At 36.7% G+C, this 72089-nt stretch overlaps 5 protein-coding genes and 3 pseudogenes across 5 annotated transcripts; all 8 read left to right on the top strand.

The window, feature by feature from the left end:
* Positions 1 to 19157: 19157 nt before the first annotated feature.
* On the top strand, positions 19158 to 22879 carry LOC116146946 (B-box zinc finger protein 22-like). Its single transcript, XM_031432376.1, has 3 exons — positions 19158 to 19479; positions 20454 to 20882; positions 22159 to 22879. The coding sequence occupies exons 1-3, from the start codon at positions 19294 to 19296 to the stop codon at positions 22438 to 22440; spliced, it is 897 nt and encodes a 298-aa protein (XP_031288236.1). The 5' UTR covers positions 19158 to 19293; the 3' UTR covers positions 22441 to 22879.
* Positions 22880 to 37451: 14572 nt separating this feature from the next.
* On the top strand, positions 37452 to 38845 carry LOC116146903 (malonyl-CoA:anthocyanidin 5-O-glucoside-6''-O-malonyltransferase-like). Its single transcript, XM_031432340.1, has one exon. The coding sequence runs from the start codon at positions 37452 to 37454 to the stop codon at positions 38820 to 38822; it is 1371 nt and encodes a 456-aa protein (XP_031288200.1). The 3' UTR covers positions 38823 to 38845.
* A 1736-nt stretch (positions 38846 to 40581) lies between these two features.
* On the top strand, positions 40582 to 41673 carry LOC116146902 (annotated as a pseudogene).
* Positions 41674 to 43190: 1517 nt separating this feature from the next.
* On the top strand, positions 43191 to 44632 carry LOC116146948 (phenolic glucoside malonyltransferase 1-like). Its single transcript, XM_031432378.1, has one exon. It carries the CDS (start codon positions 43191 to 43193, stop codon positions 44607 to 44609), a length of 1419 nt encoding a protein of 472 aa, XP_031288238.1. The 3' UTR covers positions 44610 to 44632.
* Positions 44633 to 49752: 5120 nt separating this feature from the next.
* On the top strand, positions 49753 to 51407 carry LOC116146944 (annotated as a pseudogene).
* A 9661-nt stretch (positions 51408 to 61068) lies between these two features.
* LOC116146949 (phenolic glucoside malonyltransferase 1-like) lies at positions 61069 to 62630 on the top strand. The gene has a single exon (XM_031432379.1). The coding sequence runs from the start codon at positions 61082 to 61084 to the stop codon at positions 62489 to 62491; it is 1410 nt and encodes a 469-aa protein (XP_031288239.1). The 5' UTR covers positions 61069 to 61081; the 3' UTR covers positions 62492 to 62630.
* A 2086-nt stretch (positions 62631 to 64716) lies between these two features.
* On the top strand, positions 64717 to 66043 carry LOC116146901 (annotated as a pseudogene).
* Positions 66044 to 68428: 2385 nt separating this feature from the next.
* LOC116146900 (malonyl-CoA:anthocyanidin 5-O-glucoside-6''-O-malonyltransferase-like) lies at positions 68429 to 69835 on the top strand. The gene has a single exon (XM_031432339.1). It carries the CDS (start codon positions 68429 to 68431, stop codon positions 69833 to 69835), a length of 1407 nt encoding a protein of 468 aa, XP_031288199.1.
* Positions 69836 to 72089: the final 2254 nt, after the last annotated feature.

The raw sequence follows: 72089 nt of genomic DNA, 5'->3' as shown, positions 1-72089 counted from the left end.
ATCATTTTACCCCTAATGAAGTTCTAAGAAGTTTTCTTCACATTTGTCTAAGGTAACTTCAAAGAAATCCAACTAAGGGTATTAGGGCATAAATAAAATTAGGTACCTTGTTGTGGGTGTTACAATTGATGCTAAGTATATCGCATTATTTAATGCAGCCATGTAGGCAGTTTGGATTAAGAAGTTCATTACTGAACTTGATGTGGTTCCAAGCATTGCTGATCTAGTAAGTTCTACTGTGATAACAATGGAGTCATTGTTGTGGCTAAGGAATCATAGTCTCACCAGTAATCCAAACACTTACTTAGTTGATTCGATCTAATCTGTGAGATCGATCAAAAAGAGAATGTGTAGATTTGCAAAATACCTACTAACCCATTATTGAAGTTTCTGTTGTAGCAGAAACATCATCGGCACTTGGGTCATTCAATACTAAATACATGAATGATTGGCTATAGTGCAATTGGGAGATTGTTGAAGTAGGTGCCCTAGAGCCAATCAATTATTGTGGAATTGATTCTTTGTAATAATGTTTATTTATCAGTAAAAGGCATTTTCTATTATATCATGTAAATCATAGTTGTATGTATTGATATATGTCCTTAGGAATATAAAACGATGACGAGGGTATCAAATGTTTCAAATCTTGATAGTGAGAACCCTATGATCACATATGGTGGCCATTCTAGAAATGTCTGTAGCCCTAGTATTATTCTGACCAAGGACACAGATAATACGATAAGACTATCATAGTATTGAACAACCTTGTCGAAAGGCAGCGACTGATCTCACTTGTCAAGGTTGTTTGTTGACAACCTGGTGCAACACATAAGTGCTTGTTGTAGGCAAGTTCACTGGACTAACCCACTAATCGATTCCATATAGATGGTAACCCTAGTATCTATGGAACAAATCATCTAACGAATAGTGGTGCATGTGATCCTTAGACTTGAGATCACCAGAGTGCCTTGTGCACCGATTGGTGTAATTTGACACTAGCCTAACGTAGTTTTATTTAGAGCTATTAATATTGTAGTGATTGGCTACATCAAAGAGTGTATCAAGACTATGGTGGATCGACAGAGAATTCATCACTCCTAGGTACAGGAGAAGTTATATAATGGTGCAATTTAATTAATGACAATGACACTAAATCTGTGATCACAGTGGGATTGAGTTGTTGCTCAATCTAATTTATTATTCTAGTCATTAGTCCAGTAACTAAATACAAAGATATCGAGGATAACTGAGGTTAAGACTATTTCTATACCTCAGTCTCGATGAGATAACAAATAACAAAAGGATTTGATTGCACGGTAACCATATCGTTGATAGGTAGCTATTTCACTGAATCCGAATCTATTGGGTGGCCATGATGCTTGCAATGGGCCAATCTTGGTCTTTGTGTAGTGAGACGATTAATTGGTGTTAATCGCGATACTACTCACTGTCGGTATGATGAAGAGCCTACGGGTCACACACATAGAAGATAATTTAAAAATCAATTTGTGCAAGGGGCATTTTTGTCTTTTAGGATGAAAGGGTATTTTGGTAATCTCATAGTACAATTAAATTTGCTAAGGTTGTTGTCTATATTTAATTTAATGTCAAAATTAAATAAGTGAGATTATATTTAAATATATGTACACGTATATTTAAATGAATTATTATTATTAATTAAATGTTAATATATATATATATATATATATATGTTGACTTTAATTATAATAATAATTAATTTAAAATAAAATACCACAAGAGGGGTGTTTGGATATAAGGGTTAAAGCCCATGCCTATTCCTCATTGGAATAAGGTTTTGACACATGCACTATATAAGTGCATGTGTGTTAAAAAATGAATAAGACTTTCATTCAATGAAAATGAGAGAAAAAGAAGCAGCCCCTTTTTCTCTACCCCTTCACGTTTTGCCTTGCCTTTTGAATCAAAGTTCTCTTTGATTTTCAAGTTGATTCTTGAAGCCAATAGAGGATCTAGCAAATCCCTCTTTGGTTCTTCAGATTGTCTTCATGTGGATCACCGTTCGTTTAATCATATTCTTGGATCGGTAGCGAAATAGATTCAGAGACATTTGAAGAAGCCTTGAAACGTGTGTAAGATCTTTGATCCTTGTCTAGATTAATGTTATATTTGTTCTTTTCAATTTAAGCATGTAAAATATATACATATCAAACCTTGATCTTAGTTATTCAGAGTAATTGATGGGAAATATTTTTGTTTTCTCCTGTGTTTACCCACCGATTTACTTACAGAGTGATTGGATGCAAGGTGTGATCTTTGGTGGCACTCAGTCGTCTGGTATGATTGAGCATTTGCGAATCGTGGAATACTCATCGCCTTTTGCATTGAGACAAAGTTGGCTCATCTGGTCGAGCTGAGTCGTTTGGGTGACTTGGTGGTGCTCTAGCGATGGGCCACGTGTATGTAGGGTTTCGAGTAAGTTGAGCGAGAAGTGGAGGATCACTAATCCTGCGATGGACCTATCGTATGACACGTGTACGATGGGGATTTCATCTATGCTTTGGGTAGGAATTCGAGCAGTCGCTCCTAATTGCTAGCGGCCACGTGTCTCTTTTTGATAGGTTGCAGGAGTAGAAAATGTGGATTCATTGCTCAAAGCTGTTCATTCTTCACTTTTGTTTCCATGAGGCAACTAGTGTCCGTAGAGGAATTTCTTCTATTTAATATTTCTATTATCCTTTTCACATGGTAAATCTCTGATTTCTCTCCAGGTTTCTGTAGTTCTCGTGTTTTTTTTAGGTTTCGAAAGCTTTAGGAACATTTTAAGGCATTTTTAGGATATTTCAATGTGTTTTAGCAGCGAACAGGCTGAGATTCCTAGGAATAGAGTTTTTCTTATTTGGTTTAATGAAGTTTTTAGTAGATTTTGATCAAGGGTAGTGTCAAACTAGTGTTTTTGTTTGGCAAGGAGAGAAAAAAAAATTTGAGCGAGGAATGTCTTTTACGGAGACTGGTTAATTCGTTGGCGGTTTAAACTTTTTGGGTTTCGAGGGAGGGAAGAAGAAGTCAAGTTATTTAGTAGTTCTATTCAGCTCGTCTCGGTCTTATTGTCTAAGTCGAGTGTAGCGACAGGTTTTGTGTGAAATCAGTTCAAGTTAGCCTAACTTTAACCATCCGATCAATCTATAAGACCAAGTCGGGCGTAAAAGATTATTGAAGTATAGCATGATGTCACACTCTAGGTCGAGTGAAGATCACATGGAGACGGACACGAGGGGCGAGTACGAGCGTGCTCCCACCATATTGGTAATGCTAGAGGAGGGCAATGTCCCCGTGGGAATTCCAAAAGGGGTGAACGTAGCTATCTTCGAGTTGGGTGATGTTACCGACTCAAGTAGCAGCAGTTCGGAAGGGCAAGGGATGAGTGGGGAAAAGACGAAGAATGAATCATGAAGCCCCAAGAACAATGCTTTGACTAGTGGCGTCTTGGTAGATGAGCCTATCCGACCAAGTAGTGGGATCTTAGGCACCGATTTTCTACCTTCACTTAAGGAGAATGATCAATAGCAGATTCAGATACAGTATTATATTCCCAGTTCAGTGGAGATAAGGATCCCAAAGAGTTATAAACGGGTCGATTGGGAGGCCAATGGATGCGTGAGTGCATACGAGATATGGTTTCATGATGGTTTGCACCTCCCCATGCCTCGACTCGTCTGGGAAGTGTTGAACCACTTTATGATTGCATCGACACAGATCATGTCGAATGGGTGGAGGTTATTATTGTGCTTGGAAGTGTTGTGCGCTCAGAATCGAATCATGTTCGGCCTACATGAATCTTTGTCCTCCTACTACCTAAAGGAGCATGACCGAGAGAAAGGTAGATATTTCATTACCCTTAGGCATGACCAACTCTATTTGGTGATGAATTTGAGGTTGAGTGACAAGAATTGGAAAGAGCGGTTCTTTTTTATGAAAGGTGAGGTCGTGTTTGGCGATAGAGGCCAGGGCGAGATACCATACAAGTGGAGGGCCACGGGTGAGAGATTGAGTCTTTTCTATATCTTGTAATTACTAAGTCCTATTCTCCCTTTCTTTTGCAAATCTCGACTTCAACCAAGCCGGACAGAGTGGAGATAGTCTGGACGTAACAATAAGAGAAGTCCTCGTCATTCTGAAGGAAGAGAGATATTGAAGAGTGATCTTAAAAGAGTCCAACTTAAGGATGAGTCACCTGTGGGATGGAGTGGAAGCTGTTCAAAGAGGTATCCCCTTCCCCTCATCGAAGCAATTGTGGCACGTGCTAATGATTCGCTAAAATAATCAGATTTTATTCAGCCACTTGTTTCATCATCCACTAACACCTGAGGAGTTTGCCATTGCAGAGAGGCTGCTGAAGAATCTGAAGGTGGATATCTCAGATACAAGTGATGTGGCCATGCAACGCAGAGCCAAGAGAAAAAGGCAGTAAGCCCTAAGTGAGGTTCAAGTTCAACATACCGAATTGACTCCTACAGTCGGTCAGTCGTCAATTGGAGTTAGATCATCTAAGGAAGTTCCTTTTGATGAGGATGAGAAAGTGACTATCACCTTTCCCAATACGATCTCTATTTACTCTGATGTAGCTGGGATGGGTAACCTGGCTGAATCATTCTTGTTGCAGGTTGACGAGGCCTGACTGAACCAGATAGGGACAACTGCTACAGCCAAGTGGGCAGTGACTCCGCAACTTTAGGTACCTTCCAATTTCTAACCTTTTCTTCCTAAGTTGTGGAACTAACTCTCATGATTTCTTGCAGGTGTTGAGCGGGATCCTCTACTTAAAGAAAGTCGTAGTCTCTAAGACGTGTAGATCCAAGAGTTAACCAAATCTAACACTAGTTTGAGAAACCGGGAGGCTCAAGCTCTAAAGAACGCAAAGAAGAGTTTAGCCAAGCAACAAAAAACCGAGTCAAAGTCGGCTGACTTAAAGAAGATGCTAGTTGAAGTTAAGAGGGGGATCTTTGATGCGAGGAAGGAATTGGCTGAGAAGGAGAAAGAATCGTTCGCACTCTGAGAGCGCTATAAGTCCATTGCAGATGATGTCATGATTAAGGCATGTGCCGAGCTGATGAAAGAATATAAGGTTAGTAAGACTACGCATTAGGACCCTAATGGCGACATTGAGCTTAGGGAGAAAATCGAGGTCGAAGCGGCCGGTGCTGATTATCAAATAGGTGGGCGAGTGGAGTTTGATCCCAAAGATCAGATAAAATTTGTGGAAGATCGGGAGGAGGCTTTGGCTGGTTCGATCGAGTCTACCAAAGATGCGATTGTTGCAGGTGGGTTGGCTGACCAAGAAAAGGAAGTTGGGCCAACTGGAGATTAGTTGACCTAGGAAGATCAGTCAGGTCTTGTTGACCCTTAGTTTTTATGTGTTTGACAATTCTGCCTTAAGACTCTTTTAGGCATATTGTACTTTGTATACTTTTGTTCTTGTAAACGCTTATCGATTCAGGCTTTTGAACCTTTTAATAGATTGGTTTTTGTTTGTCTCTTTACCGAGTGTTTTGGTATATCCTTTTGTGGTTGCGTGGTCTGCACGCTTAGAATGTTTTGATTTTTTCCAAAGTCCATGCGGTTAGGTCGAGTGTTTGCATCCCTTAACGTATATGTGCCCCAAGATTGGGTCGGCCTAGCCGACTATATTTTGGTTGAAGTTGAATTAACTTTTGTCAATGTTAAGTAAGTGTGGCTTAGTCAATGTGGCCGACTTTCAATGTGACTTGGGCCCTACGACCGAGTTGATTTACAACAATTTAAATAGAAAAATTTGTAGATGCTAAGTATCGAGGCCTTGTCGGTGTGACCAACTGTCGATATAATTTGAGTCTCGCAACCAAGCTGATATAATTCAGTTAAAGTTGAAAAACTTTGTAAATGTTGAGTATCAAGGCCTTATTGGTGTGACTGACTGTCGATGTGTTCGAGCCTCACAACGAAGTCAATGTAAATTAGTTGAAGTTTGAAAAACTTTGTAGATGCTAAGTATTGAGGTCCTGTCGATGTGACTAATTATCGATGTGATTCGGGCCTTGTGACCCAATCGATGTAAATCAATTGAAGTTTGAAAAACTTTGTAGATACTGAGTACCGAGGCCCTATCGGTGTGACCGACTGTTGATGTGATTCAGGCCTCGCGACCGAGTCGATGTAAATCAGATGAAGTTTGAAAAACTTTGTAGATGCTGAGCACCGAGGCCCTGTTGGTGTGACCAACCATCGATGTGATTCAGGCCTTATGATCGAGTCTATGTAAATCCATTAATTGTAGTTGAAAAAAAAATTGTTCGCTGAATAGTACTTTTATTGATACTGACCGAAAGGCTGACTGACTGACTGGAGAAGAGGTGGACATACCCACTCACCCTTTTTTAAACAAACAAAACTAAAAGGGAACATAAAAGCAGATTGCTAATAGTAGTACCATTTGAGATGGATGGCATTCCAACTATTACTGATTTCTTTACCCTTTAGAGTCTGAAGCTTGTAGGTGCCCTTGCCCACCGCTTTAGTTATCTTGTATGGGCCTTCCCAGTTGGGGCTGAGCTTCCCAACATTAACTTCTTTGGTATTTTGAAAAACTATTCAAAGCACCCAATCTCTTTCTTTGAAAGCTCTCACTCGAACATTACAGTTGTAGTGTCGAGCGACTCGTTGCTGATAAATGGCATTCTTGATGTGAGCCTAATCCCTTAGTTCATCGATGGTATCCAAGTTGTGACAAAGGTTTTGATCGTTGATTTGTTGATTCGTCCACTGGAGTCTGGTCGAAAGGATAGGGACCTCGACTAGGATGACTGCCTTTAAGTTGTGTGCTAATAAGAAGGGTGTCTCTCCAATGGATGAGCTGGCTGTGGTTCAATAGGAACATAACACTCCAAGTAGTTCATCTGTTCAAGCTCCTTTAGCTTTCTAGAGGCGTTTCTTGAGTATCTAAATCACTGTTTTGTTGGAAGACTCTGCCTGTCCATTTGATTGAGGATTATAGGGCATTGAGAAGCTGAGCTTGATACCCATGTATCACAGAAGTCCCTGAACCCTGAGATGATAAACTGAGACCCATTATTAGTGACCAACTCTTTTGATATGCCAAACCTACATCATATTCTTTTAGATGAATCCCTTTACTTCTCTGTCTCGTACCTTCAAATGCCTCAGCTTCTATCCACTTGGTGAAGTAGTCGATGACTGCCAGTATGTATACTCATTGCTCTAGTGCAGTTGGAAGTCTACTAACTATGTGCATACCCTACTTCATGAATGGTTAGGGAATGAGGATGGAATTAAGTCTTTTAGGAGGGAGGTGTAAGACATTGGTGAATCTTTGGCAACCATCACACCCCTTGACGTACGTTGTTGAATCAACTCTCATATAGGCCAATAATAACTGTTGTGATCACTTGGTGGGCGAGACTACGTCCCCCAGCATGGTTCCCTCATTCGCCGTCATGTATCTCGATGAAGACATATTTGGCTTGTCTTGGAGTGATGCACTTGAGATAAGGGCTAAAAAATGACTTCTTGAGCAACTGACCTTCATAGATTGTGAATCTGGCAACTTTGGCTCTGAGTCAGTGGGCTTCGTTCTTGTGAAGGGGAATTTCATCATTTACCAAGTATCGAATGATTGATATCATCCGTGAGTCAAAGTGGCTAGGGATCATTTACCTTCATAGCTGATGTCTACCACTTCTGAGGTCTCTTTAAGGGTGTGAGTGTCTTCTGGCTGGGGATCTTTCTAGTCTACTAGCCACTATAGAAGCAGAAGTGGGATGGTTGTTGAAGATGACCCTTGAAGAGCTAATCCAAGGTTGGCTAAGGCGTCTGAATAAGTGTTCTCAGTTTTTGGTACTTGGGTGATTGTAAATTCTTTGAAAGATGACTAGAGTTTTTTTACTATGCTGAGGTATGTATTCATCTTCAAATCCCAGGTTTGGTATGTTCCTTGGAGCTGATTAACCACCAATTAAGAGTCGGACTTGATTTCTAGTTTCTTCACTCCTACGTCTTTTGCCAGGGTGAGCCTGGCTATCAATGCCTTATATTCAGCTGCATTTTTAGTGCACTTAAAATCGCATTTGATGGCCCTTTGGATGATGTCTCTCTCCTGTGTGATTAGCACAATGCCTAGACTGCTTCCATTCGAATTATTGGATCCATCGACTAAGAGAGTCCACTTATGGGACCTGACATCTGTCATGCACAACAACTCTTTCTCTGCTTGGATGGATGTGTTGGGTGTGAAGTCAGCTATGAAATCAGCCAGTGCTTAGATTTGATAGCTGTTCGAGGTAGGTAGGACATATCAAATTCACTTAGCTCGACTGTCCATTGGGTGAGTCGTCTTGACAGCTCTGGTTTGTGGAGAATCTTCTTCAATGGGAAAGTGGTGAGGACGACTATGGAATGGCACTGAAAGTGTAGGCAAAGGTTTCTAGAGGCATGGATGGTGACAAGGCTAGCTTCTCTAGCTAGTTGTACCAGGTCTCAGTATCAAGGAGCGACTTACTCATATAATACACAAGTAACTGCTTCGCATTGTCCTCCCTGACTAGGACTGTTGAGACTGCCATTTCAGAGACAGCCAATTATGTGTAAAGTGTCTCTCTTGTGAGGGGTTTGGAGAGAAGAAGGGGTGAAGTTAAGTACATTTTCAGCTATTACAAGGCTTCTTCACAAGCCGGGGTCCATTCAAATTCCTTATATTTCTTTAGTGTGGCGAAGAACAAGTGGCATTTGTCTACTAACTAAGAGATGAACCTACTTAAGACGGCCACTCGCCTAGCTAGACACTGGATGTCTTTGATGCTAGTGGGAGAGGGGATGTTCAGCACTACTCAGATTTGATCAGGATTCGCTTCTATCCCACGTTGAGTCACCATGTAGCCTAAGAACTTCCCGGATGAGACCTTAAATGAACACTTGGCAGGGTTGATCTTCATGTTATACTTCCTGAGTACTGAGAATGCTTGGCTCAAGTGGTTGAGGTGTTGCTCAGCCATCAAGGACTTGACGAGTATGTTGTCTATGTACACCTTCATCGTGTCTCCCAATTGTTTAGCGAACATCTTATTTACCAGTCGTTGATAAGTTGCCCCTACGTTCTTGAGTAAGAAAGACATCACTTTATAGCAGTATGTGCCTCTTTCAGTGATGATGGATGTCTTCTCTTGCTCATTCAGATGCATCAAGATCTAGTTGTAGATCGAGAAGGCATCCATGAAGCTAAGCAGCTCGTGTCCGGCCGTAGCATCCACCAGCATGTCTATGTAGGGTAGTGGGTAGAGGTGGAACAAATGGGCCGAGTTAGGCGGGTCAACCCTAACCCGGCCCGCAACAAAGAGGGTTCAACCTGGACCACCAATATGGTGGGCCGGGTTGAACCCAACCTGCCAGCAACCCCCGGGCAGGCCGGGTTGCTATATGGCGGGTTGCTTTTTTTTTTTTGCAATAGCCAACCTGGTGGGTTAGCCCAAAAACAATTAAAAAAATTAAAAAATTAATTATTTTTTTCAAGTTTCTCCCATTTTTTTAGTTCTTTTAATTAAACTATTATGATTGAACTCTTACAAATAATTTTACACAATAATATTAAACTATACTTCTAAATCATAAATATTAAAATGTATAAAACTTCGTAATATTTGACACATTGTTATTATTATTTTTTATGGTACGTAAAATATAAAAAAAATTAAATACTGAAGTCTTATTCTCAAATTTCCATGTCTTGTATAAAATATAATTCATTCTTATGCTAAAGTTTCATCAATTGAATGAATAATTGTCAATGAGGGAGGTCCTAGTGAACCACCCCCAAATTAGTTGTTTTGTAAAATGTAATTTGTAAATTAGTTGTCAATTATTACATTCTTTTTTCTTTACCAAGTTTTTCTCCCATTGGGTTTTTCTTGGTGAGGTTTTTAACGAAGCAATAGTTGTTGTAATTTCTTATTTTATTTTTTGATAAATGAATAAGTCTAATTTTTCTTATATTACAATTTTATTGTATTAAAATTGAATTAATATTTGAAATGTTAACAAAATAAAAATTAATTGAATTGAATTATTGATATTTGAAAAGTTAATTAAAAACAATTACATTTATAATTGATTCATTTATAAATTATTAATTAATTATTTGAAAAGTTAAACAAAAAAAATAAAAAAATCGGGCTAACCCGACCCTGACCGCCGCCTACCCCAGCGGGTTAGGGTTGGCGGGCCAGGCTGGGTCAGCCATTTCCCCCAAAATGGCGGGCCTAACCCGGCCTGCCTTTGTTGGCGGGAGCGTTAGGCCCGGCCGGCCAAAGTTTGTAACCCGCCGCGGGCCGGGCCGGGTGGGTTACTTTTCCACCTTTAGTAGTGGGAATGAATCTTCAAGCATGCTTTATTCAAGTCAGTAAAGCTTATACAGACCCTTCATTTTCCATTCTTCTTCTTGACCACCACTATTGTAAGAAACTGATCAGGTTTGCGCAATATTAAAACAAAAAAATTACTTTTTCGAACCAAGATCCGAGTACAGATTATAGCGTTTTCATCATAAAAAAAAAAAAAAAAAAAAAAAAAAAAAATCTATGTAAAAACAAATCCATACAAGGATTTAGTTCATACCACGTTTGGAGGCTCCTCCAAATATCTCTGACTTTGCTCACAAACACTGTTCACTGCTACTATTCATCAGATACTATTCACCAAATATTGTTCACTAATCGATCCAATGTAGGATCACACTCATGAAAATCCACACGAAGATAATCCGAAGGATCAACAATTGTTTTGCTAGAACAATTTTCGGCTTCAAGAATCAAGAACAATCAAAGAAAAGAAAAACTTTTCTTTAAGGGTGAAAACGTGAGAGAGAGAGAGAGAGAGAGAGAGTGGCTAGGGTTTTTGTTTTTATAAAAAGCATTCTTGTGTTTCAATTAAGTTGCACTTATATAGTGCAACTAATTAAAACCCTATTCCAATAAGGAATACCCGTGAGCACCAACCCAAGCTTACCCTTGCAACCAAACACCATGTAATTGGTATTTTAAATTAATTAATTATTATTATAATTAAAATCAATTAATATATATAATAATATATTAACATTTAATTAATAATAACAATTCATTTAAATATATGCATACATATATTTAAATATAATCTCACGTATTTAGTTTTAATATCAAATTAAATACAAGCAACAACCTCAGCAAATTTAATTGCACTGCGAGATTACCAAAATACCTTTTCGTCTTGGAAAGACGAAAATACCCTTCACACAAAATGATTCTTAAATTATCTTCTAAGTGTGTGACCTGTAGGCTCCTTATCATATCGGTAGTATGTAGTATTGCGATTAACACCAATTAATCGTCTCACTACAGATAGACCAAGATTGGCCCGTAGCAAGACATCATGGCCACTCGATAAATTTGGATTTAGCGAAACCGTAGCCTGTCAACGGTATGGTTACCGTGCAATCAAATCATTTCATCAACTGTTATCTCATCGAGACTAAGGTACAAAAATAGTGTTAACCTCAGATATCTTCGACATGTTTGTATTCAGTTACTAGACCAATGATAGAAATATCAAATTGGATTGAGCAACAACTCAATCCCACTGTGGCCACAGATTTAGTGTCATTGCCATTTACTGAATTATCCAGTGAGATATCTTCTCCCGTACCCAAGAGTGATGAATCCTTTGTCGATCCACCATAGTCTTGATACACTTCTCAATGTAATCAATCACTACTGTATTGACTGCTCTGAATAGAACTACGTTGGGCTAGTGTCAAACTACACCAATTGGTGCACAAGGTGTTTCGGTGATCTCAAGTCTAAGGATCACATGCACCACTATCCGTTAGAGGATTTATTTCATAGACACTGGGGTTACCATCCATATGGGATCCTCTGGTGGGTCTGTCCAGTGAACTTGCCTCTAGCAAGCAACCATGCATTACACCAAGTTGTCGGCAAACAACCTTGACAAGTGAGATCAGTCACTGTCTTTCGGCAGGGTCATTCAATAATATGATAGTCTTACCGTATTATATGCGTCCTTGGTCATAATAATATTGGGGCTACAGACATTTTTAGAATGGCCACCATATGTGATTATAGGGTTCTCACTATCAAGATTTGAAACACGTGATACCCTCGTCACGGTTCTACCATCCTAAGGATATATATCATATAACTATGATTTGTCAGTAAACGGTCCCGTATACGCAGCAGAAACAAAAAATTATAATTCAGGGGTCATTTACATGAGCCAAGATCAAGGGTATAATTTTACAATCTATATTAAATAAAATTTGTAGAAAAATAAATCTGAGTTTAAAGAAAACAAACGCACGTTGGAGGCTCCTCCAAATTTGTCAACGAATGTTTTGCTACCGATCCAAGTGTAGGATCGAACCCACATAGTCCACACGAAGACAATCTCAAAAGAACCAAAGATGATTTGCTAGATCCTCTTTGGCTTCAAGATTAAGAAGAAAGCAAAATCAATTGAATTGATTTTAGGCCAAAAGATGTTACTGCCGTGGGAGTGAAAGAGAGGGGCTGTGTGTGTTTTTAATTTCTAAAAGAAATCAATTCATTAAATTAATTAACACACAATTTTCCTTTTATAATTAATTAAGTTGCCCTAATCCCATATGGAATAGGCTTTGGCTCCAACCTAAACACCCCATGTTGCCAAACACTCCCAATTTGATTTATTTTATTTTCCATCATTATCTCAATTAAAATCAATTAATATATATTTAAATATATATTAACATTTAACAATAATGATAATATATTTAAATATGTGCGAACACACATTTAAACGTAATTTCACTTATTTAATTTTTCTAACAAATTAAATAAAGGCTACGACCTCAGCAAATTTAATTGCACTGTGAAATTACCAAAATACCCTTTCGCCTTAAAAGACGAAAACGCCCTTCTTTCTTCTTGCATCTTAAATTGTCTTCTATGTGTGTGACCCTTAGGCTCCTCATCATATCGGCAGTGTATAGTATTGCGATTAACACCAATTAATCGTCTCACTAATACACAGACCAAGATTGGCCCCTAGCAAGGCATCATGGCCACCCGATAGATTCGGATTCAGCAAAGTAGCTACCTGTCAACGATATGGTTACCGTGCAATTCGATCCTTTCATCATACGTTATCTCGACGAGACGAAGGCATAGAAATAGTGTCAACCTTCGGTTACTCTCGATATTATTTATTCAGTTTCTGGACCAATGACCCGTATTATAAACTGGATAGAGCAACAACTCAATCCCACTGTGGCCACAGTTTTAGTGTCATTGCCATATACTGAATTGCGCCGTGAGATAACTTTCTCCCGTACCCGGGAGTGATGAATCCTCTGTCAATCCACCATAGTCTTGATACACTCCTTGATGCAGCCAATCACCACCGTATTGACAGCTCTGAAAAGAACTGCGTTAGGCTAGTGTCAAACTACACCAATCGATGCACAAGGCGCTCCGGTGATCTCAAGTCTAAGGATCACATGCACCACCATTCGTTAGAGGATTTGTTCCATAGACACTGGGGTTACCATCCATATGGAATCCTTTGGTGGGTCAGTCTAATGAACTTGCTGCAATGTAATCGCCTACAGCAAGCACCCATGTGTTGCACCAGGTTGTCACCAAACAACCTTGATAAGTGAGATTAGTCACTGCCTTTCGATAGGGTCGTTCAACACTATGATAGCCTTACCGTATTATCTGTGCCCTTACTTCAGAATAATACTGGGGCTATGGACGTTTCTAGAAAGGCCACCATATGTGCTCATAGGGTTCTTACTATCAACATTTGAAACACTTGATACCCTCGTCATGGTTCTACCATTCTAAGGACATATATCAACACATATTGCAATAATAATGATTTATGCGATATAGTATAAAATGTATTTTATTGATTAATGAACATTATTACAAAGAGTCAATTCCACAATAATTGATTGGCTCTAGAACACCTACTCCAACATGATTTACACGATATAGAAGAATATGCCAATTATTGATAAATAAACATTTATTGCAGAGTCAATTTTACAATAATTAATTAGCTCTAGAGCACCTACTCTAACAACTACATTTGCCAGCCACTCTAGATAATGCACCTCTTGTACCAACTCGTTGGCCAATAGTTTCTCAACCTCCTCATTGATGACTTGGTTTTTCTCTGGGGTAAACTTCCTTCTCTCTGTTTTACCAGGGGATGGTTGGGGTCCACCTGGAGTTGGTGAATGATTGCATCAAGATTGATCCCTGTCATATATGAATGAGACCAGACGAAACAATCGTTGTTCTATCGTAGGAATTCGATCAGTCGTTCTCTAATGGTGGGACTTAGTTGGGACCCAATTTGAGTCTTCCTCTCAAGATAGTCTGTCCAACTCCTTCATTGATGGTTCGTCAGGCTCGGCTCGGCTCGGCTCGGCTCGGCTGAGCTCGGGAAGTTGGACCTATTTGTAATTGTTATAAAGTTTGAGACTTACCTTTGAAGGCATTCTTGTAGTACTCTCTATAAGCCTTGCTATCACCCTTGATTTCACTCACTCCCTATTTGGTAGGGAACTTGATTATCTGGTGGAATGTTGATGGAACAACTCTCATGTCGTGGATCCAAGGTCAACCCATGATGACATTGTAGGGGGAGGGACAATCAAAGACTATGAAGAAAATCTAGCGATTCACACTGGACGCATAGACTGGTAGAACAATCTCTTCAATAGTGTACTTCTACTCTGAACTAAACCTGACTAGGATGGTTGGGCACCTACTTATGTCAGCTTCATCTAATTTTACTGCTTCAAGAAAGAGTATGTTGGTTGAGGATCCTCCATCTACAAAAATTCTCCTGTTGAGGATATTAGCAATCTATAGGTTGATTACTAGGGCATCATGATGCATGGTAGTCAAGGTGACAGGGTTATCATCTTCAAACTGGATTAGTTGTTATAATGGTGTTTGGACAGATGGATGAGTTGAACGAACTTCTTGGTGACTGGCTCAGGCATGTCTCTTTGCTGAATAATAACTAACCTCGCTAATTACTTAACCCCCGAGTATGATGTTGTAGAAACCCTTGGGTTTTGGATCTTTGGGAGGGGGAGACCGCTCTTTGTTGTTTCTTTGATTCACGGTTTGCTTCCCTTTGTCAGTCAATAAATCCCTTAGCTACCCTCTCTTCAGTAATGTTGCGACCTCCGGTCTTAGGGCAATACAATCAGCTATATTGTGTCCATGATCATTGTGGAACTCATATCACTTGGAGGTGTCTCTCTTGATGTCTGGGTCTAACTTTGCTGGCCACTTGACAGTCGGCCTCATACCTTTAATGATTGCTACCAGTTGGGTAGGCTCAACATTGAGATTGTACTCTAGGACTTTGAACAAGGTGGAACTAGATGGGTGCTTATTCAGGCAAGCCAGTCACCTATCATACAGTTTCTTGTTGTGAGAGTTAGAACCACATGACTGAGTGGGATAGTGCGGCTCATAGGAGTGAGCTTCTGGGTGCCTATCATCACACCTCTGGCAATGTTCATCATAGCAGTTATGCCGCATCTGGTTGACTTCATCTTTTTCCCATCTGATCTGGATCACAGCCTGGGCCAATGCATCTTCCATTGTGTTACAATCGAGCTTGGTGAGGTCTTTGTATAGTTCTCCATCATGAAGGAGCCCTTTCCTGAATGCTTCTACTGTAGTCTCAAGATTGCAAGAAGGGATTGAGATCTTCTCTTTATTGAAGCAGTTAACATATTCTCGCAATGGTTCGACCCTTCTTTGGTACACCTAATACAAATCTGCGGATAGCTTCTTACTACTGGAAAATTGTTCGACAAAGATGTCAACCAGTTGGGCAAAGGAACTTATGGTGTTGTTGGGGAGGTTAGTTTACCACTGTAAGGTCGATCCCAATAGGCTAGAACCGAAGCTCTTGTACATGCAGGCTTCCCTAAGATCCCTTGGCATGAAGGCGACGACCATCCACTACTTATACGAGGCTATGTGATCATCTGAATTGGTCGTGCCATCATATGACTTTATGTTGGGAATGGTGAATTTGGGTGGCATCTTGGCTAGGACTATTGAATCCACAAAGGGAAAATTTGCATAGTTGTAGGGCAGACTCTTTTTGGTAGGGGAGGGCACTCCCGATATGTGCCTCATCATGGCCTCCATATCCGCCAATATTTTCGCCAATATTTGCTCGAGAGGGGTGCCCGTGGCTAAGAGTTGAGCGTCAACACTCTGGTTGTGTGCTTGTGATCCACTCGATCATCCCAGACAAGTCATGTCATAGTGTGTGGATTGGAGATGTGTTCCATAGTAGTTTGGCTGGGGGCTGGGGTACTCAGTCGCCCCTTCGAGTTGAGTCAGTCCCAGTGTGACCGAGTGGTTGTTTCGACCGGCATGGATGATCTGGGGTGTACTTGTAGGATGACTCAAAGAATGGGGATGAGTTACGCTAGGATGGGTTTGTTGGGCATGGTGCTGCCCGCTCGAGTGGGGTTCGCAGGTGTGAGTTATCGATCATGGTAGATTAGGTGGGATTACTGACAGTGGCTGATGTTTGCAATTGCTGGTTTAGGATTGTCTGAGTAATGGGGTTGAGTGTGAGTGGTGGATCAGTTGGGAAAGGTGTCTGTAAGGATAGATCAATTGTGTTTAAGGTTGAGCCATCCATTAAGGACGACTAAATGTGGGATGATTGCGGATCTCTATTTGAGCTTCCGGGGTCAAGGGTTGATAGGTTTTGCATGGAGCTTACCAGGATGTGAAAGCGATTCCTGGGCATCTAGTCATGAGTGAAGTCAAGTGAATAAAATTGGTTTACCTGCTCTTGCAGGGTTTTATTTTTAGCCCAGATGTTTGAGTTCTCAGCCTCCAGTGTTACCACCTTATCCAAATTTTGTTGCATCATAGTCATCAAAGCCTCGATTTTTGCTGAGAGATATGTAGGAGCATTGTTTGTTGTCTCAGTCATGATTAATTCCCTTATGGAGCGGAATGTCGAAGGAATGTTGATTGCCAGAGGCCCCACGGTTGGCACCAAACTATAGACGTCAAAATATGTTGCACTTGCACACACACAAAGGAACAAATGTGAAGCGAACGGAAAACACCAGGGTGGTGTTTGCCGTAGGCACTCCGACGCTCAAGTTAGTAAGGATAATGAAGGCTTTTTAGTGAGGGTTAAGGGACAGAAATGGTTACCAACATCTTAGTAGGGAACTAAGACCACGGAGATGAAATATAGCTCTCAAGAGTGAGAACTAAGGGGCTAGAAGGTGTAATGTTGAATGCCTAAATAGCGGGGTGACCCTGTTTATATAGAAGTTATGGGATGTTCATATCTCAGTAGGCTTCTGAATCCACATAGGAGGAGGTCTAATGAATAAGGAAAACCCTGATTCACTTGCCTTATTAGCAACAAGAGTCCTAATTCATCAAAGATACGAAATTTTGGATGGATCAAGATAGAACTGAATATAAAGAGTCCTACTTACCTTGTTTCGAAGGCCTAGCCTTTGGTGGGGTGTTGACGAAGCCTATTCCGAAAGGATGCTAGATCTGGGCCCCAAGTCACGGAATTCGATGCTGGCCTAACCAGAGTTGGATTGTGTCCTTAGGCCTTTGTGGTAAGAGATGCAGGCTTGGGCAAGAAAGAGGTCCAGGTGATTTTTGACCCCCACACAGCCCTCTTGCTTTTGTCCAATTAATTATTAAACGTAAACCTTAAAATTATATTTATGTAATTAATTAATGACACATGTATTACAATTGATCTCATAGAAAATTCAGCTAGGTTATTCAGTATTTTTTTTTTGGATAATTGGGGTTTAATCTTCATAACCCATTGAACACACTGCAAGCTGTGTTTTCAAAATATGAGGGAGGGGGAATGTTCTTTTATGATAGATTGGGGATAAAGATGTCATTGAACCTAAGAAAATATTTTTTTTTTTTAAAAAAATTTGTTAACAGCCCTCTCCCATTTGTCCAATTAATTATTAAATGTAAACCTTAAAATTATATTTATGTAATTAATTAATGACACATGTTACAATTGATCTGATAGAAAATTCAGCTAGGTTATTTAGTATTTATTATATATATATATAATTGGGGTTTAATTTCCAAAACCTACTTAACACACTACAAATCCAATAATTAGATAAATTAGGGACTTGAACAGAAGATTTTTTTCTTTATATATAAGGTAAAAATTAATGTCAAAGAGAACGTCAATGACGTTGCCGACATGACATATTGTATAGTTAAATCACTATGTTAGCTTAAAATAATGTAAAGCAATTAACTATTCACAAACTATGTATGATTTAATTTTTTAAAGAAATTATCATCATAATTATTCTAGTTATACTTAATTTTTACTTACAAATGGAGCTTCATTAAAAATAAGAAAAAATAAACAAAATAAATCAAGTAAACAAAATATATATGATTTTAATTAGAATAAAGGGTTTTCAAGGGACACCTTAGTTTAGTGAGCGAATTCAATACTTACATCTTATAATTTCATAATGGAGCACTTATACCGTTATAATTGAATAATGTTTGTGAAAAGTAACTATCATAAAAATAAAATATACAATATAATAAAAAAATTTATTTATTTTTCAAATGTGTTATCGAATTATCAAAATTTAATATTTTTATATTATTTAATATATTTAATTGTTTGATCATATGATAAACGATAAATATTAGCTTTTTTATAGGAGAAAATATAAAAAAAGGGTACATAAATTTTGTGTCCGAATAACTTTTTCTCAAGTGTTTGTTAATTACAAGGGTATAAATGCTCAATTCTAAAACCTGTGAATCTTTTGTTGTTTCACTAATCCTCAGGCGTGTCCATGCATTAACAAACATCTTGAAAATTATAATAAACAAAGCACGTGACAAATGTCGTAAGGAGCGTGCACACACGCGTTTCAAACATACCGTGGAGACTGGTGACGATATTTCGCAAGTCTTACAGCTTGACATCGCACAGACGGTCTCCTGTTTCACAGCACAAACTATAAATCGACACGCGTGCGTTACCATTCAAACACGCCTTTACACTCAGCCGCACAAAATATCCTGTTTTCCTCACTCCCACAACAATACACTAAACCTCAAAAACCCTCCTGACTTCCGATCTTCCCCCTCCGTTTGACCCTCAAAGCAACCGTTTTCTTGCAGGAACGGCTCAGAAATGAAGATACAGTGCAACGTATGCGAGGCAGCCGAGGCCAAGGTGTTGTGTTGTGCGGACGAGGCCGCGCTCTGTTGGGAGTGTGATGAAAAGGTTCATGCTGCGAATAAGCTAGCGAGCAAGCACCAGAGGGTCCCACTTTCTTCTTCTTCTTCTACTCAAATGCCCAAGTGCGACATTTGTCAGGTGTTTTTTTGTTTTTTAAATAAATTTGATTTTGGTTTGATTATTGATCTTGTGGCTTATGCTCACATGTTTGTTTAGTTGCTGAGAAATTTTTGAAGTGATAAAAAGTTGGGAATATGTTGTTTGGAAGGCCAATTTTGTTATATGGTGTGAGCGGAGTTGAATTGAGGGTTTTATTTGTGTTTCTGTTATATGCTTTGGTTGTATCGATGAATTGGGGTGGATAATTTTTGTTCTGCGGATTATGTTTTGTATCTCTTGTGACTGGATTTTTTGGGATTTGATTGGTTTAATTAATCATATGATGAGGTTTTTTGGGTTTTGACGGGCGTACAAGTGGGATTCAATTTTAGAAGCTCAACAGTAAGGTTGATTGGGGAATATACATTGATTTGCTTCCTACAATTCTTAAAGATCTCTATTTGTAGCTTGAAGTGTGTTAGCTACAACTTGTTTCGATGGAAGGCTTTCATTGATTGTGGATGTTTTGCACTAATATTGTGAAAATTCTTAAAAATGTGTATTTTGTGCGGAAGTGAGTGTGTGATTGTAATTACTCTTTGATGTCTCTGTTGTTAGTTAGCATCTTTTTCTTTGTTTCTCGCTGGAGAGAAAAAAAATAATAATAATGACATTGGCATCCTGGCAAGTAATCCAATTTTATTGTTCTTGGCCCAAGAACATGATTTAAATTTGAAAAAGAGAGAGAAGAAGTTACCTTCAAGTATTAAAATTGAGACAATGGACAAAATGGATAACAAGGTTTGCATTTTAAGTTAGTTAAGTTTAACCGTCTAAAAATAAATTGAGAAGGGACTTGAATGTTGGCAGACCATGACTTTATTTTGTTGTAACTTCCAAAGACATGTAGAGGTGTGTATATGGAGTGAATATATGGTTTAATTAACTTTGTTGGTTTTGATTTTTCAAATAGGTGTATTTTTCATTTTGATTAACTTTGAGAATCCTTGCAGGAAACAGCTGGCTTTTTCTTTTGTCTACAAGATCGGGCTTTACTTTGCAGGAAATGTGATGTTGCCATACACACTGCAAATACCTTTGTGTCTGCTCATCAGAGATTTTTGCTTACCGGCGTGAAAGTAGGTCTTGAAGCAGCTGACCTTGGCGCCTTGTCTTCTACAGTGAAGTCAACTTCGGGGGAGAAAAATTCAGAAACAAAATCCCACTGTGAGTCTAGAAGGAGCTCCCTGATGCCATTAGCTGGTGAATACAAAGAGGTTTTACCTGCAAATGCTGGTGGAATGGGGGATTGTGTGACAACAAGAGTATCGTTTGCTGGGGGCTCTGCAGCTGGAAGCATACCACCGTGGCAAATGGATGAATTTTTTGGACTTCCTGAATTCAATCAAAATTACGGTTACATGGATAATGGATCATCTAAGGTATGTGCCATTTCTTTATATTAGTAATATATCATTTGGCACTAGTGTGGAGGTCAACTTGTTATATTAATAGGTTTGTTGCTTCATGAATGACAAAAGTAGTTTGCACTAGGATATTTGTCAAAAGGTATCCCTAATGCTGACATTGATATCACAGAGTAGTGTTGACTCAGATACATATCACAATCTCTCTCGCACAAATGCTGCATGGTTAGGTCATGACTTGTAGAAGGGAAGAAGTTCTGGGAGGACTTAGTTGGCTACATGGCCTGGTGGTGACATCAGTTTTTGTGTTGCCGGTGATGGAGATTTTGCATTGTGATAGTCAATATTGTAGGTAGCATCTAGGTCTGCCAATGGCATTGTAGCAACAACTTTGTAGTAATATATCTGGTTGATAACGACTTAAATTGCGAAGCAAACTCTTGAAACAGCAACAATTTAATCTGCTCTGTAGTTTTTGTAGTGATACCTAGTGTCTGGTTGGATCTGTTTTCATTTGAAGGTTAAAGGTGATCTTCAAAATTGGAATAGAGACTCCTTTTTATCCTGTCGGGAAAAAAGTCTTTCTGGTGTTATTTTTATTTTTTATTAACTTAAAGAAACAATCAAGGCTTTAGTTGCTCTACTTCTCATAGGTTTATGTTGTTTTCTGTGGTTCTGGTGCTCACATGTATCAATTGACGTTCGATAGCCTGTGTGACACAAATTTATAAGTCATAAATGAGAAGGAAGGTGTCCGCCTCTGATGCATGGAGATGGCAATTGAACTCATCACTGTCATGATTTGGCCATGCCAGATATAAAACACAGGACATATACATGATACACAAATGATGAATTACTTCTGTGTCAAATAGCATTGTCCTGTGTTTTCTTAAGTTTTTTCTCATTGATCAGATGCATGCACACACGTGTAAACATTATTATATATATAGGCCAATTGTCTTGACTTCTCCTCTGCATCATCCTATTTCCAAATCATGTAAATGTTGATAATAAATCCATTATAGATTTGAAGTGGATCTAGGCATCCTTTATGGTACATGTGCAGGCATATCTCCATGCCTTGTCCTTGACCATCTGTCCTTTTGCAACTTTGAAGTGTCCTTGGTTCCTGGTATTTGACCTGGAAAGGAAGTAAATTGACCTAACCATTCAACTGTTTTAATTATGGTAATTTATTCCTTAAGTACCTAGTATATTGACACTGTCTTCCAACATCTAAAGTTGATACAGCTGACAATTTTGGTTCTTTTGTGTTGGGTATTTCCAGACTGATACTGGCAAGCGTGGAGACTCTGACAGCTCCCCAGTCTTAAGATCTGCTGAGGAAGAGCTAGACAATGATGAGTGCTTGGGTCAGGGGCCGGAGAGCTCCTGGGCAGTGCCACAAATTCCTTCCCCTCCTACAGCCTCGGGGCTCTATTGGCCAAAAAGTTCGCCGAATCTATATGATACCACAGCATTCGTGCCTGACATATACAACTCAACCATTCAAGACCCCCACCACAATCAGCATCATGGCCCTGCAAAAAGACCGCAGTTGGGGTTGTAACCCTAGTGACTTCCAAAATCACGTTCGATGTCTCAGGTTCAAACTTCACTTCGGCATGATTTTTTTGCCTAACTTCTCTCCCTCCATTTGCTGTTACAAATTGTTCACTGCTCTCTTATTCCTGATGGGGTTTTGAGAAGAAAGTAAAAATAAGTACATGGATTTGAAAAGCAAGTTCTTTGATTTGGAAGTTACAGCTATAGTGTCTAGTTACCATAGTGTTTAGTCTCTATAGATTCTTAAGACAAAGTTGTAGTTTTTGTGGTTTCAGTGCATCTACTTGATGAAATTGCTTAACTGTGTTTATATCTTCTTATTACTGGTAAATTATACCAAATAGTTACATACTTTATCTTCTAATATCCCATGTTTATGGATTTTTGCCCTTTTGTGTATTGGTGATGTTTATTTTGTATGCATTCATTTTGAAAGTTTAGTAGTTCTTATTTCCGTTTGACTGGGTTGCCTACTCTTCTATCAATGAGGTATGGGTTAAGTGAAATTCTGTCTTGAGGTTTCCGAAATAGACAAATACATCGTTTTAGGAAGAGATAATTACATCTAATGTATCGCATAAACTATCTAATTTTGTAAGAAAGCTGATACAATGCTCTTAGAGAAAGTTTTTGATAGTTTTAAAAGAACTTTTGATAAGTATAGAATATATAATATTTTTCAAGAACAGCAGAATTATTTTATATTAAGCGATCTAGATAAATTAAATAACCTTTTCTTAGGTATCGTAAGATTACTTGGGTAATCTTTTTTTGTTACAATTCTATCTCTTATTAATAAAATTTTAAGACAATAATGTATTTATTTTTAAATTTATTTGCATGAATTTTGCTTTTACCATTTCACCCTAATTAATTAACTTTTTGGACAAAATTACCCTTGAAATCAAAACAAATTTCAGTTTACCCAAGCCATCATCCTTACCCATCTGCTATTGCCTGTCGCCAGCCAAACCATCGTGATTGGGAAGTCTTCGGAAGTCATTTGGAGTCGCCGTGAGCAGTCCACCATGACTGGGAGGCCTCGATATGGCCATTTCTGGCCATATTGAGAGCAGATCTGGCCGGAAATGGTCGGATCTATTTTGGCCATTTTCAACCAAATTGATGCGGCTAGACCCTTGGCCTTTATCGGTCAGATTTATTCCGATCGGTATAGATATGGCCGTTAACGGCCAGATTTGTATCCGTTAACGGCTAGATCTCGCCTAGATCTGACCAATAAAGGCCAAGGGTCTAGCCGTTAACGGCTAGATCTATCAATCTGGCCATTTCTGGCCATATTTGCTCCCGATATGGCCAAAAATGATCATATTAGGGCCTCCCAGTCATGGTGGGTTGCTCACGACGACTTCCGATGGTGGTTTGCAGTGGTGGCAACAGAGTGGTGGGGTTGAGTTTGTTATATATTAAAGTTTTATATAAGCATGGGTGTTTTAGCTAAATTTGAAATATTGAGGGTTACAAAAATTATTTAAAAATTAATAATAAAAATAATATTATATTAATATTTAAAAAGAGGACAATTTAGTAATTTAAATAACATACCCACCAATTTATTTCTCCTAACCAAATATATTAATATGATATACCTACCAATTTATTCCAACTAATCAAACACATTTTTTTAAAGATTCTCAGTAATCTTCAAGATAATATAGGATTCTAGTACTTCAATATTTCCTGAATCAAACGCACGTTTAATGTTATGTGTAAACTAACTATAACAAAGAATTTTGAGTTGAAATATAAGATAAAATACCGGATTAATTTAATTTGTCTCTAAGGGTGTGTTTAGTTCAGAGAATGTTGTATTATTAGGAATGTTATATTAATAGAAAGATAGATTATCTTGAAGATTATTAAGAATATTCAGGAAAATGTGTTAGGTTGGTTGGAATAAATTGGTGAGTATGTTATATTAATATGTTTGGTTAGGAGGAATAAATTGGTAGGTATGTTATATAATTTATTAAATTGTCTTCATTTGTAAATATTAATATAATATTATTTTTATTATTATTACTTTTAACCCCTTACATTTCAGATTTAGTTAAAATACCTTAACAACAAAAAAAGGTTTAAAACTTAACTAAAATACCCTCACCCACACCAAGCCACTATCAACCGCCTGTCATCGCTATTGATGGCGTCGGCAGTGGCCATAATGGTGCACGACCATTGGATATGGCTGGTCATGTGCCGATCTGGCCATTTACGACCAGATCCATCTATGGCTAGAACTGGCCGTCGTTAACAGTAAAAGTTCTAGTCGTTGTTAACGGCAAGATCTATCTGACCGTCTGGCCGTTAACAACTAGAAACTGTAGATCTGGTCGGAAACGGCTAGAATAGATCTAGCCGTTTTGGCCAAATCTACAGCGATATGGTCATTTTTGGCCAGATATCTTGTCGAAAACGACCATATTGACACACGATCGACCAGATGCGACCAGTCGTGCGCCTTTCCAGCATCGGTTGGCGAGGGTGGCCAGATTTGGCCATTACTCTTGGGTAATTTTTTTAAAGTCCTAAGTTATTTGTGTCCTAAAAATTTTGTATATAAGGATAAAATAGTCTATAAATATAATTGTAAATTGTTTTCGAATTAAGGGCATTGTTGTCCAAAAATTTTAATAACAAATCCCTCTTTAGTTCGTTAGAGTTATCTTCGTGTGGACTACATTGGTTCGATCCTACACTTGGGTCGGTAGCGAATTCCGTTCAGAGATAAACTTGGAGGAGCCTCCAAACGTGCGTATGATTTCTTAAACTTTAAACTGATTTTTCTGCAGATTCTACTATTATGTATAAACTGTAATTTTTTTGCCCTCATCTTGGTTCTAAGGAACGATCTATCATGTAAATTATTTTGTTTTCCGCTGCCATAGATGATCGTTTCCTAACAATTTTTGCTCATAACATGGAATCTCTCAACTATCAAGGAGTCTATCAACAAATTTTTTTTTAAAAGGTGTGTTTGGTTCAGAGAATGTTGTATTATTGGGAATGTTATATTAATGGAAAGATAGATTACCTTGAAGATTACTGTGAATATTTAGAGAAATGTGTTTCGTTGATTAGAATAAATTGATGGGTATGTTATATAAATTACTAAATTGCCCTCCTTTTTAAATATTAATATAATTTTTTTTATTATTATTTCTTGAATAATTCTTTTAACCCCCTATATTTCATATTTAGCTAAAACACCCCAACAACAAAAAAAATGTTTAAAACTTTACAAAAACACCCCCACCCGCCCCAAGCCACTGTCGGCTGCCTGCCACCACCGCCAACGCCAGCGATAGTGGAGATCTGGTCTTGAAAAGGCCAGGTATTTGGTTGTAAAACGACGGCTGTTTCACGGCCAGATCTGTGGCTGTTTCACATCTACATCTTTGGCTATGAAACGGCTAGATTTGGCTGTTTCTAGCCATGGATCACATGGCCGAAAACAACCTTAGCGGCACACGGCCGGCTAGATCCGGTCGGTCGTGCGCCATTCTGTCACCACCAGTAGTGGTGGCCAGATCTTGCCACCACCCTTGAGTAATTTTTTTAAATTCTAGGGGTATTTATATGCTAAAAACTTTGTATATAAGGATAAAATAGTTCAATAGTATTTTTGTAAATTGTTTTTAAAACAAGGGCATTACTGTCCTAATATTTATTAATAAGGGGTAAAATTGTAACAAAAATAAGATTATCAAGTAATCTTAAAATACCTAAGAAAATAGAGGTAATCAGATTACCTCTTATATTACCAACAATAACTATTATTGGTTTTGAAAGATTATCGGAATCTTATATTACTTAACAATCAAACGTGATAATCAAGTAATATAAGATGACATTACCTAAGTAATCCCCGATTACCTCCAACCAAATACACCCTAAGGGTATAAAAATAATAGACTAGAGTGATAGAGAAAATTAGGGGTGAATGGTTCCGAGTACCTTGCATTTTTCAGAGGAACCGGAACCGGAACCGAAACTGCATAGTGCAGGTTCCCAAAAAAAGGAACCAGAATCTCATAGTGCAGGTTCTTAAATTCAAGGAACCGGAACCTAAAATGCAGGTTCCGGTTCCTTTTCCGGGTATCCTGTAAAAAATCAATTACCCCCTATTAGTTTAAAAAATGACAAAAATACCTTAAAAGTTTACAAATAAACCCCTAACAAATTTTGATTACTCATTCATTTGTGTCCAATGTAACTCATAAATCCTCTAATCTCAAGGCAACACTTGAATTCAATCAATTCATCACAATTCACATAAAATTCCTCAATTAAAACCAAAACACAAACAATTATTCATCACAATTCACATCAAATAACTTCACCAAAATCTTTCAAACAAACAACAATATAGAAAGTTAGAAACTGTCACTAACTTCTTTGATTCTCCCACTACTAAATACTAATGTAGTAAATTTAATGTTATAAATTATTAATGTTTATAATGTAATATAGTAATGTTATAATTAATTAAGTAATTATTTAATTATAATGTAATGTTATAATTAATTAAGTAATCATACTATACATTTATAATATAATGTTATAATTAATTAAATTTCTAATTATTTAATTAAATATTGTACTAATGTTTATAATGTAATGTTATAATTAATTAAGTAATCATACTATAAATTTATAATGTAATGTTACAATTAATTAGATTTTTTAACCATTTAATTAAGTAATGTACTAATAACTAATGTAGTAAATTAATAATTTTTATAATGTAATGTTATAAATTTACAATTAATTAAGTAATCATTTAACTGTGCAATGTTATACATAATTAAGTGATCATACTATAATGTAAATTATAATGTTATAATTAATTAAGTAATTATTTATCAATAATGTAATGTTATAATCAATTAAATTTCTAATCATTTAATTAATTACTAATGTTTAATGTTTATAATATAATGTCATAATTAATTAAGTAATATACTATTTAACTATAATGTAATATTATAATTAATTAAATTTCTAATCATTTAATTAAGTATTGTACTAATGTTTATAATAGAATATTATAATTAATTAAGTAATCATACTATAAATTTATAACGTAATATTATAATCAATTAAAATTCTAATCATTTAATTATGTAATGTTATAATTAATTATGTGATCATACTATAATGTAATGTTATAATGAATTAAGTAATCATACTATAAATCTATAATTTAATATTATAATTAATTAAATTTCTAATCATTTAATCAATGTACTAATGTTTATAGTGGAATCTTATAATTGATTAAGTAATCATACTATAAATCTATAATTTAATATTGTAATTAATTAAATTTCTAATCCTTTAATTAATATACTAATACTTATAATGGAATGTTATAATTGATTAAGTAATCATAATATAAATCTATAATGCAATGTTATAATTAATTAAAATTTTAATCATTTAATTAAATAATGTAATAATGTAGTAAATTGCTATGTTTATAATGTAATGTTATAAATTTATAGCTAATTAAGTAATCATTTAACTATATAATGTTATAATTAATTAAGTGATTATAATATAATATAATGTAATAATGTTATAATTTAATTAAGTAATTATTTAACTATAATTTAATGTTTAATTAATTAAATTTCTAATCATTTAATTAAGTAATCATTTGTTTATAATGTAATTATAATTAATGTTTATAATATAATGTCATAATCAATTAAATAATCATCTAATTATGTAATGTTATAATTAATTATGTAATCATACTATAATGAAATGTTATAATAAATTAAATAATCATACTATAAATCTTTAATACAATATTATAATTAATTTGTTTATAATAGAATATTATAATTATTTAAGTAATCATTTAATTATAATGTAATGTTACAATTAATTAAGTAATCATACAATAACTTTATAATGTAATGTTATAATTAATTAAATTTCTAATCATTTAATTAAATATTGTGCTAATGTTTAGATAGTAAATTAGTAATTACTAATGTTTATAATATAATGTCATAATCAATTAAGTAATCATTTAATTATGTAATGTTATAATTAATTATGTGATATAATGTAATGTTATAGTAAATTAAGTAATCATATTATAAATCTTTAATGTAATATTATAATTAATTAAATTTTTAATCATTTAATTAAGTATTGTACTAATATTTATAATAAAATGTTATAATTGATTAAGTAATCATACTATAAATCTATAATGTAATGTTATAATTAATTAAATTTCTAATTATTTAATTAAGTAATATACTAAATGTTATAAGTCAATCAATTAAGCAGTAATCAATTAATGTAATGCTATAATTAATTATACTATAAATCAATTAAGTAATGTTATAAAATTATAATTAATTAAGTAATGTTTAATTACAATGTAATGTTATAATTGATTAAGTATGATATTTAACTAGTAATTAAATTTATTAATGTTTATCAATTTATCATATATAATTAATTAATTGCTAATTTACTATAGATATACTTAGAATTTGATAATTGAAGTAAATAACTAAATATATTATTATTCAATCAAATATACTATTTTATTCAAAAATTATTATTTTAATAACATTAAAATACTTTTTATTGGATCATAATTCCAATTATACACTTAATTAATCAAAACTTTAATATTAATATATTATAATATATTAAAGTTTTTAGTATGGTATAGTTTATATGTAATAAGTATAATTGTATATTTATTTAATTAGGTTATTCTAAAAATTTAAAATAGAACTAAAAATTTAACTTTTTCTATTTTAAATTTTTTATATGTAAAATAATGAAACCCCCCATTATTCACAAGTATTTCATTGCAGCCCAGGTTTCAAAATAGGTTCCAAAACAGGTTCTAAAAATCGGTTCCAAACAGGTTCTAAACTGGGTACCCACTACAGGTTCCAAGCAGGTTCTAGACCAGGTACCCGTTTCAGGTTCTTTTTCCAGGTTCCGATTCCGGTTCCTCCACACATAAGAACCGGAACCTACTCGCATAGTGCCGGTTCTGGTTCCGGTTCTACCCGCTACCCGTGCTCACCCCTAGTTGCTAAAATGGTAACAGTTCGAACAATTATCTCCTTGGCTACACACAAAGGCTGTAAATTGTGGCAACTAGATGTGAAGAATGCTTTTCTCTATGGGGAGCTAGATCGTGATATCTTCATGGACTAGCCGTAGAGATTTATTTCTAAAGAGTTTCCTGAACATGAGTATCGACTCAAGAAGGCATTGTATGACCTCAAGCAAGCTCCACGGGCTTGGTATGGTAAGCTTGCTCAATACCTTGATTTTTGCAATTTCAAGTCTTTTGTTAGAGTTGGTGAACTTTAGTTAATGTTTAGGTACCTATTTTTAAAGTGCAGCTTAAGTTTTTGCTAAATTGATTAATGGTTATCAAGTTAAGCATGAATCAATCATTCATAAACAATAAATGTAAAGCACACCATCATATACATGGTTGGGTAAAACCACTCTTAGCATACATCCATAAGACCTTGTCCAGATAGAAGCAAATCCATTAAACAACAAACATTACAAGATATAGTTCAACGTTGACTTTAGCTACAACAAAGAGAACTCCTTGTTCTAGTTACACTAAACACCACCCTCTGAATCTCTAATGTCTTATTCCTCCAAGGACCTCTTCAAGCCAAGAACACACTCGAATAACACTTGAGCTCCACCCAAGCTTCACACGCCAAAGCCATGCTCCAGCATCAATAATGGAATCAAGTTCCAGCCGCCATTCAATCAAGTATAAGAGATGATGAAAGTTTGGCACATAAACATAAGGTAAACCTTCGAGGAAAAAAAAAAACTCTGAAAATTTCATAGCATAAGTAAAATAAAATATCAAAGGTTAGCTTTACAAGTGAGCAAGAATGAAAATGACATAGGTCAATTTCGTGCTCCCCAATTCTTGCCAAGTCAACAAACAAGGGCTGACATATGTTGGTCCAAAAATGGAAAATATTCCATCTATCTTTTGGGACCAAAACGAAAAAAGGAAACTTATTTCTCTAGACCTAGGGGTGACTACGGGTACTGGGTAGAACTGGAACCTACGGGTAGAACCGGAATTGGAATCAGAACCTACTTGGAACCGACACTGTGCGGGTAGGGTCTGGTTCCATTTTTTTTGAACCGATATTGTACAGTTCCGATTTCGGTTCCTACATGTGGAGGAACTAGAACCGGAACCAAAACCAAAACCAAAACCAAAACCTAGAAAAAAAGAACTTGCAACAAGTACCCGCCTTGGAACCTGTAACGAGTACCTTGTTTTGGAACCTAGGCTGAAATGAAATATTTATAAAGAATAGGGGGTCCATTGTAGTTTTTCATATAAAAAAATTTTAAATGGAAAAAGTTAAATTTTTACAATAACCTAGTTAAATAAATATACAATTATACTTATTACATATAAATTGCACCATATAGAAAACTTTAATATATTATAATATATTAATTTTAAAGTTTTGATTAATTAAGTGTATAATTGGAATTATGACCAATAAAATGTGTTTTAATGTTATTAAAAGAATTATTTTTGAATAAAATAGTATATTTGATTGAATAATAATATAACATTTAGTTATTTATTTCAATTATCAAGTTCTAAGTATATCATTATATTATAGTTAAGTGATTACTTAATTAATTATGAGTTTATAACATTACATTAATAATTTAGTGCATTATTTAATTAAATAATTAGAAATTTAATTAGTTATAACATTACATTATAGATTTACAGTATAATTACTTAATTAATTATAACATTACATTATAAACAAATGATTACTTAACTTAATTAATTGTAACATTCTATTATAAACACTAGTATGATCACATTATTTATTATAACATTACATTATAGTATGATCACATAATTAAATGATTACTTAATTAATTATGACATTATATTATAAAAATTAGTAATTTCTTATATTAGCATAATACTTAATTAAATGATTGGAAATTTAATTAATTATAATATTAAATTATAAATTTATAGTATGATTACTAATTATTACATTATGTTATAAACAAATGATTACTTAATTAATTATAACATTCTATTATAAACATTAGTATAATATTTAATTAAATGATTAGAAATTTAATTAATTATAATATTATATTAAAGATAAATAATTACTTAATTAATTATAACATTACATTATATTATAATCACTTAATTAATTATAACATTACATAGTTAAATGATTACTTAATTAATTATAATATTCTATTATAAACATTAATACAATACTTAATTAAATGATTAGAAATTTAATTAATTATAATATTAAATTATAGATTTATAGTATGATTGTTTAATTAATTGTTTGTGTTTTGGTTTTGATAGAGGAATTTTATGTGAATTGTGATGAATTGATTGAATTCAAGTATTGCCTAGAGATTAGAGGATTTATGAGTCACACTGAACACAAATGAATGAGTAATCAAAATTTGGTAGGGGTGTATTTGTAAATGTTTAAGGTATTTTTGTCATTTTTTAAACTAATAGGGGGTAATTGATTTTTACAAGGCACTCGGGAAAGGAATCGGAACTTGCATTTTAGGTTCAGAGTCCTTGAATTTAAGAACCTGCACTGTGTAATTTTGGTTTTGGTTCCTTTTTTTGGGAACCTGCACTATGTGATTCCAGTTCCGATCCCCCTAAAAAATGTAGGGTACCCGAAACCGCTCATCTCTACCTGGATGATAAAAGAATATTGGGACATCTGTAGGTGGTCCTCGTGATAACACAACAAATGACAAAAAATATCTCAGTTAATAAAAATAAAAACTCAGCTTGTGCAAAAGTAAGTCAAATATGTGATGTTAGCACAACAAAAAAGTGTAAGCACACACGAAGTAAATCATTAAATAAAATGCAATAAGCAAATGTCTGATATAAGTGTGCAAGCACACATCCACTGTGCACACACATGAAATGAAAATGCAAAAGGCATAAGCCTGACATAGCTGAACATGCGAAAGACAAAAAAATTCCAAACTTTGGTTGGACCACAAACATATATTTTCTCTTTCTTACGAGACCACAGATAAAATCTTACAACTTTTTAAGACAATATAAGGAAATTGTGGCTCCTATATATATATGAACTTTCTTTAAAAAAAAAAACAAAAAAAAATTTGCTAACTTTTTTTGTTAAATCTCAATCGAAGTCTCATATAAAGGGTGTTGTTTTTCACATATTGGGTTATTATTACCTACATATATGTGGGGCTGCATCATGTTTATGGCCTAACCTTAAAAGAAAGAAATAAAAAAATTAAACGACTTATTCCCAGCCAAGATTTGCCTTAACAATTTTCCACCCAAAAGGTTTCAAACTAGTACTTTTCCACCCAAAGTTTATATTACGTTACTACTCAAAGTCGATTCCGATCACGAAATTTCTCTCCGTCACCACCATTTGAACCTCCAGTCTCTTCTCTACAAAACCCCTCTCATTATGGCACTTGATTTTTTCTCGCCGATTGTCAGTCACGACAAAGTTAGGGTTTCTTGTTCTTAGTTGATTTTCGATTGATTCCAACAACGAATATTCAATTGGTCACCACCATCCGATCCACCGGCCTCCATTCTACAAAACCACTCTTACCTTGGCTTCTGGTAACTTGTCATGTAATACCCCGTATTTTTTTTAATGGAGTATTATTAAATTTTATTTTGTGATTCTGGGGTAAAGTGTAATAATTTGAAAGTTTTAGGATAATAGTGAAATAAGTGAGGACTAAATAAAATTTTCAGATATTTTGATGAACAGTGACCGTACAATGAAATGAAAAACGGGGAAGAAGAAGAAGAAGAAAAGAAAAAGAGAGGAAAAGAGAGAAGGAAAAAGGAGAGAAAGAAAAGAGAAAGAAGAAGAAGAGACGGAAAGGAAGAAGAAAAGAAAAAAAAAAGGGAGAGAAAAATGAAACCAAGAATAGAGAGAGAGAGGAGATAAGAGACCGACGGAGGTGGCTAGAAAAGTGGCCGCCGGCGAGCAAAACTCCGGTGATCGGAGAGTGGAGGAAGATCAAGAATATCGGAGATGAGTAAAGGTTAAAATTTCCCTTTTTTTTTTTACGAGTTTTAGTTCATTAGCTTGTGTTGGTTATTATTGAGTGTAATGACATGAGATTGCACTATAATAGGGAGATTGATTTTAATAATTTGGTGTGGGTAGAACATAGAGGTTGTTTCTAAACAAAAATGGGTTAAAGATATGATTTTTTATGTAAGGGTTTACTGTACAGAAATCTGACCATTTGGAACTCCGAAAATTGTTTGTATGTTTTGGGTTTTTTTTTTGAAGCTGAATTTTGGATATGTTGTTGTAGACTTCTTGAGGAGTACTTAGAAATTTATTTCACTTAAAAACTCGAAGGATTGAATTTTATATGGATTTTTGAAGTTGCCTTGTGAATTTTGGAATTTTCATTTTCTGCAGAACATGTATTTTTGGAAAATGATTTGATGCATATATTCTTATCCAAATTAAGTGATTTTAAATTCGGGTGAATCCTATATGTGTCTAGTTTAATTCTGGAGAGTTTAATGAGGTTTGGATTAAGGGCTGGATTGTTATGAATTTTTCAAGTCAGTAACCTCAATTCTGGAAACAGGGGACAGATTTGAATGAGTTGAAAGAAAATTGTGTTTTAAATTGTTATTGATTCCGAAATGACTTGAGGAAATTATGGGAACAACTTATGTGTCTCTAGAACGCCCTGTTAAAACTATGGCTTAAAATGATAAATGGAATTTTTAAGAAAAATCTTAGAGCGACCAATGTTCGATTATGAGACAGTTTTGTTAAAGAAGAAGTTATGTTAACCTTTTGGTGTGTAAAGTGTCCAATGATTTTTAATATTGAGGTGTTACCTTATGGGGACTTATGTATGGAGGATTTGTTGGATTTTGTATATAGGGAGGCAAGCGGGGGCATTATTAGAAGATTTCAATCATTTTTCGGCTTAAGGGTCGAGCTTCAAATTGTGAGTGGTTTTAATAAAAACTTTCCTTAAAAATTTCAGATCTATGCTTGCATGTTAATTTCTAGTATGCCATTTTTGTATTTTGATGAGGTTTGAGCTAAATGTGAAGCTTGCTTGGTTTATTTTTTCTTTGCATGTTTTCGGACAGATTCTAGAGTGGTTGTTTTGAGTTTTAAAATGGAATGAACTTTGCTTGCTAATTAAACTTGCATGCATTTGGCTGTTTCAATAAACTGTGATGGTGGCTGGATATTTTGGGTTGCATGCACTCGGCTGGACTGCTTTTGAGAGGTGCTTGAGTTATGTATTTGGACTAAAAGTTGGTTGGTTAAATACACTTGCATGCTTCGAGTTGGACCGTCTTTGAGAAAATTGATTTCCATGGTGTTTTAAAATGCTGGGAGTTAAGGTATTTTGGCTGTTAAAATGTTAAAGAAAATACTGAGATTTGTGAGGTTAGTAATAATTTTCTCGGTAAAAAGGGAAAATGGGGTGCTTTTTGTCAGTTTTGAAAGTATATTTTAAAAAAAAAACTTGCATTTTACCGCCTATTTTCCGAGAAATCTCATATGTTGGCATGTCTTATCCTTATAGGGAATATTCATATATTATTATTATTTTTGCTCTTGGGTTTAATTATAATTATAATGTATTACATTAGTTTTGACTTTTAAAAATGATATTTGTTTATGATTTATAAGCACATACGTAATATACTCTTGACTTACATGTTACTTGAGATTATGCATGAGATTGTTGTGGTGCTAAAACCACCCTATGAAGTACCCATCCCCCAGAGATACAGATTTTTGGCTCTGCCCGAGCGATGCAGGATTTCACCGGGTATGACAGTTTCAGATTTTGGCTCTACTCATGCGTATGACAGATTTTATTGGCTCTGCCTGAGCGTTGAGTGGTCCGCCAAGTATGACAGATTTTATTGGCTTTGCCTATGCGTTGAGTGGTCCGCCAAGTATGACAGTTTCAGTGAGTATGACAGTTTCAGTGGCTCTGCCCACGCGATGATAGATCTTGTCGGGTATGACAGGTATGTCCCTTGCTCTGCCTGCGCGTGGGACTCCCACCAGGTATGACAGATTTTCCCCAAGGTACTAGTTGGGTGAGAGTTTTCACATGTGATTGAGAGATGATTTGGATATGTACATATATGTATATCATCTATTTGAAAATGGGAACTTATAAATGTAAATGTTATCCGTATATGAACTGTTTCTTAGAAATGATGTTTTTAGAGAAACATGAGTATTTATTCGTTTACCATAATAGTGTTCAGAAAGAAGTCTTGCCATGAGAGATTTCAACATGTGTTATGAAAGATGACTTATATTATAAAATGTGTATACGGAAATGAAATTTTATAAGCATGAGTGTTTTTATTGTATATTGAAATCTTTTATTATATACTAACCCATTCCTCACTCACTGAGCATTTCTAGCTCACCCCTCATTTTCAAATGTTTTTCTTACCCCTCCCCCCCCTCCTCCCCCAGGGTCTAGAAGGTGATCATGTAGAGGAGTGAATTCTACTCAAGGTTGGGCCACACGACTTCATTTCACCATAGATTCTATAGTTGTATTTTGTTTTCCGCTGTAAAGTTTATGTTTCCTTCATCATGTATTTATTTCTTGTTTTGGATTATTAAAGATATGGAAAAAAATTCTGATATCATACATTTTATTTTGTGAAAATTTTAATTACATTTGTTTATATGCAAATGACGTCACATTTTTATGATGTTTTATTTATAAATGGGTTTTATAGTTTTCTCACATGGCACGTCTCGATCACCTGAGTTTCATGGGTGCGTCCGGAGCTATGGGATAAGGAGGGTCGGGACGGGTCGTGTCATGTCAAATGCCAGTTGAAAAAGTGAAATGTATTTTAAGTATTAACGGAATATAAATTATGGGTGGGAAAGTAGTATTTTTAAACTTTTTGGATGGAAAAGTATCGTTAAGGCAATCCTTGGGTGAGAAAAAGTCATTTACTCAGAAAAAATTATAATGATAACATGATGATTAAGTTAGAATAAAAATTAAAACTTATAGGAAATTGGATACCTACCTTCAATAAATTAAGCAAGAGGGTAGACGCAGTCAAGAATGCATATAGATACAGTATGGAAACAGTAAGAGAAAACTTAAAGAGATTGGGACAAACACAATATAAATCTAAGTTTGGATCATTGCTAAGGCTATACTGTACTTGTTGCGAGTTTTCTTTCTTTTTGTTGTTATTCAAAGCAACAAATACATATGGATATGCATATGTAGTGTTGAATATTGTGAAGCCAATTTCATATGGCATCTCCCAAATTTTGACAAAGATTAAACGACGGTGCAGTAACGATGTAAGTTAGCATGTGATTAATAAATGAATATCATTGCAATCACAAATCGTAGGACGGCCGCTGCTAGATATTAATATTGCAGTAAGTTCATTCAAATCTCCTAAAGTTTTAATTGATTTAAAGGCCGCCCATAAACACCAATAGCATTTTGGGGAAGTATTTTTTCAAACAAAACTTCTTTGAACTATATTGTACCTACCGTCAGTAGCCCCCAACTTTAATTATGGATACATAAATGGAGAATTGAATCTAAGATCGTGTATTTATCTATTCTTCAATGCACCTTAACCATTTGAATAACCCATGGATATAACATGATAATAAAATCGATGAAGTTTACTTAATTGATTCTTCTTAAATTGCATTGATTTATACTAAAATAATTCATTATAATTATTGGAATTCTCGGTTTAGATGTAAATAGTTAAAGCGACCACCTCATAATTGACGAATTTGCAGGACAACGCTGATCTTAATTATTATTTTAATACATTAATTAATTATGATTCGAATTGAGGCTATTTAAACCCAAAATACATGTATTATCTTCAAGTATATCTCTTTTGATTTCATGGCATCAACAAACTCAGTGAAAATCCAAGAAGTGACTAAAGTCATTCCACACTCCGACTCAACCACCGAGTTCTCTCTCCCACTCACCTTCTTTGACATATTTTGGTTCAAGTTCCATCCTGTGGAGCGTCTCTTCTTCTATCAAATAACTCACTTAACGCCTCAGTTTTTCAACTCAGTTATCCTCCCCCAGCTCAAGCAATCTCTCTCTATAACTGTTCTCCATTATCTCCCTCTTGCTGGTAACCTCATGTGGCCTCAAGACACCCCAAAACCAGCCATCTACTACTTCCAAAACGACGGTGTTTCACTCACTGTTGCAGAGTCTAACGCCGACTTCAATTACCTGTCAGGCCATGGAACTCGTGAAGTTGTTGAATTTCATTCTTTGATACCCGACTTGTCAATATCTGATGACAAAGCAGCAGTCATCGCTATCCAAATAACGTTGTTTCCCAATGAAGGGTTCTCCATCGGCACCTCCGCTCATCATGCAATACTTGATGGGAGAAGTTCAACCATGTTTATGAAGTCTTGGGCTTATGTTTGCAAACAAGATAAAGAAGACCCTTCATTGTCACCAGAACTAACTCCATTAATCGACAGGAGTGTCATCCAATACCCAACAGGAATTGACATGTTGTTCTTGAATAGCTGGTTAGATTCCAACTCCCGAAGCTTAAAGCTTTTACCAAGGGAAGGAGTGGATTCCAATTTAGTTCGAGCCACGTTTGAGTTGAGCCGTGAAGATATCAAGAAGCTAAGGGTTGAGGTACAAGAAGTAAAGCAGTCAGAACAACTTCATTTATCAACTTTTGTGTTAACATACGCTTATGTAATCGTTTGCATAACGAGAGCCAAAGGAGAAGAAGAAGGTAAAAATCCTAATTCAAAGGTTATATTTGGATTCACAGCTGATTACAGGACCCGTTTAGAGCCTCCAATTCCAGTCAACTACTTCGGTAATTGTGTTGGTCCACATGGAGGGATAGTAGAAGCCAACGATATAATAAAGGGAGATGGGGTTTCAGTTGTTGCAGAGAAGTTAAGTGAGTCGATGAAAGAGTTAAAGAAGGGGTCAGTTCTTGAAGAAACAGGGAAGAAGCTTGCATATATGATTCCATTTATGAAACAGGGGGGAAAAGGAATTGGGATTGCCGGGTCGCCCAGGTTTGAAATTTATGGGTCGGATTTCGGGTGGGGCAGGCCAAAGAAGGTGGAGGTTGTGTCAATAGATAAAAATGGGTCTATTTGTATGGCGGAGAGTAGAAATGGAAGCGGTGGTGTTGAGGTTGGAGTAGTTTTGGAGAAGAAAGAAATGGAGGTTTTTGCTTCCCTATTTGTTGATGGGCTAAAACATTTTAAATAAATAATGCTACAATACATACATCAGCCGGCTTTCTATTTATTGTAAATGTTGATATTACGTTCAAGAATTGTATTGATACAGCAATAATTCAATAAATGAAAGGACTGGCTTCTTTTAAGTATGCAAATTGAAATAATAGTCGGCAATCCTTTTGGTAGACATTTATGTTTGTCATTTACACGAGAGTAAATAACTTTTTTTTTTTTTCACTCAACTAATGGTTTAATGACACTTTTTTATCATAGATTTTTAAAATACTATTTTAATTATTATCTAAATTTATACTTTATTTTTGTTTTCGACATCGTTACGATCTCATTCCACCACCATTATCTTCCCCAGTCATCATTCACTAAAATCCCTCAAACCTCACTTTTGTCGATTCTGCCAATCGTCGGCAATCGAGCAATTAAGGTTGATAGAACTACCATTTCCAAGTCAAATTCGATCAATCACAACTACTAAAATCTAATATTTTACCACTAAAAGACTTATCGGTCTTTTCTCTTGAAAAACCCTAATAGTCTGAACCAAATTTGCTCTCTATTCGTTATCGGAATATAAATTTAAATGATAAAGTGATATTTTAAAAGTCGGTAAGTGAAAAAATGTCATTAAGCTATTCTTTGGGTGGAAAAAAAGTCATTAACTCTTTACATTGTCAAAAAAACAAGCTCAATTAGTCAATTCTACTTGGGATGAATCTGTTTACTTTTTCCAGTCTGATCTCTTTTTTTCTGTTTTGCTACTCGGTAGCTAGGAATTGGACCGTCAATATATATAATAATACTTTGTCTATCTTGCTCATCATGCAACTATATTTTAATGAACCTATATACTACACGTCAAACCTGTTATTATTTATTATTATTATTATCATCTTCATCTTCATCTTCACCTTCATCTTCATCCTCCTCTTCATGTGTGAGTATCTTCATGTGTGAGTGTACACATGTCATGACAAAATAGACCGATGAAAATAAGAGTTAACGACTTTTTTCCAACCAAATAATAAATTAATGACAATTTTTTCACTTACGAACTTCTAAAATATTATTATATTATTTAAATTTATATTTAAATAATAAATAGAAAGTAAAATCGATTCAGATTATTGGAGTTTTTGAAAAGAAGAGGTTGATGAATCTTTTGATGGTAAAAAGTTAAATTTTGATAGTTAGGATCGATCAAAATTTGACTTGAGAGGGATAATTATGCAATCCCTAATCACTCACTTGTAGGCTATTGGTAGGATCGACGAAAATAGGGTTTAAGGGGTTTTGGTGAGAGAGAAAAAATGGTGATGATGTGGATCATAAATATGTTAGAATCAAAACTGAAATATAAATTTAAGTAATAAACTGATATTTTAAAAGTTTGTGGAAAAAAAGTGCGAGTAAACTATTATTTGAGTGGGAAAAAGTGGTTTACTCATGAAAATAATATACATATTTTTTCTTCAATATGGACTAGCTTCGCTTCTCATAATTCAACCTCCCTAATTATAATATAACAATAATACTAGATGTACAAAGAAATCTAACTAAAATTTATATATAAAGTGATATAACAAGAAATAAATGGAAGAATAAGTATGATAAGTTTGATTTTTTATGTTCACTTTTTCATTTATTTTTTATTACATCACTTTATAAATAAATCTTTCTTGCTACATCACTTTAAATAAATCTTCGTAAGATTTTTTTATATACAGTGTCATTACTCATAATATAAAGATTATGTGGGCGAGCATAATCAGTGTGGCATCGACTTTGAAAGTTTCGTTAAATATAAAAACAACAAATAAGAAAAGTAAAACCAATCGACTTTTGGTTCCTTTTTTGAGAGTTGTTGTGGGTTTAGAGATATATTACCGACTCATTAAGAAGCACGAACTACATCTTGCTTAATTAATTCCGGCTTTCATGGCGTTATTTAACACCCATGAGGTTACCCGAGTTACTCCTTTCTCCGACTCAACCACCGAGTTTTCTCTCCCGCTAACATTATACGATACGTTTTGGTTCAATTTTCCTCCTGTTGAGCGCCTTTACTTCTATCAGATCACTGACTTGACACCTCATTTCTTCTACTCATTTATCGTCCCAGACCTCAAACACTCTCTTTCTCTCACTCTCCTCCATTATCTTCCTCTTGCCGGTAACCTAATCTGGCCCCTAGATGCCCCAAAGCCTTTCATCTACTACTCTCCAAACGATGGCGTTACGTTCACTGTTGCAGAATCTACCTGCCGACTTCATTCGCTTACTGATAACGGAGTTCATGAGGCTGTGGGCCCATCCTTTGATCCCTCATTGGTGACATCTGATGACAAACACGATGATCGCTATACAAAACTTTGTTTCCGAATCAAGGGTTCTCCATCGCTTTAACAAGTCACCATGCCATACTTGATGGAAAAGCTCAACCATGTTTATCAAGTCTTGGGCTTGTTTATGCAAACATTAGTAAAGATGGAGAGCCTTCTTTGTTACCAGAACTAACCCCGTCTTTTGACCGAACTGTCATCAAAGATCCCACTGGTATTGACATGGAGTATGTGAACAACTGGTTCGCTTATACCACACCACGAAGCTTGAAGGTTTTGCCAAACGTAGTGCAGAACACCGATTGGGTTCGAGCCACATTTGAGTTGACCCGTGATGATATTCAGAAAATGGAATCAGGTATTGCTTATGCTGATAAGGACAATGAAAAAGAAGACAAACAACCACGGCAAGTTCATTCATCAACTTTTGTGCTTACATTGGCATATGTATTCGTCTGTTTGGTAAAAGCTAGAAGAGGGCCGATAACGGAAGGGTTGTTTTCGGATTCACAGCAGATTTAGGACCCGTTTAGAGCCTCCAGTTCCGTTGAATTATGTTGGCAACTGCGTTATGTCACATTTTTGCGCTGCAACAGCAAGAGATTTCACAGAAGAAAGAGTCGCCTTTGTCGCAAAGAAGTTAACGATGTGAAGGAATAGAGAGGGGAGAATTTGAGGGGAAAAAAGATGCACTTTCAGAAATCTTGAGATTGATAAAATCCTGTCTGAAGGAGTGCAGGCCTTGGGGTAGCAGGGTCGACCCAGTTTGACGTTTACGGTCCGATTTCAGGTGGGGGAGACCGAAGAAGGTAGAGATTGTGTCCATAGATAAGAGTGGAGCTATTGCTTTGACCAAGAGTAGAGACAAAGCGGCGGTGTTGAGATCGGTGTCGTTTTGAAGAAGCAAGAAATGGAAGTTGCTTCTCTGTTTGTTGACGGGCTAAAAGATTGACCAAGACAAATAAACATCAGCATCTTTTTATTGAATTTTACTCATTTGTATTTGTTTTCTTGATTGCTCGATAAATTGCCCGTCATGAAAATAATTATATATTTCTAAAATAAGATGTTTGTATTGTAATTGGCCTCTTCTGTTTGTCATCTCTCCGTTGTACTCATGTTTTCTGTATTTTATTAGAAAAATAAATTTATTATATTCTTAGCGTTACACTAAGGTCAGCAATTACATCATCTTTTTTTTTTAATTAAACTTTTAACTAATCTCTTAAAATCTTAAAATTACAATTACATCATTGTAAATTTATTTAAGTGATAATTTAATGTTTTAATAAAAATTCTTAAATTTAATTGGTTTTTTTTGATTCTTTAAAGATCTTATTGGTGCATCTTATAATATGACATTTCTAATAAGAAAATTCCCAGATTTTTCGGTTACTTTCTTACTTTTTGATAAATTTTTACTTAGTCAATTCATTACGAGTTGATCACGCTTAATATTATTTTTCTTGTCTGCGCAGTTGAATTTGAACAAAAAAATCTACTGGATGAAAAAGTTGAACCGAATAAAAATGTCAACAAAGAGGTGAATAATATAATTCTATATGCTGTCTTTGAAAATTTACTGGCTTTCTCCCCACCCAACCTTTATATATTATAATAATGGTAAACAACTCAATCAAGTTTTTTTTCTTTTTCTTTTACTTTTTCGCATTCGGCTGTTTGATCATTCAAACAAATTTTATAACATTAACAAATAAGTCACATGTACGAAGACTCCAAGAGTCTTAGAGTAGTGTTATCCGATCAATTTAACGCCTTGTTGTTTGTTTGTGTTTCAGTGTCTCTCTGTCTTCGAGATAGCGTAGTTTCCAAGATCCAGTCCCCATAAAATTACATCATCATGAAGATTCAAGATTGCATCTAGAATTGCGGAAATTAATGTCTCCAATGCCGATATTTAAACCATTAATGTTCAAAGCCAAAAAAAAAGAAAAGAAAAAAAACTAAAATAAGAACGATCATACATATAAAAATACAAGCAACTCTTTGCTAATTTGCATCTCCCTTTCATTAATTTCATGGCATCAACCAATAAAGTTATCATTAAAATACATGAAGTGACGAAAGTCACTCCTTCCTCCGCCTCCGCCGCCGAGTTTTCTCTTCGGCTTACCTTATACGACACAATCTGGTTCAAGTTTCCTCCTGTTGAACGCCTTTTCTTTTATCAAATTACTGACTTAACCCCTCATTTCTTCAACTCAGTGATCCTCCCCAAGCTCAAGCAATCTCTCTCTCTCACTCTCACCCATTATCTTCCTCTCGCTGGTAATCTCATCTGGCCCCATGATGCCCCAAAACCATTTATTTACTACTCCTTAAACGATGGCGTTTCTGTCACAGTGGCTGAGTCCAGCGCCGACTTCACTCACCTCTCAGGAAATGGAGTTCGTGACGCTATTGCGCTTCATCCTTTAACTCCTGAATTGGTGACATCTGATGAAAAAGCAGCGATAATTTCTATACAAATAACTATGTTTCCGAATCAAGGTTTCTGCATCGGCATATCATCTCACCATGCAATACTTGATGGCCGAAGTACAACTATGTTTTTCAAGTCTTGGGCTTATCTATGCAAACAATTAGATAAACATCAAGAAGAAGAAGAACCTTCTTTGTTGCCGGAACTAATCCCTTCTTTTGACCGAACCGTCATCAAAGATCCAACCGGGATCGACATGGTGTACGTGAACAACTGGTTTAATTATGCCGGACCGGATTCGGATCCCAAAAAACGGAGCTTGAAGGTTTTGCAAACGGTAGGAGGCAATCCCAACTGGAATCGAGCCACGTTTGAGTTCACCCGTGAGGATATTAAGAAACTAAGGAACAAAGTATTGTCTTTGTTGGAAGAAAATAAAGAGAAGCCATTAAAACAACTTCATTTATCAACCTTTGTGCTTACATGTGCATATGTGTTCGATTGCCTTGTTAAATCTCGAGGAGGAGAAGATAGTAGACGTATTATGTTCGGATTCACGGCAGATTACAGGAGCCGTTTGGATCCTCCGGTTCCTTCGAATTATGTTGGCAACTGCGTTATGTCGCATGCGATAGTCGCAACAAAAGGAGATCTCATGAACGAAAAAGGGGTTGCGTTTGTTGCAGAGAAGTTAAGTGATTTGATCAGAGGGATAGAGAGGGGAGAACATGAGGGAACAAAAGAGACGCTAGAAAAGTTAATAGAATTGGCGAAATCAGTGGAAGGAGGAATACTACTTGGAGTGGCCGGGTCGACCCAGTTTGACGTATACGGATCGGATTTCGGGTGGGGGAGACCGAAGAAGGTGGAGATTGTGTCAATTGATAGGAGTGGAGCCATTGGTTTGGCCAGGAGTAGAGATGCAAGTGGCGGTGTTGAGATTGGTGTGGTTTTGGAGAAGCAAGAAATGGAGGTTTTTTCTTCTCTGTATGTTGATGGGCTAAAAAATCAATAAGGTTTCTGCAACTTTTACATTCTTAGAACAATATTCTGATAACATAGGATGTCATTTTGAAGACATAATATGATATTATTGCTATTAATCATGTTCAATTTTAATGTTTCTTTAGCAATTGATTATTACTTATTCATAATAATTTTTGTAACAATTACCAAGATATAACGGTACAAAACACATAATTTGATAATCACAGAGACCAACCAAAAAAAAAAAAAAAAAAACCTGCTAGGAGTGAACTAATGGAAAGAGTAAAGGAGTAAAAAGTTTCTATATAAGTTTTTGAGTTTCAATCATCTTAAGCACTAATAAAGAAATTTACTCCATTATTTACTTCAAAATTCTAAAAAATTAATTCAGATAAGTACAAACTGATTTAAACACTAGTTTAAAAAAAAAAAAAAAACAACTGTACCAAATCCATTTATTCTAAGAGTAGGCTACGTAATATGATAGGTATGAAAGCCCCAAAACCAATGCTATCCCAAAATAAGTTTATCCAAAACACCTTACATCTTGACAAAATTTGTGACGCCTCCACAAAATCTCTCTCCTATCTCCTATGAGCTAACGTTATTTTTAGCATCATCCACTTAAAGTAGGCTTAGGCAGCGCAGTGGCGGAGCTATGAATTCAAGTGAGAAAGGACAATTTTAAAAAAGTAATATATAAATATTAAAACTTTAAGAATTATTGATAATTTTTTTATACAATATAATTACAACTGCCTTTGACACGTTTTAATACTTTTAAACTGATTCTATGAGCAAAAATTCATCCTATGTTTGACGAGCCTCAATAACGAAATAAACATGTAATAGTCCAACGTCTTAACTCAATTTTAGTTGGATCTATGCTTAAAGTTACCTTGTAAACTATCCACTGTATGAGTTGGGTTATCCTAAAAGTTAAGCTGGATTGGGTTTCAACCTATTAGCCTACAACAATTCATAAATAGGAAATCAGAATCATATTTTATTTCCTCTTCTACTGAGATTCTGAATCATCCTCAAACTATTAAACTTAATCTGATAAAGTCAAAAAATCATATTTCTTTCCTGATAGGGATTATCTCCCAAAATAGGACTCAGTGTCCTACTAGGATTCCAACCCCTTGCGTTTACTATAAAAGCAAAGGTCTGCCCTCTCATTATTCAATCAATCTCCAATATTCAATCTCAACTACTCAAAATCACCTCCTTACTCCTGAATTCTTGCTCCCGAGAATTCTACACCTTCGCTGTGGTCCTGGCCTCCGAAAAGACTCCTGGTAATCCCTTTTTCCCTTAATTCTTATTAAATAATCTCTTTCAGCCTCGTTGACTTGAGTGTCGAAGTGCTTATGGCAAACACCACCCTAGTGTTTTTCGTAAGCTTCACGCTTGTCCTTTCATCTGTGCAGGTCCAGCGGATTATCAGTAGCCTTAACCTCACGGGATCAGACCCTATTTCCGTAACAGTAGATTTTTTACATCTACACTGACGATACTATTATACATATTAGATAAAATGAATAATACTATAACATTTAAAAAAATAAAAAATAAAAAACCTATTGTTGATATAGAAATCTACACCAACCAAAGAATTCTGATCGACTTTGATGGGACCAGAATGGATGTGCACATGATTACGGGTAATCAATGATAGACAAATATTGAGTGCAATAAAATAAATGACAATGACAATTTTTTTTTAAGTGGTTCACGCGAGGTAAACTCTTGAGCCTACGTCCACTATTTTTTGTATTTGTTGTGAGAGCTTACAATGAGAATTCTATGTCAAAGTCGTAACCCTTTTTTCATCATTTGAGGGGGTTTATATACAAGGTTTGTACAAAAGAAATAGCGAAAATAAAGGGATTATAATTGATCTGAATTGCAATTCTGATATTCTCACGATTGGGCGCTGTGATTGCGCAAATATTGATGTTGATTTAGTCATTCCCACAATATTTGGGATCTGAAGATATCTGAGAATTGATTGAATGATCATTTTGGGTATTCGCGACTAGCTTATGCTGGGTTGAGCTATATGTTGACGAGCTTGTGTTAGGTCAGACAATCGGTGGAGTTGGACTAATCCTGGGTCGAGCTATATCCTTGTAGTAACCCGAGCTTGGTGGAAAATCGTACAGAACATTGCCCCCTAGTGTTCGATGCTCGTTTCGAACTTTGAAGACTATTGCTAGATTTGATGCCAAGCTCGACATCACCAACAGATCTTCGAATGTAGGTTCGATCGAGTTGTTGGGGTCGACCTCATGTTCGGTCGATGTGCTTCACACTTGTTTACCTCCCGCGATACCTGCCAAACTCAGAACATGAAAAGTTAGGGCAAACACGTAATTTTCAAGCGGTCATGTCACATTAAACATGGTAGCCTTTGTCAGTCACATTTCGTTAAGTGTGGGCGACTACAGTTGTCCACGCTTGAAATCGAGGCGACGTGCAGTGACGGTTATCAATGTAATAGTCCGATGGTTTGTCGCCCTTCACGAATGGATGACGTGTGGCCACATCTAAGAGCCGAGATTGTTCGACGGATGAAGGGTCAAGATTCACTGTAGATTGACCGCTACGATTAAACCCTGCCCTTCCATCTTCCATGCAAACCACTATAAAAGGTGGCGAAGTCGTCAGAATGCTCATTCAGTCTACGAAAGTTCTATGACATCTTTGTCCACTTTGCTATTGTTTCGTCATCGTCATGATGCTCTTTCCGGTGAGTTTCTGCACTTGGATGTTCTAGGGCTTTAGTAGAGTTTTTTAATATGTCTCCAGCGGTCCTAGGCTTAAGAAGGGTTTAACACGATGGTCTTCAGAACCTAGGGTAGGTCGTGTGCGTTCGCTGTATGGCGTGAGCTATCTTAGGTGCCTGAACTGAAAGCAAGTGTGAAATGGTTGAACTTTGACATATGTTCGCTTCTGTTTCAGGTACCCAGAAGCGAGCTATAACCATGTCTTCCTCTAGTAGTCACACAATCGACCACATGTTTGATTCGCCTGCACTCTTGGTAGTCCTTGGGGATTCAACTCTCAAGGTTTCCGAGGAAATCACCACACGAAGATCGGACCCCAATGCGGTAGGCTCTTCTGATCGTGCCTCGATACAGTTGGCTCAACCCGCGCGGTCTCCAGTCCATAGGCTGGGAAAAGAGCCATAATCCTCGATTACCGTCGGAGATCTAGAACTCATAAGAGCGATCTATGCGCCGCAACTTAATTTGATTGCCCCGGGGGACATTTCTAGAAAGAATCCCCTGCCTGGATGGGTGGCGACCTCTGAGACCCTCCTGAGATGCGGGGTATCCATTCCCCCTCATTGTTTTATTGACAACGTGCTGAAGCAGTTCGACATCATTCCCCTCCAACTTTCCACAAATTCCTATGCAATTATTATTGTTCTGTACATAACATACATGATCGTTGAGTTGGGCGAGCTATCTGTCGAGGAACTTGTCCATCTGTACAGGCTCAAAAAGGAAAAGACCGGACATACTACTTTTCCAAAGCGAGGAAGGTACATTTCAACAGGCTGGTCGATATCCCAAAGAAGGTCCCATACTAGGACTCACAGTATTTCTTCTATGAAGCCTGGGAGACCGACGCCTTCGCCTCGGAAGTGAGTAAGATTTCAAATTACCATACGTGCGAGGATCGCTTTCGAACTTTGTGTTCTAGCTAACCGAGTTGCTTTGTTTTGTAGTTAACGTTGAACAAAACTATCTTCCTGTTGCGAACTAGCAGAGGCTCTAACGTTTCAACGACCTTCCCAACAGACAATGTAACGTTAACGAGATCATTATGCTCCCCCACCTGCGAGCATACAACTTCTGTCGGGATGATACAAGATTTCCTACGATCTTGGAAAAAGGTTAAGTTATCGATTGCTCGCACTTTTTTCCAAGCGGATAAGTCACTGTTTGTTACTTTCTTGTAGAGATGTAGGCCGAGAAACCCAAAGGCCTTAAGAAAATGGCAGCTTCGATGGCTGCCAAGAAGATACCGGTTGCTTTGGCGATGAAACAGCCCATTGATGTCGTTGGCGTGAAACATGTCGGTGGCGAGCTTGGGGAGGGCCCAAGCGCAAAAAAGCCCACGACTGCTCCAAAGGCAGTGAGCAGGAAGAGTATCTTCGAGCCCCAGAAAGGGCTGGCGAAGAAAACTCCCAAGTTGACATGAAGCTCGAGGAAATTGAAGGCACCTGAGCAGCATGATAGCTCAGGTAAGAAGAAAGCAACCGGGCCTTTGGGGGGCTTGGGCAAACAAAAAGTGGTCGAGCAATAGGTTGGCTTTGGCAAAGAGGTCTCCAGGCTGGCGGCCTAAAGAAAACAGCGGCCAAGGACTTGGCCAAGAAGAAGTATGCTCTTATGAGCAAGGCTGGCGCTACCGGGGGGAGTAAATCTAGCTCGTCCCGGTCGAAGAGCAAGAAAACGGATGAAGCAGCCCAAGCTTCAATCGACGCTTTGATCGATCAACTCCCTGACCATATTAGCATTGAAGTCGCAGCAGCCAGGGACAAAATCACTTTGCGAACCTTCACGGCCATCAGAGATGCTACTCCAACCGATATGCTAGCCTTGGTGTGCAGGTATGCGACGAAGGTATCGGTAGTTTGCTCCTCTTTTCTTTTATCATTTCATGCTATCTTCATTTCTTGTTAACTTTCCATCTTGTCCCATTTTTCTCCCTTTTTTTTTTTTTTTTTTGTTTGGGGGGGATTTGACTTGAGAGGAGCAGTTGTGTAAACTCTAATTGCTCAATTGATGACTATTGGTGGAGTCGGCAGAAGTAAGGTTTAAGCGGTTTTAGTGAGGGGAAAAGAATGGTGGTGGTGTGGATCGCAAAGATGTCAAAATCGGAACAGAAATATAAATTTAAGTAATAAACTAATATTTTAAAAGTTTGTTTGTAAAAAAATATCATTAAACTATTATTTGGATAGGAAAAAATCCTTTACTCAAGAAAATAATATGCATAATTTTTCTTCAAATTGGACTAGCTTCGCTTCTCATAATTCAACCTCCCTAATTATAATATACAGATTTGTGATGAGCCATAATCAGTATAGCATCGACTTTGAAACTTTCGTCAAATATAAAACCAACAAGTAAGAAAAGTAAAACCAATCGACTTTTGGTTCTTTTTTTTCAGAGTTGTTGCGGGTAACGTTTAAAGATAAATTAGCAACTCATTAAGAAGCACTAACTACATCTTGCTTAATTAATTCCGGCTTTTAATGGCGTTATCCAACACCCTTAAAATACATGAGGTTACCCAAGTTACTCCTTTCTCCGACTCAACCACCGAGTTTTCTCTCCCGCTAACATTATACGATACGTTTTGGTTCAATTTTCCTCCTGTTGAGCGCCTTTACTTCTATCAGATCACTGACTTGACCCCTCATTTCTTCTACTCATTTATCCTCCCAGACCTCAAGCACTCTCTTTCTCTCACTCTCCTCCATTATCTTCTCTTGCCGGTAACCTAATCTGGCCCCTAGATGCCCCAAAGCCTTTCATCTACTACTCCCCAAACGATGGCGTTACGTTCACTGTTGCAGAATCCACCGACGACTTCAATTCGCTTACTGATAACGGAGTTCATGAGGCTGTGGAGCTCCATCCTTTGATCCCTCAGTTGGTGACATCTGATGACAAAGCAGAGATGATCGCTATACAAATAACTTTGTTTCCGAATCAAGGGTTCTCCATCGCTATAACAAGTCACCATGCCATACTTGATGGGAAAAGCTCAACCATGTTTATCAAGTCTTGGGCTTATTTATGCAAACAATTAGGTAAAGATGAAGGAGAGCCTTCTTTGTTACCAGAACTAATACCGTCTTTTGACCGAACTGTCATCAAAGATCCCACTGGTATTGACATGGAGTATGTGAACAACTGGCTCGCTTATACCAACACACGAAGCTTGAAGGTTTTGCCTAACGTAGTGCAGAATAACGATTGGGTTCGAGCCACATTTGAGTTGACCCGTGATGATATTCAGAAAATAAGGAATCAGGTATTGCTTATACTGGATAAGGACAATGAAAAGGAAGACAAACGACCACGGCAAGTTCACTTATCAACTTTTGTGCTTACATTGGCATATGTATTCGTCTGTAAGGTTAAATCTAGAAGAAGGGCCGATAACGGAAGGGTTGTTTTCGGATTCACAGCAGATTTAAGGACCCGTTTAGAGCCTCCAGTTCCGTTGAATTATGTTGGCAACTGCGTTATGCCACATTTTTGCGCTGCAACAGTAAGAGATTTCACAGAAGAAAACGGAGTCACCTTTGTCGCAAAGAAGTTAAGCGATGTGATAAAAGGAATAGAGAGGGGAGAATTTGAGGGGAAAAAAGATGCACTTTCAGAAATCTTGAGATTGATAAAATCTCTGTCTGAAGGAGTGCAAGGCCTTTGGGTAGCAGGGTCGACCCAGTTTGATGTTTACGGGTCCGATTTCAGGTGGGGGAGACCGAAGAAGGTAGAGATTGTGTCCATAGATAAGAGTGGAGCTATTGCTTTGACCAAGAGTAGAGACAAAAGCGGCGGCGTTCAGATCGGTGTCGTTTTGAAGAAGCAAGAAATGGAAGATTTTGCTTCTCTGTTTGTTGACGGGCTAAAAGATTGACCAAGACAAATAAACAATCAGCATCTTTTTATTGAATTTTACTATATGCATTTGTATTTGTTTTCTTGATTGCTCGATAAATTGCCCGTCAAGAAAATAATTATATATTTCTAAAATAAGATGTTTGTATTGTAATTGGCCTCTTCTATTTGTCATCTCTCCGTTGTACTAATGTTTTCTGTATTTTAATTAGAAAAATAAATTATATTATATTTACTTAGCGTTATACTAAGGTCAGCAAATACATCATCTTTTTTTTTTTAATTAAACTGGTTAACTAATCTCTTAAAATCTTAAAATTACAATTACATCATTGTAAATTTATTTAAGTGATAATTTAATGTTTTAATAAAAAAATCTTAAATTTAATTGGTTTTTTATTCTTTAAAGATCTTATTGGTACATCTTATAATATGACATTTCTAACAAGAAAATTCCCAGATTTTTCGGTTACTTTCTTACTTTTTGACCAATTTTTACTAGTCAACTCATTACGAGTTGATCACGCTTAATATTATTTTCATTGTCTGCGCAGTTGAATTTGAACAAAAAAATCTACTGGATGAAAAAGTTGAACCGAATAAAAATGTCAACAAAGAGGTGAATAATTCTATATGCTGTCTTTGAAAACTGACTGGCTTCCCCACACCCCACCCCCCAAACAAGTAAACGACTCAATAAGTTTTTTTTCTTTTTCTTTTACTTTTTCATATTCGGCTGCGGTCCAACCTAATAAACAGAGTTGAAATGAATTTGAGAAATGAAATGAATAAAAATATAAATTAAAGTGCTATGTTCAGTGTTTGTCACATCTAAACTAAGACATTAAAATTCTATAACTTTAATTATTGTTGAGTAGTCTCACATTAGGAGGGTAAATAAAGATTTAATATGGATTTTCAAGTTCAAATTCAAGTTCGGGTAAAAAAGTAAGAAGAAGATCTAATATGGTTTTTTGAGTTCGAATTCCTACAATTTTTAATAGAATTGACCATTAGAACTTTTATCTGGTTAATAGTTTCAAGATCAGATAATTACAGAGTTCTAATAGATTAATTGAAATATGCATAAATTCATCCCGACACTTTGATCATTCACACAAATTTTATAACATTAACAAAAAAGTGATATACCTACGAAGACTCCAAGAGTCGCAGAGTAGTGTTACCCGATCACAAGGGATGGAAACTGGCGGAGACGATGAAAGAGGATGTTCTAGCTAGAGTTGAGGTTGCAAAGAAAGATAAGACAACCAAGGAAGCTGAGCTCGAACGGCTTAGGGGGGAAATGGCGACCTTTGGGGTCAAGGAAAGGGAATTCTTTGACAAGATTAACGCGAGCGAGGCTACTCGAACGAAGGCTGAAGCTAAGATAGTGGAAGCCGGGAAGAATTTGGTACAGCAACGAGGTACCAATAACAAGCTAAACTCTGAGTTTTCCTCAACTCAGAAGGCCACCTCGGACTAGGAGGCCAAATCTAAACAGTCCTTGCTTGACCTTGCTCAGGAGGCGGAAGGTCGACGGAAAGTCAAAGCTGAGGCCGAGCAACTCAGGTTTCAAATTAAGGAGCTGAACAAGGCCATCACTACTCAGGCCTAGCAAACGTCGGTTTTTCTCGTGTAGAAGCTATGGGAAGCTCATCCCACGATCGACTTCTCTTTCCTTCTACGAGCTTACCAGAAAGAAGTCGAGAGGATGAAGGTTGAAGCCCAAGGAATGGCCTACAGTACTTAGATGACTCCGAGGATGATAGTAAGGGCCAGGAGGGCGAAAAGGAGATCGGGCTCAAGCTAGAAGTCGAGGATCCAGCTCCCCTGTCTACACTTCCCCCGAGTGAGGCTCCAAACCTTGGAGAATCTATTGTCGTCCCTCCTATTGAAGAACCATCTCTTCCATTGGGACCGAGCTCCCTGGATCGGTCGAGGATGATCCCCTTGCTCCCCCAACTGTCTGAAGCATCATACATTTTTTTTTCTTTGGTTGTTGTTTTTCTTCTCTTATTTTTAGAATGCAACATAATTTTATTAATGAAAAAGAAATTTCTCAGTATTCCCTTATCAAGCAACGGTTATTATATTTCTACGGAGTCATTTCATTCATCCTAGTTGGACTTGTAATAGGAGATCCGAATTCACTCTAAGTTATGCGTAGCTCGCTTCTTGAAGAGTTTTTCGGATGTGTGCAAGGAAATCTTTTGCGACAAGCAACTCCGAATCCGGATCAATTGTTCGCTTCGAGTTTTAGTCGCTGGCTTAAGGCCGATTTCCTTCTACATGTTTTTTCTTGAAATTTTTTTTTTTTTCATGTTTAACTTCGTCGATTTAGGATGTTTCATCCTCAAGGAGTTGGATTTTGGCATGGCTTTTTGGGATAAGTTACCTTTTCCAGACTCTTGACTCTGAGTTTTCTTTTTGGAATACCATTGCGTAGGTCACGACCTTTGAGGCAATAAATAAATGCTAAAAAAACATTAACAGTGAACAAAGAGAAATCATGAATAATACGTCTTTTATTGATCAAGTGCTTTGGCTGTGAGTGGCCTTACAACGAATAAAAAAGAGAAACTTAAGTGGGACCCGAGCTGCTTATTGATAATACCTTCGCAAATGCTCGGCATTCCAGGCTCGCAATATTGCTTCGTCGTTAAGGTGTTCCATGTGAAAAGACCCTGGTGCGAGCTTTTCTAAGATCCTGAAAGGACCTTCTCATCAGGGTCCAAGTGCCCCCAAGTTCAACTTTTGGGTCCCCTGGATGACCTTTCTGAGAACCAGGTTGCCTACTTCAAAGTCTCTATTTTTGACTTTGGTGTTGAAGTATCATTTGGCTTGGTGTTGAAGTATCGTTTGGCTCGCTACTGATATGAGGTGAGCCTCAGTTGAGACTTGGCCTGGTGCTCTTCAATTAAATCTAGCCTTAAGCGGAGAAGGTCTTCATTTACTTCCTCGTTGAAAACTTTCCTTCGGAACGAACTGATTCCCACATCAATTGGGGCCATTGCTTCACATCCGTATGATAAAGAGAATGAGGTTTCACCTGTCGAACTCTTGGCTGTCGTTCTATAGGACCACAAGGCTTCGGGCAATTCTTTGGCCCATCTTCCCTTTAGGGCATCGAGCTTCTTTTTAATGGTATGTTTGATGACCTTGTTTACAGCCTCCACTTGACCGTTGGCTTAAGGCCGGTAAACTGCGACGAAGCTCTTCTTGATGATAAGTTGTCCGTAGAAAGATCTGAAGTCTTCACTGTCAAACTATTTCATGTTGTCGATTATTACAGTGTGGGGGATTCCAAACCGACAAATAATATTTTTGTGGACAAAATCCTTCAGCTTGTTCGACGTGACGGTAGCCAAGGGTTCAGCCTCTGCCCACTTGGTAAAGTAAACAATAGCAATCACTGCAAACTTAACGCCTTATTTTCCTTGAGGCAATGAGCCGATCAGGTCAATGCCCCAAATCGTAAACGGCCAAGGGCTTGTCAAAGTAGTCAATTCTTGAGGTGGAGCTCACGGAATATCTGCAAACCTTTGGCACCTATCACATATGTACACATAGTCCGCCGCATCATCGAAAATCGTTGGCCAATAATACCCCTGGCGAAGTACTTCATAAGCTAAGGATTTACCTCCTGCATGATTTCCACAAATCCTCTCATGGATCTCCCTTAGAACATAGTCTGTGTCTTCATGATCAATACATCGTAGCAGCGGTACGTTGAACTCGCATTTGTACAATTTATCATTGATGAGTGTGTACCGAGCTGTCTTTGTGCGGAATGTTCTAGCTTTAGTTCTCTCCTTTGGTACTATACCATCTCTCAGGTAGGCAATGATTGCGTCCATCCAACTATATCTCTGACTTGTTGTTAAAACTGATCCTTGTGGAGTGGAGATGCTTAGTTTTGGGAGGAACTTAACTGGGATAGAATCAACCTTCTCTTGGTTCATTGCAGAGGCTAAGTGGGCTAATGTGTCTGTTTGCGTGTTCTTCTCCCTTGGGATCTGGTGAATTGTGAAAGACATAAATTGTTTGAGCTCGGCTTCAACTAGCTGTAGGTAGGATGACATCCTATCTTCCTTCGCTTGGTATTCCCCGGTAATTTGGTGGACCACGAGCTGTGAGTCGCTGTAAACCTTAATGGATTCTGCCCCTATTTCCTTGGCGAGGTAGACCCCTGCGAGCAATGCCTCGTACTCAGCCTCATTGTTGGAAGCGGCGAACCCAAATCTTATCGTGGCTTTGATCAGGTTTCCCTCTGGACTTTCGAGCAAGAGCCCCATTCCTACCCCTTTCTCATTCGAGGAGCCATCGACATATAAAGTCCATTGCCATAAGTCATCGAGCTTCAACTTCTGTTGCTCTATTTCTCCCAAGGTACTTGCCCTTGGCAGGCTTGACTCACCTTCTGGCTGGTAGGAGAATTCAGATATGAAATTTGCCAAGGCTTGACCTTTGATCGCTGTCCTCGGGATGTACTTGATGTTGTGCTGACTCATCTCCATTGTCCACTGGATTAACCTACCTGATGCCTCGGGCTTTTACATTATCTTTTTCAAGGGGAAATTGGTCAGCACGTGAATAGAGTGTGCTTGAAAATAAGGCTGCAACTTCCTGGCAGCGATGACAAGGGCAAGGGCGAGCTTCTCCATCTCAGGGTATCTCGTCTCCGTGTCGAGCAATCTTTTGCTCACATAGTATACCGGCCATTGCACTCCTCCTTCCTCGCGTACCAATGTCGCACTGACAGTAGACTTTGATACCAATAAGTATAATAACAATGGCTTACCCTGGATAGGCTTTGACAACAAAGGTGATTGTCCCAAATGTTTCTTTAGCTCCTGGAAGGCTCTCTCACACTCCTCTGTCCACTTGAAGTCTTTCTTTCCTTTCAAGGTCTCAAAAAATGGTAAACATCTATTTATGGCTCGAGAAACAAATCTGCTGAGTGCGGCCACACGCCTTGTCAAGCTTTGTATTTGCTTTACACTGGTCATACTTTTCATATTGAGCAGAGCTTGAATCTTCTCTAGGTTGGCTTCTACACCCCATTGGTTCACGAGGAAACCTAGGAATTTCCCCGAGTTTACCCTGAAAGCATACTTTAAGGGGTTAAACTTCATTTGGTATTTTTTGAGGATGTCAAACATTTCCTCCAGATGTTCAACGTGGCTTTCTGCGACCTTTGACTTGACGAGCATGTCATCAATGTACACCTCTATGGTCTTACCGATTTGGTCGGCGAACATCTTGTTCACCAAGCACTGGTAGGTGCCCCAGCATTCTTAAGGCCAAATGGCATAACCCTATAGCAATAAAATGGAGATTTTGTCGATTGATAGGAGTGGAACCATTGGTTTGGCCAAGAATAGAGATGCAAGTGGCGGTGTTGAGATTGGTGTGGTTTTGGAGAAGTAAGAAATAGAGGTTTTTTCTTCTTTGTTTGTTGATGGACTAAAAAATCAATAAAGTTTCTGCAACTTTTACATTCTTAGAACAATATTTTGATAACATATAATGTCATTTTGAAGACATAATATGATATTATTGCTATTAATTATGTTCAATTTCATTGAGTTTAATGTTTCTTTAGCAATTGAGTAGTACTAATTCATAATAATTTTTGTATCAATTACCAAGATATACTGGTATAAAACACATAATTTAATAATCAAAGAGACCAAAAAAAAAAAAAAAGAAAAAAAAAACTACTATGGGATGACGTAATGGTAAAAGAGCAAAGATGTTTAATATGGGTTTCTAAGTTCGAGCCTCCTCAGGCACTAATAAGGGCAGTCACTGAGGGAATTTACTCGATCGTTCACTTCAAAGTCTCAAGAAATTAGTTAAGATGCACGCAAGCTGGCCCGGACACTCCTAATCACAAAAAAACAAAAACAAAAAACCTGGTACCAAATACCAATTATCCTAAGAGTAGGCTACGTAATATGATAGGTATGAATAGGGCTGGTTAACGAACCGAGCCGCTCGCGAGCCGGCTTGACTCGGCTCTAATCTGGCTCGTTAACTGCTCGGTTCATATGGTTTCGAGCCGACTCGACTCGGTTCATGTGAGAGAACGAGCCGAGTTTGAGCTTGCCTCGGCTCGACTCATTAGGCTCGCGAGTCGAGCCTGGCTCAAATAAGTGGGGGTTTTTTGAGGGTTTTCTAAAGTATAGGGGATTAAACTAAAATTTCAAATACAAAAAGTTCTCAAGAATGACAAAGACCACCCAATTTTAAAATCCCTAAAATCATCGACATAACCTCTTTGCCGAGAAAAACCAAACCCATACAATTTTCAACTGATTTTCTAGTCATCTTCGGTGTGCTTCGTCATCGCCATTAATACCATTTGATTTGTCGGAGAGTTGTCGGCGTCGCAGACTCCATCTACCCCTTCAACTCTCGCCATGAAACACTGAAACCTAATCCACCACCAGGCTGTCGCCATCGCCCAATACCACGTTGTTGTCGTTGCCCAACACCATGCTGTCGTCATCATTGTTGCCCACTGTTGTCACCTTCTTATTGTTGTCATCGTCGTCTGGTCATTGTTGTTGTCGCCTTATTCTCGCTGTCACGCTCGTGTTGGTGTTGCCCATTGTTCTTGTCATCAATCTCGTTGCCGACACCTTTTGATTCCAACTTTTAGTAATTTTTTTATCTAAATTAAAGTCACTGCATGAAATGATTAGGATGGAAGATGCAGCATGTGACTAATGAATCTGGGTCAATTTTGATGGCTTCGAGACATAACTTTGTTAAGTTTTTTATATATTTCTAATGCAAAGTGGATGTATTGCACTTGTGTATATGTACTTGAGTTAACTTCAAAAAATTGCCTGTTTTTGTACTGACTCATGAGCTGGCTTGAACTTGGTTCGTTAAACCAGCTCGCGAGCCAAGCTCGAAATCTCTTCTCCCTTAACAAGTTTGAGCCGAGCCAAGAAATCAACTGCTCATCCAACTCAGCTCGAACTTGAACTTGCCTCTTCCCTTAACGAGCTAAGCTCGTTTAGCCGAAAACTCTGCTCGAAAACAGCCCTAGCTATGAAAGCCCCAAAACCAATGCTATCCCACAATAAGTTTATCCAAAACACCCTACATCTTAACAAAATTTCTGACGCCTCCACAAATTCTCTCTCCTATCTACTATGAGCTAACATTATTTTTAGCATCATATACTTATAGTAGGCTTGGGCAGCGTAGTGGCAGAGCTTTGAATTCAAAGTGAGAAAGGAAAGTTTTCAAAAAGTTATATAATAATCTATAATTTTAACATAATGATAAATATTAAAACTTTAAGAATTATTGATAAATTTTTTATACAATATAATTACAACTGTCTTTGACATGTTTTAATATTTTTAAACTGATAATACTACTATACATATTAGATAAAATGAATAATACTATAACATAAAAAATATATATATAAAAAATCAGAATTTCCTAAATATAAAATAAATTAAAAACCATTTAGAATAGAAATCCTAAGATAATAAGAGATTTCTCCTACACTACACCAAAACAACAATTTATTAAGTTTAGGCAAAAATATTGACTTTACAAGTTTTTTACATGTAATGAGTTCAATTAAATTTCCGTAACATTAGCCTTATTTATTGATAATCTAGCCAATTTATTTATTTTGCTTTCGGACATGATTATAGGATTGGGTAATTTATAAAACCTTTAAACTATTTAGGGCGTAGTTGTACGTTTATAGAAACTTATGGGTTTTTTTTTTTAATTCAGGGATAGTCTCTTGTCCCGCCGTGGGACCTATAGAGGTCTTCAATAGGAAATAAGTAATATATTCCTGATCAGTGATCCCCATAAAAATGATACTATTATACCTTATATAAGTTGTATATGATTTTATATGTTTTCCCAAGGAGATACAAACTCAAACTCACGATGAAATCATAAAAGAAATCAAACTCCAAGGGATTGGTCCAGTGATCAAGTGCTTCCTTCTTTGAATTTTTATATTCAAATATTGGGTCAACTTACTACAATAATATTATAACTTATCTAGTCTTTTGGACTTGTAGAATGTTCAATAGATCTCGAAGATTAATTTATATACGTGCAAACTGACTCTAACACTCTAGTTACAAAAAAAAAAAGAAAAGAAAACAAGCTACAATCTTCCATCTAAAGTAATAAATTTATTCAATGGTGAAATTCACAAGGTAATAAATTTTATTCAACTGTGTCACATTACATTAACACTACATCTTGCCTTCAACTGATACTAAAAATCTATTATTCTGAATTGAAACTCCCCCTAGTTATTACGACGATAACAGTCATAACATATATCATACCCCTTAGTTTCTCTATTTAACGTACATGGACCTTTTGCTCTAATTACCTACATACAGACATTGCACTTATACCCTTTGCCATTTGAAATTATCAAACCAGTGAAATTCGTTTTTCCATGCAAAGCTACAGTAGAATCTTGTTGTTCCTCAAAAGTCAAGTCGGAATTTAAATTTAAAGTAAGTATCAGGAGAAAGATGATCTCCAAGATCATCATCTTTCGACTTACAATTACTAAGAAGATGCATACCAGCTCCTAAATCACTTTTCATTTGAACCTCGACTGGATCATTTATAAATTTATATACGCTTAATAGTCAGGTAAGAGCATAACTAACAAAAGTAACGTAAGCAAATGTATATTGCAAGAACCCAGATTTGATTCTAAGAATAAATTAGAATAAGATTATTCAAGAAACCCATATTTAAATAGTTGGTAAGAAAAAACAGTACTTTTTTTTTTTTCTAAAATCTACAAGTTTTGCCATATTACTAAAAAAAGATTTGGCTTATCATAGGGCTGATTTCCAGATGGCATTCTACAATTAATTGCAATTCAATAGTCACTAATAAAGGAGATGAGTCAAAGTGGAAGGTGGAATTCCTTTATTTTATATTTCTCCGTCTGTACGCTGCCTTTAAACTGGACTGCCATCACATTCTGAAGTATCAATTCAAACTGCCATATATTAAAATATAGACAATGGTGATCAATCTTAATCAGTATGGCATCGACTTTGGAAGTTTCAACGATTACAAATACAATAAAAAATTAATTCAAGAAAGAACAAGCAATTTCATAAATGGCAGAGCATATATTAGATTAAAAATTAAAGAAATCATGTCCAAGAGTCGTGATAAGTAATTATCTTCAAGCTTTAACAATTCAACGGTTTCTTTTTGAGAGTAGTTGTGGGCGGTGATTAGGAATCCGGCTTGACTGGTCAGTTACAAATTTTCCTATTTATTCAAAACCTTAAAAATTAGGATATCAATCCATGAACAATTAGAGACTAGAATATTAAGACTTTAGAAAAGGAATGGCTGATGAGTAGAATGGTGGCAACAGTATTGATTTCAGGTAAGTGAATTGACCGAAAATCGTAAAACAATATCGCCAAAAAAAACCTATTGTCGTCGGCGATTGAAGAGACAAACGAGGGAAGGGTGAAATAGGTTTTGGTCATAGGGTTGAAGAGAGTGTTTTTGTGATGATGGAGAGTATTGTTGTGACTGAAAACAGACCCTATTTATTAATATGATGGTGGTATTTGGAATGTTTTTACAAGATTTCAAATTTATAAGGATTTATATAATAATCAAAAATATTTTTGTTAAATTTAAAATCTTTGGACACTGATTTGACCCGCTGACCCGCCAGTCAAACCAGTTAGACCGCTCAACTCGAGACTCGGAGGCCTCGTGGGTTTAAACTCTAAAGATATATCAGCAACTCCTTAAGAGATCATTAAGCCATTAACATCTCTTCTCTCTTAATTTCATGGCATCATCATCCAACACCGTCAAAATACAGGAGGTTTTTCTAGTTACTCCTTCCTCCGACTCAACCTCCGAGTTTTCTCTCCCTTTAACATTATACGACACGTTTTGGTTTAATTTTCCTCCTGTTGAACGCCTTTACTTCTACCAAATCACTGACTTAACCCCTCATTTCTTCAACTCAGTTATCTTCCCCAAGCTCAAGCACACTCTCTCTCTCACTCTCCTCCACTACCTCCCTCTTTCTGGGAACCTTATCTGGCCCCCAGATGCCCCAAAGCCGTACATCTACTACTCCCCAAACGATGGCGTTGCGGTCACTGTTGCAGAATCTACCGCCGACTTCAATTCGCTTTCTGGTAATGGAGTTCATGAAGTTGTGGAACTTCATCCTTTAATCCCTCAGCTCTTGACATCTGATGACAAAGCAGCGATGATTGCTATACAAATAACTTTGTTTCCAAGTCAAGGGTTTTCCATCGGCATCACAACTCACCATGCCATATTTGATGGGAAAAGTTCAACCACGTTTATCAAGTCATGGGCTTATCTATGCAAACAAGGTAAAGATCAAGAAGAAAATCCTTCTTTGTTACCAGAACTAATCCCGTCTTTTGACCGAACTGTCATCAAAGATCCCACTGGTATCGACATGGAGTACGTGAACAACTGGTTGGCTTATATCAACACACGAAGCTTGAAGGTTTTGCCAAACATAGCACCGAATACCGATTGGGTTCGAGCCACATTTGAGTTGACCCGTGAAGATATCACGAAAATAAGGAATCAGGTATTGTTTATATTGAATAAAGATAATGAAAAGGAGGAGGATAAAACACCAAAACAACTTCATTTATCAACTTTTTTGTTAACGTTGGCATATGTATTCGTCTGCATGGTTAAATCTAGAAGAGGGGAAGACAACAGAAGTGTTATTTTCGCATTCACAGCAGATTACAGGACTCGTTTAGACCCTCCAGTTCCATTGAATTATGTTGGCAATTGCGTTATGCCACTTCTATGCACTGCAACAGTAAGAGACTTGACAGAAGAAAACGGGGTTGCCTTTGTTACAGAGAAATTAAGCCATGTAGTCAAAGCGTTAGAAAGGGGAGAACTTGAAGGAAGAAAAGACACACTTTCAAGGATGTTGATTGCACTTAAATCCATGTCTGAAGGAGTACAAGCCCTTTCGGTAGCCGGGTCGACCCATTTTGACGTATACGCGTCAGATTTCGGGTGGGGGGGACCGAAGAAGGTAGAGATTGTATCAATAGATAGGAGTGGAGCTATTGCTTTGGCCAAGAGTAGAGATAGAAGCGGTGGTGTTGAGATTGGTGTGGCTTTGAAGAAGCAAGAAATGGAAGTTTTTTCTGCTCTATTTGTCGGTGGGCTAAAAGATAACATATAAGGTTTGCATTATTTTTATCTTAAATCGTTTTGGATTCTCTGCAGTCAACTTCTTCTTATTTTATATGTATTTGTTTTCCCGATTGCCGGAGATTTTGGAGCTTCATTTTCCCTTTGTATTATAATTAATCTCCTCTTATCTGTCACCTCTTTATTGTCTCAACTACTCTGACCTTTCCCTCAATTTTTAAGGCATTTTTTCTCACTGTTTATGAAGTCATCACGTGAATGTCTGACTGAAGATTTAAAAATGTATTTTACTTGTCAAACTCCCTCTTCTATACGCATTTCAATTCGAACAGAAAAATCTGCCGCATGACAAAATTGAAGCGAAAAAAAATTTCTAACGGAGAAGATATAATTCTATCCTGTCTTTGAAAATTGCCTGTCTTTATATATTATAATGGTGATATACTCAACCTAAGGATATTTGTCATATACGGCCGCGGTCCATCTTAATAATATGGCTGAAACTTGAAAGATGAATCTGTAATCAGAATCAGAATTATCATGCTTCTGCAAGTAATTTCTTTTTTTTTTTTTAAAAAGAAAATATGAGAGAAATAATTCATCATTATAACCAATGATTAAGAGGAGATAATAGAGGTATTATGTTTGGACTCACAGCAGATTACAGGAGCCGTTTAGGTAGATCCTCCAGTTCCGGTAGATTTCATGATCGGTGTGGTTTTGGAGAAACCAAGAAAATGGAGGTTTTTGCTTCTCTGTTAGTTGATGGGCCTAAAGACTTTTAAGCAGTGTTTTAAAACCTAGCCGAGCCCCGATTGGTTGAACTGGTTCAACCGAAACCTGGGGCCTTCACCGGGCCGGTTACCAATTTTACTATTAATCAAAAACCCTATAAATTACGACAATGATCGACAAACAATTGAAGGTCGAGATGTTGAGAATTTTGAAGAGAAAGGGTAGGTGAGTGGAAAGGTGGCCATAGAGGTGATTTTCAGTGAGCGAAACGACTGGAACTTGCAAAATAAATCGACGGCAACTGCAAATTGGCGAGGTAAACTTGGGTGGGGTGAGATGGGTTTTGATCAGGAGGATGAAATGAGAGTTTTCATGGTGATGGGGTTTGTTGTTGATTGGAAACATGCCCTATTTGGTCTGGGTTGTCGATGTTGGGAGGGTAATTTGGGGTGTTTTTATAAGATTTCAAACCTACAGAAACTTAATAATTTTAAGAGGTGTTTTTGCTAGTTTTCAAACCTTTTATATGTTGACATCACCGATTTGATCCACCTGTCAAACCTGTTCAATCCGTCAACCCAGAACCCGACTACTTTGCTAGGTTTAACCCTTCAAAACCTTGCTTTTAAGATACAGGATATCAATATTGTTATTAATTATATTGAATATCAATTAACTGATAAGAATAATAACATAATTGTCTCCTTAGAATATCATCAAATGTTTCCTTTCAACTGTCCGGATTATCCCTAATTTTAGATATGCATAAAAATCAACGTTCAATTCGATGAGACAACTGTTACTGGCTTGACATATCCATGCCAATCTCTCCCTTGTCTCTGTCTGCCTCAAGGGCATCATGTCAGCTACTTGTATTTGTAACCTCAAATAATTGTATATAAATGAGATCAAATCTATGTTTTCTCTTTATTTTCTTGTTTGATAAAGACATATCAATGATACAAATGCCCTTCATACTTTTTAAAATACATTAATTAATTATTTGTGGGAATGATATACTAATTCAGAAAATTAAATTACTATCGACATGGATTTTACTTTTGCGTTGTTATTGTCTTTTTTTTTTGATATTTTATATTAGATGTAATATTTTTTTATATTAAATGTAACGTTTGTTTGATTAAATAAATATTTAATTTTATTAAATTAGTATAATTTTTAAAATAATTATTATTTAATAAAAATATCATCCCTAATATTTAATTAATATATATAAAAATAATTAGTAAAATAAATTAATTATTGATTATTAATAAAAAACAATATTCTAAAGGATATTCTTTTTTGTATAATATTTGGTGCAATAAGTTGGATATACAATAATGAAATACATTAAAAATTATATCAATTTGGTGTAAAATTTATACCAATTTGGTGTTAGTAGCTGAAAATTGTCTAATTAATTCAATAATCAAGAAAAACAGTTACATTTTTCCAAAATTTTCTTTGCACTTTCTCAGTACTCTCTCTCTTTCTTTCTTGTTACTTTACTCTTCACTCATGGCATCATCGTCCACCACTGTTAAAATACAGGAGGTTTCTCTAGTTACTCCTCCCTCCAACTCAAACTCCGAGTTTTCTCTCCCTCTAACATTATACGACACGTTTTGGTTTAATTTTCCTCCTGTTGAATGCCTTTACTTCTACCAAATCACTGCTGACTTAAACCCTCATTTCTTCAACTCAGTTATCCTCCCAAAGCTCAAGCATTCTCTCTCTCTCACTCTCCTTCATTACCTCCCTCTTTCTGGGAACCTTATCTGGCCCCCAGAAGACAAAAAGCCGTACATCTACTACTCCCCAAACGATGGCGTTGCGGTCACTGTTGCAGAATCTACCGCCGACTTCAATTCGCTTTCTGGTAATGGAGTTCATGAAGTTGTGGAACTTCATCCTTTAATCCCTCAGCTCTTGACATCTGATGACAAAGCAGCGATGATTGCTATACAAATAACTTTGTTTCCAAGTCAAGGGTTTTCCATCGGCATCACAACTCACCATGCCATATTTGATGGGAAACGTTCAACCACGTTTATCAAGTCATGGGCTTATCTATGCAAACAAGGTAAAGATCAAGAATAAAATCCTTCTTTGTTACCAGAACTAATCCCGTCTTTTGACCGAACTGTCATCAAAGATCCCACTGGTATCGATATGGAGTACGTGAACAACTGGTACGCTTACATCAACACACGAAGCTTGAAGGTTTTGCCAAGCATAGCACCGAATGCCGATTGGGTTCGAGCCACATTTGAGTTGACCCGTGAAGATATCACGAAAATAAGGAATCAGGTATTGTTTATATTGAATAAAGAAAATGAAAAGGAGGAGGACAAAACACCAAAACAACTTCATTTATCAACTTTTTTGCCAACATTGGCATATGTATTCGTCTGCTTGGTTAAAGCTAGAAGAGGGGACGACGAAAGAACTGTTATTTTCGTATTCACAGCAGATTACGCAAGAGATTTGACAGAAGAAAACGGGTTTGCCTTTGTTACAGAGAAATTAAGCGATGTGGTCAAAGGGTTAGAAAGGGGAGAACTTGAAGGAAGAAAAGATACACTTTCAAGGGTGTTGATTGCAGTTAAACCCATGCTGAAAGAGTACAAGCCCTTTCGGTAGACGGGTCGACCCAGTTTGACGTATACGGGTCGGATTTCGGGTGGGGGAGACCGAAGAAGGTAGAGACCGTGTCAATAGATAGGAATGGAGCTATAGTGTGGCCAAGAATAGAGGTAGAAGCGCTGGTGTTGAGATTGGTGTGGCTTTGAAGAAGCAAGAAATGGAAGTTTTTCAGCTATATTTGTCAGTGGCTAAAAGATAACATATAAGCCCGGATTTATTATTTTGGATAGGATTTTTGAAATAGTATTGGTAAGTAGAGTTAGGTGATTATTATGAGGTAAAATTTAAAATTTAACAAAAAAAACCTCTTAGTTTGCTAATTTAACTAATCACCCAAATATATAATTTTTTTGTAAAATGACAAAAACACCCCTATCCACTTACAGTGCCAAATTCCGGTCACCACTGTCGAAATCTGGCGTTATGGCACAGACCGGTAGCATCTGGTCGGTCGTACGTCAATCTAGCCTTTTCTGGTCAGATCTATGACTGATTTGACCGGAAAAGGTCAGATGGACGGCCAAATCTGACCGTTGATGACCACAAAAGGCTAGATTTGGTTGTCGTTGAAGGTCAAATCGACGAATTACCGGCTAGTTCTAATCGTTTGTATGTCGTTGTGACAGATTCTAGCTACCACCGATAGTGGTTGTCGAAATCTGACAACTATAAATGGGTGGTGGTGTTTTTGTTAATTTATAAATTTTTTTGTTGGAGGTGTTCTTTATTAATTAACAAACTTAAAAGGAGGTTTAAAAGTTTTTTAATTTAGGATAGAATTTTGAAAATAAGGAAATAAATTTGTATTTGTATTTGGAATTGGGATAGAATATAGATAAATAATAAACCAAACGGACGCATAAGGTTTGCATTATTTTATCTTAAATCGTTTTGGATTTTCTGCAGTCAACTTCTTATGTATTGGGTTTCCCTATTGCCGGAGATGTTGGAGCTTTCATCTGCCCTTGTTTTATAATTATATCCTGTCTTTGAAAATCGTCTGTCTTCTGACTCTTCACCCGAATCAACCTTTATATATTATAATAATGATAAACTCAACTTAATTATACTTGTCATGTACGGCTGCGGTCCATCTTAATAATATGGTTGAAAGATGAATCTGTAATCAGAATCAGAATTTTCTTGCTTATGCAAGTAATTTTTTTTTTTTTTTTTAAAGAAAATAAGAGAGAAATAATTCATCATTATAACAAATGATTAAGAGGAGATAATAGAGGTATTATGTTTGGACTTACAGCAGATTACAGGAGCCGTTTAGATGGATCCTTCAGTTCCGGTAGATTATGTTGGCAACTGCGTTATGTTGCATGCAATCGTTGCAACAGAAAGAGATTTCATGATCGGTGTGGTTTTAGAGAAACCAAGAAAGGGAGGTTTTTGCTTATCTGTTTAGGTTAGATATAGTATATACTTCTCTTAGTCTTGACTGATTTTCGGCTTGCGACAACTCATGGTAATTAAGTCCAATATCTAATTAGGTTTAGAATTAGTTTACCAAAATTTGACCTGAGTTGAGTTTGATTCCGGTAAACCCAAATAGGGTTAGGTTATCTATTATGTATTTTTTATAATAGTAAGAAGTCTAAGGTGTAAAAGAATAGAGAGTGAGAATGAGTTATTGTCATTATTCTTTGTAATTGCTGTAGAGTTTTAATACTCGTTAAAATTTTCTATTTGAATGTTGGTCGTAATTCCTGTCTTTGGTTTTCATATCCAGCAGCTTGTTGATGGGCCTAAATATTTTTAAGATACAGGAAGGTAGCAACATTAACTAATTTAATTACTTTATTAGAATAATATTTTGATTTGATATCAATATCGTTATCAATTAATTGATAAGAACAATAATATTTTCTCCTTAGAATATCATCAAACGTTCCCTTTCAATTGTCCGGATTCTCTTTGATTCTGGATGTGCATAAAAATCAACGTTTAATTTAATGAGACAACTGTTACTGGCTTGACATATGCTTGCCCATGTCTCTCCCTTTTCTTGTCTCAAGCTCTCATCATTTTGTAGGGGATAACCTGCAGTACTTTTCTCTGTCTGCCTCAAGGGCATCACATGAACTACTTGTATATGTAACCTCAATCTAAATGAGATCAAATCTATGTTTTCTTTTTAATTTCTTGTGGGCGCATGCATTCGGCATCAACAAATTAAATAAATCTGCAGAATGCATGACTAATTCACAATGGGGATAAAGAATAATTCTATGCCGCTGTCAAAATCCTCCTGTTCGATGACATTGTCAACTCTACTGTAAGCATAGCTAATTTGAAAAATGATAATGTCATAATCCAAGAGCCATGATGAACTGTATATCTTAATTATCCTTGTTAATTAACTTGTAGTTAACGAATAAACACATCTTTTTGTTCGTTTTTAATGCATGCTTACGCTTGTGTTATGTACATATATGTATTACATCAAAGCCTGATTCCAGATGGCATTCTACAATTAATTGCCTAATCAATGAGTCAATTCTAGAGCTGAACTGAACCAAGGCTATTTAAACCATTAATGTTATAAGCCAGAGAGTTATTAATTGATCTCCCTTTCATGGCACCATCCGACGTTGTGAAAATTCACGAAACCACAAAAGTCACTCCTCCCTCAACCTCACCCACTAAGTTTTCTCTCCCTCTAACAAAATACGACACGCTTTGGTTAAATTTCTGTCCCGTAGAACGCCTCTTCTTCTATCACATCACTCACTTAACTTCTCATTTCTTCAACTCAGTCATCCTCCCCAACCTCAAGCTATCTCTCTCTCAAACTCTCCTCCATTATCTCCCTCTCGCTGGTAACCTCATCTGGCCCCAAGATGCCCTAAAACCATACATCTACTACTCCCTAAACGATGGTGTTTCACTCAGTGTTGCAGAATGTAACGCCGACTCCACCCGCCTGTTTGACAATCATATCCATGAAGCATTAGAGCTTCGTCCTTTCATACCTGAGTTGTTTAGCTCTGATGATAAAGCAGCGATAATTTCTATACAAATAACATTGTTTCCAAATGAGGGGTTCTGCATCGGCATATCAACTCACCATGCCATACTTGATGGGAGAAGTTCAACCATGTTTATTAAATCTTGGGCTTTTCTATGCAAACTACGTCAAGAACAAGAACAACAAGAAGAAGTCTCTTCTTTACCTCCAGAATTAACCCCATGTTTTGACCGGACTCTCATCAAAGACCCTAACGGGGTCGACATGGTGTACGTGAAAAACTGGTCGGATTTTGCAAAGTCGGATTCGAATCCCAACTCACAAAGTTTGAAGATTATGCCGAGCATGGGAGGGAAACCCAGCTGGGTTCGAGCCACATTTGAGTTGACCCATCAAGATATTAAGGAACTCCGGAATAAGATATCATCTAAAAATATAGAGAATAAATCAAAACAGCTTCGTTTATCCACTTTTGTGCTTACATACGCGTACGTATTCGTCTGCTTTATGAAAACCAAAAGAGTAAAAGATGATACAAGTGTTATTATTGCCTTTACAGCTGATTACCGGACCCGTTTAGATCCTCCAATTGTAACTAATTACTTTGGCAACTGCGTTATGTCACATGCGCTCGTTGCAAAAGCAAGAGAAGTTAAGGAAGAAAATGGGGTCGCCTTTGTTGCAGAGAAAGTGAGCGATATGATCAAAGAGATGGAGAATGGAGTTCTTGAGGGATCCGAGGATACACTTACTAAGTTTGTGAGAATGAGGGATGAGTATCCAGGGGCACAAGGGGTTGGGGTAGCTGGGTCAACCCAATTTGACATGTACGGGTCGGATTTTGGGTGGGGAAGACCAGAGAAAGTAGAGATTGTGTCGATAGATAGAACCGGAGCAATTGGTTTGACAAGGAGTGGAGATGGAAGTGGTGGTGTTGTGATTGGTCTGGTTTTGGAGAAGCAGGAAATGGAGGATTTTGCTTCAATTTTTGGTGATGGGCTAAAAAATCTTTAATTAGGACACAATTTGTGGAACCCTTTTTTTTTTTTTTTTTAACATATAATTATCTATATAAATTAATTTCTTTTTGCTTAAATTATTTTTAATTAATTTAGTGCAAACTGTGAACATATCATGAATAGATTATAGACTTATTGCTAATAGCACGATAAAATGGGATAGTATAATTTGAAGGTATATCTTTTTTAAAGCACGATTTATGTATGTTGGATCCAGACATATGACAGGTGAGTTCTTAGAGATAATGTCTATTTTGGGGGCTAGGACTCGTAAGGTTTTGCCCTAAAAAGACACTTCTAGGTGATGAAGGTATCATTGTAACTACCAAGGTTGTCGTTTTCTAATCGATGTGAGACTTTGACACCAACAAACACAAAAAAAGAAAAAAAAAATTATATAATACGATTTTGAAGTAGAATATCAATCACCTCTATTAATTATTTAGCTTAATTACAAGCACTTATAACAAGATATCTCACATGAATTTTTTTTAAAATAAAATTTATGAACTTTCAAAAATGTCTTTAGAAAGATATATATGTACAAAAAAAAAAAAAAAAAAATCATATATATATGTGACGATACAAAAATCTGCACTAACTAGCGAGATTTGATCGACCTTGCCGGGATCGGAACTGATGTGTGCATGATTAAAAATAATCAGCAATGTATGTAAAAATGCAATAAAGTAAAGACAATGAGAGTTTTAAAGTGGTTCAGTGAGGTTAACTCTGAAGCCTACGTCCACTGTTTTTGTATTTGCTGTGAGAGCTTACAATATAATTCATATGTCAAATTTGTAGCCCCTTCATCATCGTTTGAAGAGGTTTATATACAAGGTTTGTATAGAGAAAAAAGTGAAATTAAGGGGATTACAATTAATCTGAATCGCAATTCTGATATTCTTGCGATTGGACGTAGTGATCGCTTCTGATCTAGTCATTCCTGCAATATCTGGGATCTGAAGTAATCTAGGGATTGATTGAATGATTGCTCGGATTGCTTGCAACTAGCTTGTGTTGGGTCGATCAATCATAGTTGCCAGGTAGTTTTGGGTTGGGCTACATCCTTGTGAAGGCTCAAGCTTGATGGAAAAATCACACACAACATATGTCCCTTAGTGTTTGATGCTCGTTTCGGGCTTTGAAGACTATTGCTTGATTTGATGTCAAGCTCGGTCTCATCAACAAGTCTCAAAGTGTAAGTTCGATCGAGCTTTCAAGGTCGATCTTATGTCTGGCCGACGTACTTCACACTTGGATCTTCACTTTCCATGTTACCTACAAAACTCAAAATATGAAAAGTTATGGCAAACATGTAATTTTCGCGTGGTCGTGTCACATTTAATGCGGCATCCTTTGGTTGTCACGTTTTGTCACACATGGGCCATTACAGTTGTTCACGTGCGAAGTCGAGGCAATGTGCAGCGACGGTTATAATTACAGCAGTTTAACTATTCATCGCTCCTCGCGGATGGTCGACACATGGCCATGTTTGAAGGCTGAGATTGCTCGACAAATGAAGGGTCAAGATCAATTGGAGGTCGACGGCCACGATCGAACCTTGCCCTTTTGTCTCCCTTGCAAACCTCTATAAAAGATGGCAAAAATTATCAGAATAGTTACTCCGAAAGTTCTTTGACTCTTTTGCTCTCTTTGTCGTTGTTTCTACATCGTCACGGTGGTCTTTCTAGTGAGTTGTTTTGCATTCCTCATTTCGGTAATGTTCGTTTCCCTTTCCTTTTCCATTCTTTGCGATTGTTTGCATCGAAGGGTGGCCATTGTGGTTCACATTGTGTGTTTTAGGGTTTTAGTAGGGTTTTTTGGTGCATCTCTGGTGGTCTTGGGTTTTACAACGGTTCAACATCGCGGTCGTTGGTACCTTGGGTAGGTCGCGTGCATTCGTCGTGTTGCGTGGGCTACCTCAGGTGCCTGAAATGGAAACAAGTGTGGAATGGTCACCGATTTGTTCGAGCTTTGACACATGTTTGCTTCTTTTTTAGGTACCCGTAAGCGAACTATAGCCATGTCTTCCTCCAGCAGTCGCACTATAGATTGTACGCCGGTGGGCTCGACAACTCTTAGGAATGTGACCCCCGAGGTCTCCGAAGAATTCGTCGCTTGAAGCTTGGACCTCGACGCTACGGGCTTGTTCGACCACGCTTCAATCTAGTTGGCTTACTCCCAGTCATCCCCAGCTCATAGGTTGCGAAAGGAACCTCGATCGTCGATTATCATCGGGGATTTGG

The sequence above is a fragment of the Pistacia vera genome, unplaced genomic scaffold (genome assembly GCF_008641045.1).
Source record: "Pistacia vera cultivar Batoury unplaced genomic scaffold, PisVer_v2 Contig485, whole genome shotgun sequence".
In the NCBI taxonomy this organism is placed as follows: Eukaryota; Viridiplantae; Streptophyta; class Magnoliopsida; order Sapindales; family Anacardiaceae; genus Pistacia; species Pistacia vera.
This window is presented reverse-complemented; position numbering and strand designations above follow the sequence as displayed.

What these genes read in the sequence shown, in the direction of transcription:
- LOC116146949 (XM_031432379.1), top strand. Translation starts at nt 61,082, where the DNA reads ATGGCATCATCATCCAACACCGTCAAAATACAGGAGGTTTTTCTAGTT.
- LOC116146948 (XM_031432378.1), top strand. Translation starts at nt 43,191, where the DNA reads ATGGCATCAACCAATAAAGTTATCATTAAAATACATGAAGTGACGAAA.
- LOC116146900 (XM_031432339.1), top strand. Translation starts at nt 68,429, where the DNA reads ATGGCACCATCCGACGTTGTGAAAATTCACGAAACCACAAAAGTCACT.
- LOC116146946 (XM_031432376.1), top strand. Translation starts at nt 19,294, where the DNA reads ATGAAGATACAGTGCAACGTATGCGAGGCAGCCGAGGCCAAGGTGTTG. An exon ending in CCAAGTGCGACATTTGTCAG is followed by an intron (nt 19,480 to 20,453) that starts GTGTTTTTTTGT and finishes GAATCCTTGCAG; the next exon opens with GAAACAGCTGGCTTTTTCTT. An exon ending in TGGATAATGGATCATCTAAG is followed by an intron (nt 20,883 to 22,158) that starts GTATGTGCCATT and finishes GGGTATTTCCAG; the next exon opens with ACTGATACTGGCAAGCGTGG.
- LOC116146903 (XM_031432340.1), top strand. Translation starts at nt 37,452, where the DNA reads ATGGCATCAACAAACTCAGTGAAAATCCAAGAAGTGACTAAAGTCATT.